The 72,089-nt window shown below is 37.9% G+C and overlaps 4 protein-coding genes across 7 annotated transcripts in view; 2 read left to right on the forward strand and 2 right to left on the reverse strand.

Moving 5' to 3' along the window:
- The window catches only part of LOC112167959 (probable leucine-rich repeat receptor-like serine/threonine-protein kinase At3g14840), a 9,787-nt gene extending 9,658 nt beyond the window's left edge, over positions 1 to 129 (reverse strand). The window contains exon 1 of the mRNA XM_024305069.2: positions 1 to 129. This exon is cut by the window's left edge and continues 110 nt beyond it. Coding sequence (XP_024160837.1) covers positions 1 to 2 — 2 coding nt within the window. The 5' untranslated portion in view covers positions 3 to 129.
- Positions 130 to 24,749: 24,620 nt separating this feature from the next.
- LOC112167956 (probable LRR receptor-like serine/threonine-protein kinase At1g53430) lies at positions 24,750 to 34,528 on the forward strand. 2 transcript variants are annotated; one of them, XM_024305063.2, is made up of 25 exons: positions 24,750 to 24,947; positions 25,054 to 25,173; positions 27,398 to 27,572; positions 27,705 to 27,776; positions 28,017 to 28,085; positions 28,178 to 28,249; positions 28,340 to 28,411; positions 28,752 to 28,823; positions 28,902 to 28,973; positions 29,085 to 29,156; positions 29,278 to 29,349; positions 29,449 to 29,520; positions 30,111 to 30,182; positions 30,304 to 30,369; positions 30,559 to 30,618; positions 30,728 to 30,763; positions 30,847 to 30,890; positions 31,017 to 31,384; positions 31,515 to 31,710; positions 31,787 to 31,930; positions 32,535 to 32,653; positions 32,731 to 32,941; positions 33,019 to 33,256; positions 33,473 to 33,623; positions 33,919 to 34,528. In XM_024305063.2, exons 2-25 carry the CDS (start codon positions 25,059 to 25,061, stop codon positions 34,342 to 34,344), a joined length of 3,066 nt encoding a protein of 1,021 aa, XP_024160831.1. In that variant the 5' UTR covers positions 24,750 to 24,947; positions 25,054 to 25,058; the 3' UTR covers positions 34,345 to 34,528. The 2 variants fall into 2 exon arrangements, with proteins under 2 accessions (XP_024160831.1, XP_024160830.1); XM_024305062.2 differs by having other exon boundaries at positions 24,751 to 25,173.
- LOC112167961 (transcription initiation factor IIA subunit 1) lies at positions 34,218 to 35,586 on the forward strand. Of its 3 annotated transcripts, none has more exons than XM_024305071.2 (2): positions 34,218 to 34,361; positions 34,704 to 35,586. In XM_024305071.2, exon 2 carries the CDS (start codon positions 34,758 to 34,760, stop codon positions 35,391 to 35,393), a length of 636 nt encoding a protein of 211 aa, XP_024160839.1. In that variant the 5' UTR covers positions 34,218 to 34,361; positions 34,704 to 34,757; the 3' UTR covers positions 35,394 to 35,586. The 3 variants fall into 3 exon arrangements, with proteins under 3 accessions (XP_024160839.1, XP_040362507.1, XP_040362506.1); XM_040506573.1 differs by having other exon boundaries at positions 34,221 to 34,361; positions 34,794 to 35,586; XM_040506572.1 differs by having other exon boundaries at positions 34,232 to 34,361; positions 34,757 to 35,586.
- Positions 35,587 to 49,535: 13,949 nt separating this feature from the next.
- On the reverse strand, positions 49,536 to 52,074 carry LOC112203469 (probable LRR receptor-like serine/threonine-protein kinase At1g53420). The gene is made up of 10 exons (XM_024344434.1): positions 51,958 to 52,074; positions 51,150 to 51,265; positions 50,952 to 51,065; positions 50,580 to 50,651; positions 50,423 to 50,491; positions 50,218 to 50,289; positions 50,028 to 50,099; positions 49,842 to 49,931; positions 49,695 to 49,766; positions 49,536 to 49,608 (listed from the first exon to the last, which is right to left on the reverse strand). The coding sequence occupies exons 1-10, from the start codon at positions 52,072 to 52,074 to the stop codon at positions 49,536 to 49,538; spliced, it is 867 nt and encodes a 288-aa protein (XP_024200202.1).
- Between the last annotated feature and the right edge of the window lie 20,015 nt (positions 52,075 to 72,089).

Consider the following 72,089-nt stretch of genomic DNA (forward strand, 5'->3'; position numbering starts at 1 on the left):
ATGATTATGGCCAAAACTTTTCACATTTGAAGGGCTCTCGATGAGTTGTTCGGAGAAAGAAAGGGAGATTTTGAGAGCTAAGCTCTGTGGGTTTGAAACTTTGAATAGAAATGGAGGAGTAGTAGGAATTAACGGGTAGCTTCTGTTTGAAATGGTTTAGAAGAGGAAACTAATAAGAGGGTGTGGGAGGGAGAGAGGGTAATAGACTTGGCCTCGAATGACACAAACGAGAGAAATTAAGAAAATTAAGTCCGCATACTATAATACTACATTACAACCTACCTTCCTTCCCCTTTAAACAAGAACAAATAAACAGAAAATGTTGAATATTATTCTCACAACTTGCCTTTTTTTTTTTTAATAGGATTTGATATTGATAATAATCAAAGCCACAAAACAGGCGGTGTCTAACAAACACTTATTCAAGGAACCTGGTACAAAGACCAAATATCCTATCTAAGCCCTAAACTCATTAAATTATAAAGGGACGCTCGCTGAAAGCAAGCCTAACTAAGCAAGAATAACTCGCTTCTTAAAGAAAAATCATTCATCTAGCTTATCTGCCAACAGGCAATTGTTGTACAAAAAATGACTAGAAACAACTTAGAAAAGCTCATAGAGAAAATTCCTACTTTAAAAGACTAGCATCTACATGTCTAGACATCAAAAAGATCTAAGGATGCACCATCTCCTTCCCTTAGGGTTGGAGTTAGTACCATCCTCAACCTCATCAGCAACCAATAACTTCGGCATCAGGTTGGTCTTCTTGCTCTTGTTTGTACCCTTCTTTTCAGTTTCACCCTCACCTTTGGCATTCTTTCCTTTCCCCACCATGCCATAAGGCAGCTTATTCAAACTTCCCACAGGCCGACCTCTCTTCCTTTTTTGTTGTTCAATATGTTCAGATGGTCCCTCCAATAGTCACATAGTAACTACATCCAAATTCTTTTTGCTAATAGCTAAAACACTAAACAATAGCTACCCTCTTTTCTTTCTCCATCAATCCAACCGAAATCAAAGTTTAAACTCAATTGTAATACAAGCTTCAGTCCTTTCCTCACAAGTAACTTGCTTACCTTCACCTCCTATGCATCAATGCATCATCTCCTAACTCAATCTCAACTTTTTTGGGGAATAGTCACCACATCACCATCTCTAGCACAACGTTGTCTAAGGATAGACTCAGCCTGTTGTCACGGCTCTGCAAGTTCCCTAATTTGCACCTGACATCACTCGCGCCATGCTGCTGCCATCGTCGGAAGAAGGCAGAAATCTGGGACTCTACTAGGAAGGCTTGGCCTTGAAAACTACGGTTTGGTCAATGCCAAAACCTTAACTGCACTGGAACTCGTTCTCGTTTCATCTCGCAACACTGCCAGTACAGACGACTGCGCCACCACACTTGCAACCTCCTCTAGTTCCAGACCCAAGCAAGGGAGTCCGACATAGATGATGAAGCCACAGCGCCCAAAAACCTTATCATACTTGAATTTTACCAGAAACTGATCGAATATCATCTTCAACCCAAAACCTATATTTGCTTAGTACTGATATGTCATACTCGATCTCAACTCTTATACGCAGTACCCTCTGCCTAAAAGCCGATTTATCATACTCTTTGAAATAGCCTAAGGTACTACCAATTAGACACATGATCTTTCACATCGAAAGGCAGGAGGAACCCAACAACATTATCTAGTAAGACGACGTTTTCAATGGTACCGCCGAGATCTTTCTGACGTCATCATAGTTTGCAATTGCAATTGGAGCTCAGTTAAACCTCCATGGTCCTCCATTCCAAAGCCTAGCTCTGTCAACCAAATCCAAAAATGAGAAAAGAACACAATCATGTTCTCTTGTTTCTTCAACCCTACGGGTACCATTCATCCTCTAGACAGATCGGAACATCCCCATGAACGATCGACGTGTGTAGCTGAGTAGCTTTCAATCCATGAAAGCCACATGCTGTCATAATCCCTTTGACGGACGCAAATCCACTGGCCTCTTCCCCTCCGCAAGGACAAGGGAAGCGGCGAGATGGGCGACCATTGCATCAATTGCCATTGATGTTAGAAAGAAAGCTGCAGACAGCAATTAAAAACCCTAACCCTATCTATTTAGAGAGAGAACACGGCTGCCCTATTAAAGGAAAGAATCTCACGTAGATAGGAGTTTGCTGTAATTGGTATTCTGTAGTATCCTAGATTAGTTGTGTGAGTTGTATTACCATACTTAGTCCTAGAATCGTGGATCCAGTTTGTAAACAGAATACATATAAGCTGTATCAAGCCACAATTGAAATCAAGGAAATATTTTCTCCTCAAATCGTTCCTCTTTATGGTATCAGAGCAACGACTCTGAGACATAACTTGAGAGAAAGAAACTTCAAACCTCCATGGCAAGAGATGAAGAAACCAAAAGCAAGGGCTCGCCTTCAGAGAGAACCCCAGAACCATGGGAAAACTCTAACCACCCACTTTTTCTCCATCATTCAGATCAACCCGGCGCAGTCCTGGTGTCACAACAGTCCTGGTGTCACAACCATTGATGGAAGATAACTACACAACTTGGGTCCAATTTATGGGAATGGCCCTCACCATCAAGAACAAGAAAGGGTTCATTGATGGAACCCTCAAGAGACCAACTGAAAATCATGATGAGCAGCAGCAATGGGATCGTTGTAATACACTCGTCAAGACTTGGCTATTGGGAGCCATGTCAAAGGAGATTTCCGGCAGCATCATTCATTGCAAGGATGCAAGAAGTATGTGGCTCAAACTGCAAGAGAGATTTTCCCACACCAACACCGTTCAATTTATTCCACATAGAAAATGTGATTCATGATTGTGAACAGGGTGCAAACTCAGTCACATCCTTCTTCACAAAACTGAAAAGCCTCTAGGATGAAAAAGATGCAACGTGTGCGTTTCCTCCTTGCAGTTGTGAGACAGCCACTGAAGTCAAGGCCTATTTGGAGACACAAAAGACCATGAAGTTTTTGATGGGGCTTAGTGACAACTACGCAACGATCCGGAGTAACGTAATTGGTATGGATCCTCTTCTGAGAGTGAACAAGGCGTATGCCATGGCACTGCGGCATGAGAAACAAGCAGAGGTTTCTAGTGGAAAGACAATAGCTACACATGAAGCATCTGCCTTCTCAGTGAAGAAGATTAATCGTGGTTTCAATCCTACAGAAAGGGAAGTCATGTGTGAAAAGTGCAATATGACCAATCACAGCACAAAGAACTACAGGGCACACCTCAAGTGCACCTATTGCAATGGGAAAGGGCACACTTATGAGGATTGCCGAAGAAGGAAGAATGCAATGGAGGGTGGACAAGCACCACCAAAGGCTAACCATGTGACCTCGGCAAGTGATAACAAGGAAGCCATGACTTGTTTTCCATTTTCATGAGAAGAATGTCACCAGCTCCTCGGCCAGCTCTTAACCAAAACCAAGCCCGCTGCAGCTAACTTGGTTGGTAATATTCCAAACTATGAGGACCTTTCAGGTAAAGCGTTTGCCCTTGCACAAAATAGCAATGAGACAGTATGGATATTGGATAGTGGGGCTAGCGATCACATAGTTTGTAATCCTACTTTGCTTACTTCATTAAAGCCTGCTCATAATCGTTTGGTTAAATTACCTGATGGAACCTCAGCATATGTTATTCATATTGGGACAGTAGTTTTCTCTTCACATTTCATGCTTCACAATGTTCTTTGCATCCCATTGTTCTACCTAAACTTGATCTCTGTGAGCAAACTAGCATTTGATTCATTCTATATTACCATTTTTCTTAGACAAGTTTGTGTCATACAGGACCTACGATCAGGGAAGATGATTGGGATGGGAACTGAGAATGAGGGACTCTACTACCTCAATCACTCGAAGAAAGGAACATGTAATGTGGTGCGCACCAAAACACACAACCTGTGGCACCAAAGATTCGGACATCCTTCTAGCAAAGTATCTTCATTATTTCCCTTTCTCGCAAATAAAGCTTGTGATGTAAGCAATTGTTCTATCTGTCCTTTAGCCAAACACACTAGACAACCTTTTCCATTAAGTACTACTTCTAGTGAATCTTGTTTCGATTTGATATACGTTGACATATGGGGTGGTTACCATGTTTCCTCTATTTCTGGTGCAAAATATTTCTTAACCATAGTTGATGATCATTCAAGAAGCACATGGGTTTATCTAATGCAACACAAGTCTGAAACAAGAACTTTACTTGTTCATTTTATTCACTTAGTTGAGAATCAGTTTGGCAAGAGAGTCAAAGTAGTACGGAGTGATAATGGCCCAGAATTTAAAATCTCACAATTTTATTCATCCAAAGGTATCCTTCACCAGACAAGCTGCGTCAACACACCACAACAAAATGGTGTCGTTGAGCGTAAACACAGACATTTACTTAATGTTGCTCGGGCTCTTCTTTTCCAAGCTAATCTACCTAAACCTTTTTGGGGGGACGCCATACTCACTGCGGCCTATCTCATAAACAGAACACCAACACCACTTCTTCATGGTAAAACACCTTTTGAGATACTCTTCCACAAAGAGCCAAATTATTCTCACTTAAGGGTTTTTGGTTGTCGTTGTTTTGTGTCTACACACCTAGTCCGACCTAGCAAGTTTGATCCTCGCTCTACTGAATGCATTTTTCTTGGTTATTCCCATGGGCAAAAAGGGTACAAAGTCTATGACTTGGCAGCCAAGAAAACTCTAGTGTCACGAGATGTGTTATTTTTTGAAGATGTGTTTCCTTTCCAAGCCAATCCAGATGTTATTTCTCCATCAAACACGGATTTGTTTCCTAGTTTATGGCACGTTTACTTACTTGGAATGGAAATAATCATGAATCGGAGACAATTGGAATAGGAGAAGAAAAGAATCGGTATTGATTCCAGATGAATTGATTCCTAAACTCATCTCCCCCCTTCATAATCAAATTCCTGAGTATTCAGGAATCAATTCCTTATAAGGATGTGGAACCTACATCCATTCATATTCCTTCATGTGTTAGTAAACGCAGGAATACTTTTTCCTGAAATCATTCCAATTCATTTATGTGTTAGTAAACACAGGAATAAATTTACCCCGTAATCATTCCCTCTCATTCCAAGTAAGTAAACATGTTCTTAACTCAATCAACATATTCTGACCTTGATTTGGTCTCCATAAATCACTCACACCCTATTATCTCTCCACATGATTCCACACATTCCGCTGATACCCAATCTCCACAAATCACTCAATTTACCCAATCTCCACAAATCATTCAATCTCCTTCTACTCTATCTCATCCAAACACATCCCCTGATAACGTCTATCACCAAATCCCATCTTCTCCCACTGATAACACACTTGCGTCATCCTCAGACACCACACTTCCCACATCCAACTATCACACTTTAGTATCTTCACAATCTTCCCAACCTACACCACCACAACCACGCAGGTCTTCTCGGCTTACCAAGGTACCAACCACACTGCAGGACTTTCATATTGAAGCAGCTCTCCCCTCACGGCTAGGCCCTTCCTCTTCTTCGAGCGAGGTCGTCCCTTCAAGTACTGCTCACTGTCTTTTCAATGTCTTGTCCTATGATAACCTTTCTCCTCCTCATCGAGTCTTCACTACTAATATCACTATCCAGCGAGAACCTACCTCTTTTTCTCAAGCAGTTCAGGACTCGAAATGGCGAGAAGTAAGGAAGCAAGAGGTTCAAGCACTTCAAGCAAATAAAACATAGAGTTTGGTTCCGCTGCCAGCTCACAAGCGACTTATTGGTTGCAACTGGGACTACAAAATTAAGTACAACCCCGATGGCACAGTTGAGCGGTACAAGGCCAAGTTAGTGGCCAAGGGGTACAGTCAAGTTGAAGGGATCGATTACAGGGAAACATTTGCTCCAGTGGCTAAGTTAACTACAGTCTATATTCTCCTAAGTCTTGCGGCTTTGCAGAACTGGCATCTTCATCAATTGGACGTAAATAATGCCTTTCTCAATGGTGATCTTCATGAGGATGTTTACATGCAATTGCCTCCTGGGTTTGGACGAAAAAGGGAGACTCGAGTTTGTAAATTACACAAATCATTATATGGATTGAAGCAAGCCTCAAGGCAATGGTTCCTAAAGCTTACTGCAGCTCTCAAGTCAGCAGGCTTCAAGCAGTCTTGGTCTAATTACTCTTTATTCGTCCGAAATCAACAAGGTCGATTTACAGCTCTGTTGGTGTATGTAGATGACGTTATTTTAGCAGGGAAGAGCCTGAAGGAGATCACCGAAACCAAGCAGTTCCTTGGGAGTCATTTCAAGCTCAAAGATATGGGACAATTAAGGTACTTTCTTGGCATAGAATTAGCTAGGTTCAAGCATGGAATTGCTTTGTGTCAAAGAAAGTATGCATTAGAGATCCTTGAAGATACAGGGTTCTTGGGCCAAACCTTCACGGTTTCCAGTTGAGCAAAATGTGACACTAACGCAAGGAGATGGAAGTTTGCTGGAAGATGCGTCTCAATACCGAAGATTAGTGGGATGACTTATATATCTGACCATCACAAGGCCGGACCTTGTCTACGCTGTGCACATACTAAGTCAATTCATGGACAAACCAAGGCAGCCACACCTTGAAGCGGCGCATAAAGTGTTGAGGTACATCAAGCAAACACCTGGTCAGGGAATACTATTGCCTTCCACAGGGCCATTGGAATTGAGAGCATATTGCGACGCGGACTGGGTTTGTTGTAAAGACAATAGAAGATCAACAACTGGCTATTGTATCTTTCTTAGACATGCGCCCATCTCATGGAAGATAAAGAAGCAAAGTACGGTGTCACGTTCAAGCGCAGAAGCTGAGTACCATTCCATGGCCACCACATGTTGTGAGATAACATGGTTGCGGTATATACTGAGGGATTTGAATGTTGGACATGGACAACCAGTCAGATTATACTGTGACAATCAAGCGGCTACACACATAGCCTCAAACCCTGTGTTCCATGAACGAACGAGCACATAGAAATAGATTGTCATGTTGTACAAGAAAAGGTGCAGAGAGGGCTAATTGGAACTGAGCACATTCGGACCAAAGAACAACTAGCAGACTTGTTTACAAAGCCGCTAAGTTTGAATCAGTTCTCTACATTATTAAACAAGTTGGGTGTAATTAACATACACTCCAACTTGAGGGGGAGTATTGAAGGAAAGAATCTCACGTAGATAGGAGTTTGCTGTAATTGGTATTCTATAATATCCTAGATTAGTTGTGTGAGTTGTATTACCATACTTAGTCCTAGAATCGTGGATCCAGTTTGTAAACAGAATACATATAAGCTGTATCAAACCACAATTGAAATCAAGGAAATATTTTCTCCTCAAATCGTTCCTCTTTAGACTTGACCTGCAAAACTGTATCTCACTACTTGCTTGTATCCTATTAGAATTCCATTTTGTTTATAAATTGCATACAGAAAATTTGTTGCAAAACAAATAAAATAGATTTATAGTGAAGTTTAACACTCTTTCAAATTTTGATTTTTTTCCCTGGGGTTAAATGCATGGTGGGATAATCTTAGTACGTACGTGAATGTGTATTGTTTGGTAAATGGCTCATTATATATCAAGTAGCAATGAGTTGGAATTAGACTTTTAGAATTTTTTTCGGGGCATGGGGAATTATTCTGTGGTCTTAGAATTATTTTCGGGGGATATTCAAATTAACAAAAGTCAACAAACATTAAATTATAGAAAACTTCATATACAATGAGGAAATAAACATTAACGTTCATTCCATTTCAAAAACAAAACAAAAACAAAAAGCTGTTTTTGAGAATCGATATTTGAGAGAGAAATTGATAATATGAGCCTCTTTATATAGAGAATAGCATAGAGACATAGTTGTACATGAAAACATAATCATACATTGATTCGATATCTACTAAGATTCTCCGAGATTATCTCTAATACAAACCCTATTATAACTAGAGCAAGTAACCTAGAGTTTGGGCCAAACATATATTCTGGATTTACTTGAACACTTCTCCTTGTGTCGCCCAAACTTGGTGCTCCTCTCGTTGCCTCATTAAAAACATTACCGAGTAACAAAAACTCAATGAGACAAAAATAACCTCATTCAAAGGGGAAAAAGATCACAACACACCCTTCACATTTCGAGATCAACATGTCAACATCTCCCCCTGATGTCTGCATCTCCCCCTGATCACTGCAATCATGGGAGTTCGAATAACTTTCGCAAAACCAATGCTTGCAACATGTTTCTTGAACGTGGATTTGGGCAATGACTTAGTAAACAAGTCTACCACATTGTCCTCGGATCGAACATAGTTCACTTTGATCTTGAGGAGCTTCTGTTGTTGCTGATTATTGAAGAACTTAGGCGATATGTGCTTGGTGTTGTTGCCTTTGTTGTAGCCTTGCTTCATTTGTTCAATGCAAGCAGTATTATCCTCATAAATGTTGGTAGGCTCACTTGTGGTAGACTTCAAACCACAATTGCTTCAAACATGTGTAACTATAGATCTAAGCCATATACATTCATGAACCACTTCGTGAAGAGCAATAATCTCTGTATGGTTCGAAGAAGTAACGACTAGGGTCAATTTTGTAGACCTCTAAGATATCGCGGTCTTACCTATGGTGAACAGATAATCAGTTTGGGAACGACCTTTGTGTGGGTCAGAGAGGTACCCAGCATCAGCAAAAAGAAGAGAAATTGAATAAAAACTCAAAAAAGAGAACTTTTAGTAAAAAAAATACATTGAAATAGGTCGTCGGAAAATTTGGCCAGAAAGTGGTTAGAAAAATGGCCGGAAAAAGTCGCCGGAGCTGACGTGGCGGGCTGAGCTAACGTGGCCCTGGTGTAGGCCTGGCTGGTAGTGGGCCAGAGACGCGTCAATAGGCCTGTGACGTCAGTGGGCCAGGCTGCTGTCCCTCTTTTTTTTTCTTCTTCAGTGGGCCACGGGCCGAGCTTTCTTCTTTCTGGGTCAAGCTTCCTTTCCTTCTTCTTTGGGCTAGGCTGCGTGGCTTCCCCTTTTTTTCTCTCTCTGGGCTCATCTGGGACAGAGGAAGAATTAAGGCGGCAGTTCAATGATGCAGCAATTCTGGTGGTCGGTTCCGGGGATAATATTTTCTGTTCCCGGATTCTGCGGTAGAGATGCCGCCTGTGACGAAATATGATGGTCAAAGGTGGACCGAAAAGGTTCGAACCGGGTAGGGGATGTTCTTCTTCTTCTGGTGGCCGGTTCACCGTTTTTCCGGCCGGTTCTGGACTCCTGGGATTTGAGGATTCAATATATGCAGCGGTGGTTGCTAGGGATTAAAGGCTACAAAATTAGGGTTTCAAGGTTAGGACGTCATGCTGATAACGTGTTTAAGGAAAACAAAAATTGGGAGAGAATTGAGTCGTGCTTTCATTGATAATATGAGTCTCTTTTTATAGAGGATTACAAGACATAGAATCAGAGTTGTACAAGGAAAGATAATCGTACAATTAATCGGATATCTATGAATATCTCTAATTCAAAACCCTATTACAACTACATCAACTAACCTAGAGTTTGGGTTACACATATATTCTAGATTTACTTGAACAAATAGAATGTGTGTGTGTGTGTGTGTGTGTGTGTGTGTGTGTAAAGAGGTCTGTTCCAAAGAGGACCTCCTTACTTTTAAAATTTGAGAATTTTTACTATTTTATACTAGTAATAGTATATGACATAATTCAATAATTTCAATTGTTGATATTTTAGATTTTTATGCAGCAATTGTATCTGCAAAAAATCAACTAAATCCATAATCATTTTGTTATTCAAAATTGTATAAACAAATTTAGTCTGTTAGATTAAATTAAAACGAACATTGTGTTAATCAAATGGTTAAATGTTTTCTGATTGATTTGGCTAATCTTTAATAGAATTCGTACGTGTGTATGGAACTAGAGAATGAATTGTTTAGATTATTAAACTACATGCTAAAAAAAAAAATTAATAATAATAATCTATTTACTGAGTCTGGTGCTTGGAATGTTCCTTTGATAAAATCTATGTTCCTGGCTCATGAAGTAGATTTGATTCTAAGTATGCCATTGGGGTTACGAACAATTCAGATCGGTTGGTTTGGCATTATACGAAGAATGGAAGTTTTAGTGTGAAAACGGGATATTGGGTGGCTCGTGATTTGATGGCAATTAAGAGTGGAAATGTAGCTGACTGCAGTTCCTCAGGTGTGTCGGCAATTTGGATAGGAAAGTCTGGGGTTTGAATGTACCACCTAAAGTTAAACTTTTACTTTGGAGGGCCATCAATAATTTTCTCCCATGTGGTCAAAATCTACAGAGAAGAAAGATAACGCCTGATGCTTCTTGTTGGCTCTGTAATGCACCGGTGGAATCTACAATTCATGCGTTTTGGGAATGTCCCAATGCAAGAAAGGCTTGGAAGTCTTCTTTGTTAGGTGACGTGTGTAAAGTATTGAAAGTGCCTTCTTTAATTGATCTAGTCACACATGCAATTAGTATTGCCGTTGGAAGTGATTCGGAAGCTTTTGGCTTTATCATGTGGTGAATTTGGAGAGATAGGAACCTTCACCGTCATGGTGAAAGAACTTTTTTTTTTTTTTTTTGACTTTGTCAAGGGGAACCTAAAGGCTTCCTAGGCCCAAGATAAACCCCTTCGGCTCATGTGAAATGCTCCAACAGTGCATTGCAACACAGTGCCTGGCCACTTTGACAATTTCAGGATTCAAACCTAAGTTGGAGAGCACACCCAACTAGGCAAGAACCACTAGGTCACTTGCAGTGGTTGGTGTAAAAACTTTGAAACCGGAGGAATTAGTTGCTGCAGCTGGAGACTGGCAGATGCAATTTGATGCTGCTAATGTGAAAGTCAAAACTTGTGATCCAAAAAGATATGTGCTAGGAAGAGTGGTTGGACATATACCGGTGGAGCCTCAAGTCTGGAAGCCTCCGATCTTGGGTTGCCTCAAGATGAATTTTGATGGTGCCACTGATGTGCAGAATGGGGTATGTGGGCTCGGAGTTGTTTTCCGAGACCATTTAGGAAAACTACGAGGGGCTATGGCTGTTCCCCAGGTCAGTAATATCTCACCAAGGGCTGTTGAATCTTTGGCACTACTACATGGTCTCAGGTTTCCTCTACATGTTGGTTTTTTAAGTTTAGAAGTGGATGGGAATGCGCTAACAGTCTTAAATGCCTTGAATGATGAAAGTGGTGATCTCAGTTCGGAAGGTCATATTTTTGATGAAGTTAAACAGTTAGTTTTATCATTTACTAATTGTAGTTGGCATTTTGTGAAGCGCGATTGTAACATGGTTGCACATCGCCTTGCAAAAGAAGCCCTTTGTCTTAGTCAACCTTTTTTATGTTTGGAGTCGGGGTCTAGTTGGCTTCAACAGTGTGTCAGTATGGACTTCATTAGTGAAGTCTAAAGTGGGCAGAGTTTCGTTTTGAAGCTCTTGTTACCATTCTCATTGTAATCTTCGTTCTTTAATGAAGTTCTTATTTTGATCCAAAAAAAATAAAATTAAGGAGGTACTCTCTAGATCCTCCACACACACATATATACTTATTTTGCGGTGTAGAGTCAACTAAATCAAGAGAATATTTCTACGTCAATGTGATATTGACAGTAGTACTGTGCTATGTTATTCGTAAGCTTACTTAAGGATTGTGTAAACTTAAGTTTAGTTTAATTATTTTGAACACCCACTTGTGAATTTCTAATGCAATTGATTCCTCTTGGAATCGTCCTCTTATCTACGACGACTTTATATGTTAGTTCAACCAAGCAATTAAGCCAACCCAGTGCAGGATAGAAATTGTCTTGAATTTTCATAGTGGTATCAACTATCAAGTAGACAAGTACAGCTCTAATATATGTGTCCTTTCTCAATCATGTTGCTTCAGTTGACTTAGACTTTATAATTGACACAATTAATTAAGAAGCTTGCAAGCAATTATGATACATAGAAAATTGTTGTGTTTTCATAAAACAAGCTCATTCTCTCGGGACATGAACCTTTTGTCCATAAAAAAAAAAAAATGATTGTTTGACAATTCAAGTATCAGCAACGATCTTATTTAACTATATGGCATATATGCAAGTTAAATTATGAATTAAAAACCCTGATGTGATGATTATGATTTTGATTGAAATGTATAAATAGATGTACTGAAATTGTGGTACGTCAATGTTTTTCTTATTGGGTAAAGCTTGCATATCCGTCATTAACATATAAATGATATAATGAAAAGAGTTTTTATTAATATAGAGTGAAGTTGACCTCTCCTTTCATTTTTTGATTATATTCAGACCTCATAATTTATTCTTTGAACTTCTCCTTTCATTTTTTTCCATCACACTTCCTATTTTACCCTCTACATTAGAAACGTCAAAAGCAAGCTGCCCCAATTGGTTGCCATTGCTGCTAATTTCAGTTGGCCAAATTATCTATCTGAGCTGCAATCTGTTACGATGGTGGGGGACGAGCATTGAGATTCATGATCCGGAAAGAGATAGGGATGAAGGAAAGATGGTGAGGTTAGTGGAGGATGAATTTGCAGAGGAAACCAAAAAACAAATCTAAAATGCTAGCTACTTTTATGAATTACAATAATCAAGATCCAGATAACCAAATAAAAACTACATAAGGCTTGTATAAGGATTAAATTTTTACAAAAATTGAAGGAGGTTCAAATATCAAATTTGAAGATCTGACTGGAATCATCCATTCAAAATAATTTTGACAAAAAAAAAAAGTTTATCAAAGAGAAAATAACCATAATCGGGCATCGTAATGAAGAAATATAGCATTCTAAATTTACTAATGAAGGGCGGCCGGACATTTTTAGCAAATTTCACTTTTCCATGTTTTTACACATTGTCTATGTATGCTAGTTCTTTCAAAAGTTTGTTGTTTTGCACCAACTCGACACCAAGTTATACACATACTCGTCCCTCTAGCTACATATTTATTATTCAATTCCAAATTCATTCATTTCTAAATATCCCATTTCTCGTTTCAAAAAAAAAAAAATACCCCATTTCAAACGGTAATGGAGTTTTTTCAATAATTAATCTCATCAAGAAAATAAAAATGCAGCACAAAAATAAACATCATATATAAACCCCTCGTCCTGTGAGCTGTGATTTTGCGTCGCTGAGGGTTCAACTGTTCAAGTCACAACTGGCCTCGATAACGATCGGTCAACATCTCATAGTACGGACGTACGGTTTCATGTTGGTCAACATTTACTTTTGAATGCACAAGTGGAAGTGGGAACTAATTAATTGCTGGTACTCCATAGTGTCCATGTGCAGACTAGCTTAAGTGCCATACAATCATCTTAGTCTTTGAAGAAAAATTATGAAAATTCCAGAAGGGATTCAGTGGTATTTGACTCATTGATTAAAAAGCTGTTAGAAAACAAAATAATGATCAATATGGAATTGAATATTTGCAATACAACTTGGCATTTCTTCTATAACATATTGGTGCCCTCGTATTGTTTAGGTCAATAGATTTTAGGTTCGGGCCAGTGGCTTTTAACAGTTCAACCTATCCAGACTTTCTCCCTCTCCTCATATTTTAGAAGTTCATTGCGTTTTTTTGTTTCTATTTTAGGAGTGTAGTCGGAACATTTTTTTTGTAGCTTCATCATAAATTGTGACTCCTACTTGGGCTTCTAAGGGCACTTTGGGCTTTGAGTGGGCTTGGTTAATTTGGGCCTATAGTTTGCTTAGGCTTTTATCTATTATTTTTGGTTTGGGTACTCTCGATTACAATGTTACTGAAGTAATTTAAACATGCATATTTATTAACACTTTTGTAGTTCACTGTTCACAACAGTAAATCTCAACCGGCGGAAGTTGATTCTAACTTTCTAAGTAGCTAGAGTTCCGGAATATAGTTTTTGTATACAAGAATTATTTACAGCTTATAGGCGAATTATTTACAAAAACTATATTCCGGAACTCTAGCTACTTAGAAAGTTAGAATCAACTTCCGCCGGTTGAGATTAACCGACTAACATACTGTTGTGAACAGTGAACTACAAAAGTGTTAATAAATATGCATGTGTTATTATTGTATTGCTTGCTGAATTCTATACAGTGGTTGACTTTTTGGCTTAAAAAAAAAAAAAGAGTCTATCCATCGTTTCACCTTGAAAACCATAGTATTCTTTTTGAAATGAACTCTTTAAGGTGCATGTATGCATGTTTGGAAAAAATTAAAACCCTAGTCATTCAATGGACTAACCTTTTTCTGATCAAATATTCTTCCAGTTTATGCTATACACTCTAACTTTGCTTCCAGAAAATTAAAGAACATGTGAAATTTATGTGGTTTACCATCCATATTTAATTGATTCCCATTTTTGCATGCAGAGACGAAAGCAGAAATTTGGTTGGTTGAGAGTTGAGACTAAGAAGTTTGCTTCTCAAAAGCATACTCCAAATAATGATAATCAAATGAACGATTGCCTAAAAGCGCAAAGGCCCCATACAGAGGCCCGTACATAGTACAGTTTCTGGAATTGATATTCATAATCGACTTGGATTCCATCTTTTCTGGGTAGTGGAGTACTTTTAGACTGCAAATTAATCAAAATCTGCATGTGTGGAAACTCCCATGCATGTCACTCATCTATTCATTCGGATACCTTTTCCTTATGTCCTCTTTACTTTTTCTTAATTAATTTAACTCAAAAGAAACTTCAAGGATTCTCTAGGTGGTTTCGTGCATAACTTAATTTGCCATCCATATTTGATTCCCACTTTTCACATGAAGAGACGTACCTAGGTTGAAAAATGCCCAAATGCATGCTACTAGGTCGATCTCTGATTGATTGAGATGGTGTGTTGACCTTTAAAATCGGAAATAATGTAGACTTTTACGTACGGTTACCAACTTTGTTAATAATCACCAAATATTATAATATTATTGATCTATAAATTGCGGTACTCTCGATTACAATGTTACTGAAGTAATTTAAACATGCATATTTATTAACACTTTTGTAGTTCACTGTTCACAACAGTATGTTAGTCGGTTAATCTCAACCGGCGGAAGTTGATTCTAACTTTCTAAGTAGCTAGAGTTCCGGAATATAGTTTTTGTATACAAGAATTATTTACAGCTTATAGGCGATTTTTTTTTTTTTTTTTGGTAATATGGGAAAAAAAAACTGTTGACTAGCAGCTAACCAGGACCACGTAAAGAATCCAAATCAAAGTTTTCCAAAGACCAAACTTTATGTAAATTAGACCAGCTTTTAGTGCCCATTTGTCGATCAGTACAATTATATTCATCCATTATTTGAATGTAGTTCCGGATTGCTTCCAAACCAAACAGTCATGCATGCATGCAGAGATCTAAGGTGGACGTATTTGACTTTGAATTGAATTCATGAAAACAAGGTTCTACTTGTACATATTCTCATCTGTCAACTCCCAACATCCCAACAAGACTAGTAATGAAAGCCTCTTCAATATTTGTAGAAAGCCATATATGCATGTGAGACTGAGCCAATCGACCAAATAAACAAATTAGAACTAATATAGCTACATATCTAGTTTGCTATCTACCTTCTATCAACCATATCATTTTAATTTTGTGTCCCAAGACGAAATTATTTGGCATAATAATATATAAAATGGATGATCAGAATCATATCTTGTAATATATGTTACAAATGGTATAGGAGTAATGGAGTGTGGTACTATAGGTAGCTTTAGGCCAAAAGTGAAAAGACTACCAACTAGTCTCTTAGATTAATATTCCAATTCTATCAAGATCTGACTGCATTTTATAATATGTGGGAAATCAGTGTCTAATAACTTGTGTATATTCGGTCATCATAACGCGTGAGAATAATAAATAAACTGCATATATAAGCTAGTTGGACTCAATCTCCAAACAAGTCAGTAAAAATATGGTGTCTACAAAACCACATCCACATCCACATCCTGAAAGCAATCTCACATTCTGATCAATTTTTCGTTTAGATTAGGGGACCTTAATTAAGGAGAAATAAAGTGGCGCCTAGGAAAAAAAAACTAATGAAACATACTCGATCTTGCATTTTGTATATATACGTATTGAAAATAGGAACTCGATCCTTTTGTGTAATTGTAATTCAGGTGTGAGTATTGTACTTCTTTCTATATTACAAGTTATTCCTATAATGACATCATGTATTTTGAAATATTAAGAAGAAATATTGTGATAGAATTGAAACTCAGAATTTGAGATTTTTTATTTTCAACACGATTAATACAGTTATGACTGATGAGTTTAATACATTGACATGGCACAACAGAATTTGACATGATGACACAACCAATTGATAGCCTTAATGGGTACTCGTGGGTAGGGAGAAGAAAAAGAGGAGTCCAAACTCAATTGTTCCCTCCGTGCATCGGCTCTTAACCCACTTTGGTGATGTATGATATTTTGGGGTTTGCTGTTACTCAATAAGTGAGCTACCCAATTTACAATAAGGGTTATTTTGAGATTGCTATGACTTTAAAAAAAAATTATTATTATTGCGTTGTGAAAATAATCAGCTGTGAATTAAAACAGTTTTGTGTTTGATAAACATTACTTTTAAAAGTGTTGTCAAGACATAAAACATTATTTTCGTGTGTTTTTATTAAAATCTGCTGTCAGTGACTTATAATTTTCAATTAAAACTATTTTTTTTAATTTACCAAACACAATAAAATCTAAAATTTTAGATAAAAGCTGATTTAAAAAAAAAAAAACAAAGTAATTACAAATGGAGCCTAAGTGTTTTTCCTTAGGGATTTCTCTCCTTATTAGGCTGAAAAGAAAAAAAAAGGACTTTTGTTCTTACCAGTCTAGAATATCAGCTTGCACATCAAAGGCTAACAAATGTAGCTCCCCATCACCCCATGTCGAACTTTGTTTTCTTTGTATTCTGAGGATTTCTGGCTCTCCATTTTATTGGGAAATAGAATTACGAGTAGATATAAAGTCAATTAAATACCGAATTGGGTGCAGGTGGAAGAAGCAAAACACCACGCAAGATATTAAATTCCCACAGATGGTTTTGCTGTATTTGGTTGCCAATAATAGACTGCTCACCGTCTTCTGGAACAAACGCTAGACACTTTATCCAATCCCTTGTGATATCCGGGCTTAAAACCTAGTTTGTCACCGGTGGCTCAAATCGACCTCCATCTGCAAAATGAAATGCAGTTCTTGGCACCGAAGACTCGTCAAACCCTGTGGCATTGAAGCAAAACTCGAATGGCACCTCATCTAATTAGATGAAATTGTCATATTTTGACAAAGCTTTTCTCAATTCTCGAATGACAGCTTTATAAGCTGGTAAGGCTAGCCATGTGCATGTCCTGAATCAAGAATTACACCACCACGACGCTTTACATCCCATACTTGAGTTGGTATATAGTAATGTGCCCCCGGTAGAGACGCCCGTTACGTTTACGCCATAAAAATGATATTGATTTTCTCTACGGTCTGTCATAAATAAACAACTGTGTTTATGCTACAGTGCTGTTAACAGTCTGGTTACTGGCACCAAATGCAATATAACCTAACACACTCGAGTGGCTCCTATGATTCATTAGGCAATAAGACTATAAGAGAACTTGCCAGCAAACTTAAAAGAAACTATTGTCTCGGTAAATGAGTAGTAGCTGAAGCCTAGACCCAAAATGCCATCACCTTCCACAGATGTAAAGGTGCTCTGTGCAGCCAATTGTCACATTAGGCAGCTTTATGTGACTACCATTTGTGAAGGGTACTGTACGTTATAGTGTCATACCCAAAGAAGCCTTCTGCTACATCCCTCCCAAGTAGGTGTAATTGTATCTGCAAGGCGACGATGGGTTTGGGCAGTTTTCATAAGAATTCAAGTGTGCACATACCATGGGAGCATGGAACTGGTTTGAAGGTAGAAGATAGATCAGCAGAATACCCTAGCTTGTTAAAAAGATGTAATGATAGCAATATTGTCTCTAAGAGCAAGTGCAGCGGTTGCACTTTGCCCGGGCAAAAGCAAGGAAAACCGACGTGGTGACCAGTCACAAGCAAAGTTGGTCCTCCACCGGTGAAAGTTTGCCCAGCCATTTATTGGCTTTTCTTGACTGAGGGGAAGAAAAAAGGCAACACAGTGACATTTTTCTTGACTGGGGAAGAGGGGCTGCCAGCTTGGCCCAAGGATTCACGTGGGCGACGTCATCACCAGACCCTCCACTGCGACGCGCTGAAGGCAGCGACTGGCTCACGAACGCATGACGCGTGGCGCCGCAAAGGCAGCTCGACTGACTCCACAGAGCGGCCAGACGATTTGCTCCGCTGGGTTGCTTCGATCTCGGCCTGGGGCAGCTTCTGGGCGGTTTGAATCCACAGAGAGGCAGGACGAGGTAAGGCGACCTCGAGGGGGGCCGGGTCCTTGGCCGGAGGACACTGGAGGACGGAGAAAAATCCGGGTCGGGTCGGACGAAAAACAACGGGTCTGGTGCAGCTGTGAGAGAGAGAACCGGAGGGGGAAAAAATGAAAAATTTTCATCCTTTGAAATAAAATAGAATTTTTTTTTTGCTATCTATAGAAAATTTACAGATTTCAAAAATTCATAATAAATTCATACGAACTCCGAATATTGCGTTCCATGTATGCACGAGATCGTTTCGACGATCTCTATAACTTTCATGAAGGAAGTTTTCCCAAATTATGTATGTGTAAAAAGTCGATTTTCGAGACCCCCCTAAAATTATAGAATAATGAACAGTGTTGACCGGGCAAGAAAAACAACGGGTGTAAACCCATGTCCAGTGGCAGTGAATAGTATCTTGACTGGTCGAATTCTTGACTTCTCGACTTTGCATTTTCTTGACTATGGGTGAACTTGCTCTAACATAAGTTCCTCCTTTTCTACATTGGTTTTATCTTAAAATATATTGAAGCTATTTTGCAAGAATTAATTATTCTCAAAGTAACCCAAAAATCTTATGAATATTTATCCATTGAGTTACGTAAAGACCCAAAAACAAGACTTTTCAAAAGTAGCAACCAGGATGGCAGCCTGGGCTTTCATTATCTAGTGGATCATGTAGGGGTCGTCAATGGGCAGGGCGGGGCCAAAATTAATAGGCTCGGGCCGGGCCCGGCCAAAACATATTTTTTTTATTTTTCGGGCCGGGCAGGGCCGGACTTCTCTTAAAAATCAAGGCCCAGGGCAGCCCATGGGCCCAGAGCCTTACGGGCTTTTTAGGGCCGGGCCTGGCTTTTTTGGGTGGGGCAGGGCCGAGCCCATTATATTTATATGTCTTATTATTTTGTTAAAAAAATACAAAAACCTATGAAAAAATGATGATATGTTAATTATTGAACAAAATAAAATACAAAATTAAAAAAACATATGGCCTAATGCAATAATTAGTTCAATATAACTACATAAAAATATATTAATACAAAAATTGAATGGGCTTTCGGGCGGGCTTATAAGGCCTGGCCAGGCGGGCTTTAATGGGCATATAACGGGCCGAACCGCGGGCCGGGCTTGTGCTTTGAACCCTTCGCCCTAACCTGCCTCATGCCCAATGGGCAGGGCCGAGATGGACTTTTCTGCGGGCCGGGCCGGGGTTTTGCCCACTGGGCCGGGCGGGCACCCATGGGCTTTTAGGCCCGCGGGCCAAATGATGACCCCTAAGTGGATGCATGTAATTAAGAACTGTATTAGTGCTACAGTTCTACACGCCATTTTGTAGAAATTGTGCTTGTGGTTATAGTCATGGTTTTAAATATGGATTAAATTATGTTTAGTTCATGTAGTTTGCCTCTAACATCGTTTCAATCTCTGACATTTTAATTTCATCCAAAAAGTCCCTGAGGTCACAATTTCCGTCCAATAGGTCCTCACCGTTAAGATTCAATCAAATTGCGCCGTTAAGTTGCTGACGTGGCAATCCAAGCCATGTCAAGTCAGCTTGATAATGGTGAAATGTCCAATATAACCCTATAATCTTTCTCCCTTCCTTTTTTCTTTTTAATTTATTTTATTCCTTTTTTTTTTTTCTTTTCTTCCTACTTCTTCTTCACACCCAAATAACCACAACCACCACCGCCGAGCTCTCTCTTGAGCTCAACCACCAATCCCATTGCCATCATATATCAGCAAATTCAAAGAACCAGACCTGCACAATCAATCAAACTAACATATCCAACATCTAGGTATTTCCTAAGTTCATCAAAAACCAAATTCTACCAACTACAAATTTAACTCTACAGAAACCAATTTGAACCGAACACCATGGATGAACTAGCAAATACATAAACAAAAGCTACATAACAAACAATTCCAAACACTTCTATTTTGTATCGAAATAACTAAATTTCAAACCTCTAACATAAACCAAGCTAGATAGAAACACTTTCTCATCAAGAGGTGAAACGTAAAGCAGCCACCTTGTTAATCACAATGGTGAGACTCAACAAACAACACCCACTAGTTAAAAGTTAAAACACACAGATAGTAGTCACTAACCCACATCGAAAAATCGCAATCCCCAAATTGAAACAATTTACAGCTCTAGTTTCTACCCAAGTCTTTATCATCTTCCAAATTCAACAATTAACAGACCCAGAAACTATCAGATGATCAAGTCTCCAACTTTAAAATTACCAGATAACAACCTAACATCAAAATAGAAACCCAGTTGACTACTTCAGAAATCAGATAAGCACAACAATCACAATCCCAGAAGTTAAACCCTAAATTGAAATTTTCGATTCAACACCTACTCTGAGACACGTCATAGATCTGACACTTGATGGCCATGAGCAGAGCCTTCTTGGGATCGGAGCCGTCATACTGCTTGAGCTCCTCGGGGGTGATCTCGCCGAGCTGGACCGGCGGTGAAAGAGGCTGCATCTCCTCCAAGCTCCTGGGGTGGTTGTGGGTCTTAGACGGCCTAAAAAGCCCAGAAAGGACATGGTAAGCGGCGAAGAGCAGAGCCAGGAGCTTGAAAAAGGTCGCCGGAGATAGGCCCGTGTAGACCACGATCGCCTCCTTCAGATAAACGAAGCTCCATCAACTTCAGAGCAGTCCCTGTACCCACGAGATGGAGTGAAACGATGAGAACTCCATCTTCTTCTTCTTCCTTACCTTCAATTCAATCCCAAAAACCCCCCAAAATATCAACAAAATCTAACTACCCAAAAAGAAAAATAAAAAACCCAAGCATTGAAAGCACCAAATTTGAAAACCCATATTCCAGAAATGAAAATTAAGCAAAGAAATCCGTTCTTTTAACACCCCAGATTTCAGCGTCTTCTCTGTTAACAAAGCTTCTCTCATTTCAAGAATTACCCACTTCAATTCAGCACAATACAAACCAAACACCCAACAAAAACCATACCTTTTTATTCATATCAACCCTTGCCATCAATGATGCATAGAGCAGCCTCGGTAGCTGATCAAAACTTCGTCGCCTTAATCCTCGGTGGCCAAACCTGCGGAATCTTGTAGCAAAGAAACACATGCATCTAATCAAACTCCACTGTTCCGGTGAGTTGATGACTTGTCTAGAACTCGCTCCTCGAAAATCCAAACTCGGCATCACTATTGCTACTTCCGCTAGTGTCCACCAACAAACCCTCGTTCTAAGTTGGAGAACGAGTCGAGATATGGTGCTGGCAATTTTGTTGAAGGTGGATAGTGGGTGCAACTGGTTCATACTTAATCTTGGAAATGGATTCATTCCAGTTAAGGTGAGCTGGGTTTCGAGTAAGGAACAAGAAGAGAGGATGAAGAAAAAAGATAAGATTAAAAAAAATTAAAAGGGGAGGTAGGGCTATTCTCGACATTTTACCATCCACCATGCTTACATGGTGTTGAGTTGGTGTCTACTTATCTGCCACATCAGCCAGTTAACGGAGCATTTGGACGAACTGGACCTATTGGAAGGAAATTGTGACCTTAGAGACTTTTTAGATGAAATTAAAATGTCAGGGACTGAAACGATGTTGGAGGCAGAGTACAGGGACTAAACATAATTTAATCCTTTAAATATCTATCGAAATTTTGAAAAAAGGAGATATTGGAAATATCGGGAATATATCGGGGATATAGGAGAAAATATATCGTTTTGGAAAGAGTCAATTTATTAGAATTACATATAAATACATATGAATGTCAACTTCATCTACATCTACATCCAAAAAGAAACTCTAGGTGGTTGAAAAGCCGCTCGCTGGTCTACCAAAATGTAATAATCAGACCAAGATATATGACTCATATAGTACGAATTATAGTGATGAACATGATAGTTATAGATCTCTTTAGAGCTGCAAACTATTTCCCTTATAAGGGGATAATAAGGATGAATCCAACTGAATGACTGATCACATATTTCTTTATATTGATTATATCCATAAGCGTCATAGCTAAATTGATTGTTGACTTCATGAAATTCATTTGAGATCCCACTGTGATCTGTCCCTAAACTAACAAAGTCAAAACTTATGGCAATCGAAGAAACATCATATGGAGTACTTTGATCATCAGTTGCACCTCTAGTCCTCAACCCATATCGGGTATTCTCTTGAGCACCATAACCAGCTGATTCGTCTTAAGGGATTTTCTCCTCACCTAGATTTGCCTTGAGGGGATTTTCTCCTCACCTAAATTCGCCTTGAGGGGATTTTCTACTCACCTAAATTCGCCTTGAGGGGATTTTTCCACACCCAGATTTGCCTTGAGGAGATCTCTCTCCACAAATTTGCATTTAGAGAATTACTGAGTTTTTCTATTTTTTTTTCCATCAGATTTTACAGATATTTCTTTATTTTATCGGAGATATATCCCAGATATCTAACATATCAGGGATATTTGACGATGTCGGATAAATTTCGCAGAAACGGTAGACGATAAGATATATCGGTCCATCGAAAAAGGGAAATATAAAAGGATATATCAGAAATATAGCAGATATTTAAAACCCTACTTCTAGGAACCAGCACCCCAAGCCCAAGGATTGAAATATCTGCTATATTTCTTATATATCTTTCGATATCTCTCTTGTTGGACAGGCCGATATATCTGAGGGGGTTAATATTTTATCTTTTACCGTTTTCCCCAAAATTTCTCCGAAATCGTCAAATATCCCCGATATATTAGATATTTGGGATATATGCCCAATAAAGTGAAGAATGTTAGGATATATTCTCGATAAAGTGAAGAAATATCTATAAAATCTTATTAAAAAAAGAAGAAGAAAATACTTAATAATTCTCTAAATACAAATCTATGTGAAGAGAGATCTCCTCAAGGGAAATTTGGGCGAGGAGAAATCCCCTCAAGGTGAATTTGAGTGAGGAGAAATACCCTCAAGGCGCGATTCGGTGTAAGAAGTAATTCTCTAAATGCAAATCTATGTGAAGAGAGATCTCCTTAAAGTGAATATGGATGAGGAGAAATCTCCTCAAAGCGAATTTAGATGAGGATTATTCCCTTCGAGAGAAATCTGAGTGAGGAGAAATTCCCTAAAGATGAATCCAGACAAGGAGAATTCATAATGAAGCAATTTCAAAAAGTAACTCATTCACTTCATCTTTCTCAATTATCCGGGACTGGCCTCAATTATATTAAAGTTTCAGACAAAAAGAACAGATTATTAGGTTACACCTGCACACCTAGATAATGAAGTTGGAAGACCTCCAAATTGTAGAAACTACAACTAATGCTGGAATCAATGTAGAGAGGGTTTTATCTAAAGAAGTTATTAAAAACCCAGGAGATAATTCAGATAGTAATGATGCATGAGGTGGTACAGCAACTCCAAATAGTTCTGTTGATGATGAAGATGGTGGAAGCGGAACATGAGGTGGAGGTGAAAGATATAAATACGGTCAATCTTCTGTGAGTCGAGGATTAAACCAGTGAAGGTAATTTTGACCAAGTCACCCAAGATGAAGACCACAGAGCTAGAACAGCTGGTCATGGTGCTCAAGAGAATACATGATATGGGAGAAGGACTAGAGGTGTAACTAATGATCAAAGTACCCCCTTTGATGTTTCTTCAATTGCCTTAAGTTTTGACTATATCAGTTTCGACACAGAGCGCAGTGGGACCTCAAATGAATCTCATGAAGGCAATAATCAATTTGGCTATTATGCGCTATTATGCTTATGGATATAATCAGTATGGAGAAGTACATGATCAGTCATCCAGTTGGATTCATCCTTATTATCCCCTTATAGAGGAAATAGTCGGCAGCTCTAAAAAGATTTATAACTATCATGTTCATCACTACAATTCAACTATATGGGTCATATCTTGGTCTGATTATTACATTTTCGTAGACCAGCGAGTGGCTTTTCAACCACCTAAAGTCTCTTTTTGGATGTAGGAGAAGTTGACATATAATTCTAAAAAATTGATTCTTTCAAAAACAATTTATTTTCTCTTATATTTCTAATATATCTCCGATATTTTCGATATTTTTTTTTTTCAAAGGCCTGAATGCCTGATAATATGTGGATACAAATATTTTAATCAGGACCCTAGTGTTTCTGTAGTCACCGGTTCAGACTGAGTTGCCGCCAGAAGCAGTGTTGTTTGACCGGGGAGACTGCAGTTGACTTTTTCAATAAACCAACCACACAAGAGTAAATGCCATTCTCACCGGCAACCGTTCGCTCATTCCCTCTCTTTCTTGTCCTATAATATTATTCTTATTGCAAACCATTTCGTGTCCTCCTCTTTCTTCCTTTCTGTGTTACTGAACCAAAGAAAATGTTTCTTCTGTGTGTCATTTTATGGTGAACCATATAATAATCCTTAAACCCCTAAGCCTTCTGCCCTCTAATCACGCTCTCTCTGTCTTTTTCTCTCCATACACCAAGTAACCAACCACTCCCTTCTTTTGCTTCTTCTCTAATCACTGCCAAATCATTGTCCATTTGTTCTATGCATGCAAAAGTTGATTGGGTCTTGAGTTGATTGTACAGCGAAGATGGGGTTCGTGATTTCGAACTCTAGGATTGGTTTGGTCTTTGCTTTTGGGTTTCTGATGCTGATTTGCTTCACTGGGTTTGGGTCTCATGCCCAACTCATTCCTTTACAAGAAGGTAAGTACCATAATGTCATCCTTCTCGCTTCAAAATCATAACCTTTTTCTGGGTTTGTGAAGATTTTTGGGTTATATTCAACATTTTTTGTGTTGTGCGCATATTGCGTTGCTTTACCAGTTTGATGTTGTAACTGCTCTGTTCAGTAACTGAAATTGGGTACCCTGTTTTCTCTACCTTATCTATCTCTGTGTGTCTGCTCTGTTTTGTTTTCTGTGTATCCACACTGTTTGTTTCTAAAAATTTGGACCTTTTTCTCTTCTGGGTTCCATCAAAACCTCATTCAACATCTCCAAACTGGCTCCTTTTGCTAATTCCCTCTGCTCTTTCACTCATTCAAAAACACTACTACCGGACTACCTGAGCACATTAGAAGCTGTCTAGCAGAACTATTAAAAAATTTAGAACAGATAAATTGACATTGATGAGAATTTCCGACATAGATTAATAGTTTTTCAAGATCTCCAAACATGGTAAATTTTCAGTTGTGATTTTTACCCCACATAGAATTCTTGATCTTATCGATGAAGATGAATGTCATATGGGTCCAGAACCTCAGTTCCAGTTAATTGAGCAGTGTCAAATGTCCCATTTTTTTTTTTTTAATAAATAATTTTTGTGAAAGACAAAAGCGCTTTGTTTGGGTAGTGTTGTCGTTTTCTTCTGTCCTCTGTACCGTTTCGAATTATTAAATACGATGGGCATGACCGGCGGAAGATACTATTGGTACTTTTCCGGTTGGGGCTCTGTGAATCTGAGATACCTTTTCTCTGAGAATTGCCCCCTTCCAAATTTAGTAATGGAGAAACAAAAACAGTAACCAGCTAACCAGCTCATGAGGGCATAGTTGTCTATTTATGCCAGTACAAGTTGCAGAATGGCACAATGAGCAGTAAAGAGTCTATCTTGTTTTTTTTTTCGATAGGGAAAGGGTCTATCTTGTTGCTTTGTTTGGTACATGTCATGAATGCCAAAACAACCAAATTTAATATCTTTGGACATTTTTTTTTTAGGGTTATTATCACAAATGGTACCTGAACTTATTCTCTATTTTATCGATGGTACCTGAACTTCAATTTTGATCACAACCAGTACCTGAACTTTTCGAATTCCTTTTAAATGGTACCTAAGGCCACCTTCGGTCACTATTCCGGCTAAAAAAGCCAAATCTAAGAAAACAAAAAACAAAAAAACATGTTCAAGGCAAGTCTATTACAAAAAAATCACCACTATATATGATTGCAACCCTCGAAATCATCAAAAATCATCACTATGATGGTCTCCCATGCCGTTTTTAGTCGGAATAGTGACCAGAGGTGGCTCTAGGTACCATTTAAAATGAAATCAAAAAGTTCGGGTACTGGTTGTGATCAATATTAAAGTTCAGGTACCATCGATAAGATTGATGTATAGTTCAGGTATCATTTGTGATAATAACCCTTTTTTTTAAATAATTAGTATTATTAATTTTCTTTAGGTTTAATAATAAGTATTACATGGGAGAGATTTGGTAGCAAATATAGGATAATGTTGCTTCTCTATCCAGATTGATTTTGATAAAGAATCTAACTTTAGAATTAGTGAATGATTATTGATTGATTAGCATTAATTTTCTTAGACAGCGTGTGCTAATTAGAAAACAAAGGGTTGGGTTGATGATGAATTATGAATAGGTGTGGAGGATTTTGAATTAGTTTTGGGTTGACTGGTAAATATATTAAATGCGTTTACAACTTTACATGGCTTGTTTTTCTTTGGTATAAATCTTTAAATGCCTAGTTTTGACTCTATCTCCTGGCTTCTAAGATCTGACCTACAGAAAGAATATATATATATATATATATATATATATATATATATTATCTGATTTTGATTGTTTGATTGAATCTGACAGTTCAGTAGGTGCAGCCGTGCAGGTTTCAATTTTGAGTCCTTGACCATTGCCCAAGTCTTTAAAATCTGCTTAATGTCTTTAATATTTTTTTTTTTTTTGAAATGAGGGCTTGATGTAGCTACACTCCAACCTTGATTAATGTTTTTAATATTTAACACTGTACAGATCTGTTTCTTTAAGGTAGAATTTGGGTTTAAAAATTGAAAAAAAAAAAAAAGGGCTCAACTTGGCAAATTTAGACCAAAAGGAAAAAACTTGGTGTGATGAACAGTTTAGTATATCTCTACTGAACCAGTTACTTCATATTACTAATTGATTGGCACATTACAGTGAAAACTCTTGAAACGATATCCCAGAAACTCCAGAATTCTTTTTGGAACAACATCAGCCAAATTTCTTGCCAAGATGGTGGATCAAGCTTTAATAAGAATATCACGGCCAATTTTCTAAGCAATGTCACTTGTGACTGTTCCTTCGCAAACAACACTTGCCATGTCACAAACATGTACGATATCATTACTTTGAAGTTTGATTCCTTTGAATTACACTGCTGAAACGTATCAGACTAATCAAATTTGGTTTATTCTTTTTTCATTCTTTTCCATTTACTGATTTAATTTGAATGTTCGTGTGACAGAGTGATGAAGGGTCTAAATTTAACTGGTATTCTACCTGAGGAATTTGGAAATCTTACTCATCTACAAGAACTGTAAGTGATTCTTTGATAGTTATCTTGATGGACCATGTAAACTTTAGTTTTTCTTCAAATATCCCCTCATTTATTCGATGCAAATTACTCACTTGGATAAAGATAAACACATAAGGATTCTTTCCCTTATTTTAAACTACTTTCCAAGCACACTCTCCTTCAACAATGGCACCTCTTTTTTACTAATGACTATCCAACAATGACAAAGACCAAGCCTTTTTTTTTTTTTTTTTTAAACAGTGATCTCACTCGTAACTACATCAATGGATCAATTCCTGCAAACATTTCTCGTGCCCCTCTTCAGGTTCTGTAAGTGATTACTCTTTTTTTTTAATTTATAACTGACCTTTATGAGGCAATAATATGTAGGCTGTTAGCATGTAACTATTGGTATGCTGCAGGTCTCTTTTAGGAAATCGACTAAGTGGTTCTATTCCAAAGGAAATTGGTGACATTGCTACTCTTACTCAGCTGTAAGTATTGCAAGGATTTTATTGACTTATTTCCCTAATTAACAAAAGAAGCTCAGGAATATGTAACCTTAACAAAACTGCATTTTTCAGTGTGTTGGAAGATAATCAACTTGAAGGGCCTCTTCCTCAAAACCTTGGGAGTTTGAGTTCCTTGGAGCGACTGTAAGATTGCTCTTCTCATTCTATTTGACATGCAAACTTTTCACACGTCTCTGCAACAAAAGCAGGAACATTTTGTTTATCATTCAAATATTTACAAAGCTACTTTTTCCATTGAACATGATATGGTACATATAACAAAGTTTTCTAAGAGGAACTGTATATGTATATGAAGAATTCAGTACTACATTGCATATATATGGAGAATGATACCATGTTCCTTTTATCTGATCATAAACTTATTCATGATTAACATCAGCACCCTGTTTTGGATTTGGTACCTTATACGTTTTTTCTACCATGCTTAATGGTAATGCCTAACTGACTCTTTCTTTTATTACAGCCTTCTTTCTGCGAACAACTTTACAGGAATAATTCCAGAATCATTTGGAAATCTAAAGAATTTAACCGATTTGTACGTGATACTTTTAGTCAATAATTGCATATATTGGATTTTGAAATATAGAATTCTCATCTTCTTTTTCTGCTGCAGTAGGATAGATGGGAGCCGAATCTCAGGGAAAATACCTACTTTTATTGGAAACTGGACCAAACTTGACAGACTGTCAGTTTCTCATCATTATGTTCATCTTCCTTCTTTATACTCCTTATGAATCAAGTTTTTAAGTGTTGATTATTATATATCATTGTCCTCTGAACAAGTAAATTTGAGCAGGGATATGCAAGGCACGTCCATGGAAGGCCCCATTCCTTCCACCATATCTTTGCTGACAAACTTAACTGAATTGTGAGAAGAACACCCTCCTCTATCTTGTAATTACATATTTAGGGTAGTTATCTGGTTAGTGATTAATAATGGAAAATCTAAAATAACAAAACATGAATATTTCTGTGTTTCTTTGTCTCAGGAGGATATCCGATTTGAATGGATCAAGTATGCCTTTTCCTAATTTGGAGGATTTGAAAATTTTGGAAAGAGTGTGAGTACGATATCACAGAAGTCTACTGAAACTATATGCTATGTCATTCTCACAATTTTGCTAACCTGCTGGATATTTGGTTTCTTCTACTTGGCTTAGGATTCTGAGAAATTGCTCGATTACCGATTCTATCCCTGGCTACATTGGAGAGCTGACAAAATTAAAGGAATTGTAAGTGCTTAGAATCAGCATATATTGGTGAAATGCTTAAACTTATTAGTCCATGAAGTCAACAAGAATCCGAGTTTTCGTGCTTGCTTATAAACTTATAAATGAAGGTTATTTCTTATAAGCTCCCTCAAAATTAGTACTTGACAAATAGATATTCCTGGAGAGTTGAGTGGTGATTTGGCAAGAGCTATCTCAATTCAGGAAAATAATTAAAATAAAAATAAAAAGGTTCTCAGGAGAAGAAAGAAACCACTGATCCTGCTTTCAACAATTTGGATAATTTTATGAATCAATTTTTTTTTCCTGTAAATCTTGTTCATGGATAACCATTCCAGAATCCAGACCTGAACTACTGTAAATCTTGTTCATGGATAACCATTACAAATCAATTTGATGCCTAATTTTCAATTTGGTTTGGTTCAGTTTTGGTCTTACCAAACCAAAACTGTTTTTTTTTCTTTTTTCTTTTCTTTGAAATGCTATCAATCATCAATTGAAATTTGTTGCTTTATACACAGGAGTAGCTCAATAGTGAACTCATATTTGTAATTTATCAAGACAGAGCTCATATGTGATTTTTCTTCTTATAGGGACCTGAGCTTTAACAAGTTGACAGGTGAAGTTCCAACGACCCTTGAGAATCTTGTTGCTCTTGATTACATGTAAGTCTATTCAATAAATAAAGGGAGCATGAGTTTATTTGTGTAAAAGCATTGTTGTTTATATATATTTCTCAATTAGCTGCATTGCATGTTTGATTGACTTTAAGTTTTATGGGTGCAGGTTTTTGACCAACAATTTACTGACTGGAGAAGTACCAAGCTGGATATTGAGCAACAAAAATAACTTGTTAGTCTTCTTCTCTAGTACTAATCTATGTATTTTTTTTCTTACCGGTGTTTGCTGGACTCAAATAATGTACCTTTCATATAATTCTTCTATACACCTTTAATGTCGAGATGAAATGTTTTTTTTATATTTTTTATATTTTATCTTGAATTTAAAGTTGCTAACATTGTCATGAACAATCTGTTCCAGTGATTTGTCTTACAACAATTTTAGCGGATCACTTACAATTAGTTGTCAACAGTTACCAGTGTAAGCTCATTAATATCTATAGCTTCTTCTAATTTTTTAGCTCTTTCAGTACGTATTATATGCTACTCATAGTTTAGATTATCTACTAACTTCCTTCACTATCAAACAGGAATTTAATTTCTAGCTTTTCATCTTCACAAAGCTCGTAAGTTCTTTGCTCACTATGTTTCTTTCTCATCGAAATTCACATGAAAATGTAAGATTGACCTTATTTCTTTCAACAAATAGGTGGTGCTTGCAGAAGGACCTCCCTTGTTCCACAAAAGCCAAACGTGAGACTGTGTAGATTCATAAAAGAGTTTACTTTCATGATTTTGGAAGTTGGAACAGCTTAAGAATCCAATTTTAGTTGGTCCTGATGGGTGTCATGTCTAATACAACTTCCATTACATTTTCAGACTATTCTTTGTTTATTAATTGTGGGGGGAGTCGGATGGAATTCAATGGTAATCAGTACGAAGAGGACTTGAGCACTGTGGGATCGTCAGACTTCATTTCCTCATCTGAGAAGTGGGGTTATAGCAGTACAGGTGTTTACATGGGGAATGATGATGCAGACTATACAGCAACAAACACATTGCCTCTTAATGTTAATGGTCCAGAATTTTATCAAACTGCCCGCCTTTCCCCACTCTCACTCAAGTATTATGGCCTCTGCATGCTTAAGGGTAGTTACAAAGTGCAGCTCCACTTTGCTGAAATAATGTATTCAGATAATGACACATTCACTGGCCTCGGGAAGCGCATATTTGATGTGTCAATTCAAGTGAGTAGAACTGGAGTTTTTTTCCTTTCCGTTTATCACTTGTAGAACTTGGTTGTTTTCTTTACAAGATTTAGTATGGCTTTGATAGAGTTACTGTACAGGTTAATTTAGTAATTCAAATTATGTGCAGGGAAATTTGGTTTTAAAGGATTTCAATATTATGAAGGAAGCAGGAGGTGCTGGTAAAGACATCGTCAAAGAATTTAATGTCCTTGTTAATGGTAGCACTCTAGAAATCCACTTATACTGGAAAGGAAAAGGAACTACTGCAATACCTGATAGGGGTGTCTATGGACCTCTTATATCTGCAATTACTGTGACACCAAGTAAGTTTCATTCACACTATAGACTGTTACTTTTCTTTCCATTCATGCATTATAAGAACTACTCTTTCCTTTGTAGATTTTAAGGTTGATATTGGTGGTGGGGGCCTATCTGCTGGAGCTATTGCTGGCATTGTAGTAGCATCATGTGTGTTGATTGTATTGATTTTGGCAGTCCTTCGATATATGGGTTACTTGGGGGGCAAAGACCTTGAAGATAAAGGTAATGATATTCTCTTCATACAAAAATGTTCCTTGTTGCACCAATTTCTACGTAGGAACTGCTTCCCAGCATGTTAACTTTCTCCCTTGAATGATTGACACTAAAAAGAACTGAAATTTCAAGGGAAGAAACTTCATGCTTTGATTGTGAACTATAGAAAAACGACTCAAGTGTGAGTAACAGAGTTCTGTCGATTTCATTTACAAGACATCTCTTTGGACAAAATATAGGTCTCTGTTTATAGGCCACGCTTAAAATGTACATTATCCAAACTTCCAAAACACATAGCCAACCTAGTAAATTACAAATCGGTAGAGTTGAGAATAAGAAGTTTCGAGCCTAGGACCCAAATTAAAGCTTTGATACCATGGTTAATCAGAAGACCCAAACTGGTTGGAGATGAGTCTATGATGTGTCTTACACTAACAGTGTGTCTACTGAATTTGGGGTACATTTTGACCGCCAAAAAAAGACATGAATTCAGAGTGAAAATGTCTGGTCGGCAATGTCCTGAACACCACGACAGGCAACAAATTTTCATTTTCTTGTTTTCAGTCTGTTTCTTTAGTGTTTGATAAATAGCTAAAATCTTTCCTTTTGGCAGAACTGCGTGGGCTAGAACTACAAACAGGTTATTTCACCTTACGACAAATTAAAGCTGCCACTGGTAACTTTGATCCTTCAAATAAGATAGGTGAAGGAGGTTTTGGGCCTGTTTACAAGGTAAGGATTTGTATGAATGTCTTTCAATTTTAGCGGTAAGTGTAGACATATTCTGAAATAAGCTTGCTTGATCTTAGGGGGTACTACCAGATGGTGCTGTAATTGCTGTTAAGCAGCTCTCATCTAAATCAAAGCAAGGGAACCGTGAATTTGTTAATGAGATAGGCATGATATCTGCTTTGCAACACCCAAATCTCGTGAAGCTTTTCGGTTGCTGTATCGAAGGAAACCAGTTATTGCTTATATATGAATACATGGAAAACAATAGTCTTGCCCGTGCACTTTTTGGTAAAGCCTGCAACGTTATCTGCATAATGTTAAGTTTAGAAGTCTTGTATTTGATGTTCTTGTCCCTGTAATTGTAGGTCGTGAGGAACAACGGCTACACTTGGACTGGAAAACAAGAAAGAAGATATGCATGGGGATAGCGAGAGGGTTGGCCTATCTTCATGAAGAATCAAGGTTGAAAATTGTTCACAGGGATATAAAGGCAACTAATGTCCTGCTTGATAAGGATCTGAATGCCAAAATATCTGATTTTGGTTTAGCTAAGCTGGATGAAGAAGAGAACACACATATCAGCACTCGAATAGCTGGAACAATGTGAGCTCTCTCTCATATCCTTTTGCTTCCCTAAGATGTCTTAGTATGGCTTTGTGTCATTTATGTTTCCTGAGTTAGAATATATGGCTTCCCTAATGCATTGCCAAATACTTTAATACTTTCATTTACGGTTTTCTTATAGTTCTCTTAGCCTTAATTTGTTAACGGTTAACTGCAATATTCTCACTTATTTGGAGTTATTTACCATTTCTACAGAGGCTATATGGCACCTGAATACGCAATGAGGGGATACTTGACTGACAAAGCAGATGTGTATAGTTTTGGTATTGTTGCCTTAGAAATAGTCAGTGGAAAGAGCAACACAAATTACAGACCAAAGGAGGAGTACGTGTATCTCCTTGACGGGGTAAGCTTCATATAATATATTCTGTAATCTTCAGAGGTTTTGTTTGTCCACTCTTCATGTAAGTAGTTTATTCCTGTTGTACTTGAAATAGGCAGAAATTGTGTGGAAATAAGTATTTTTCAAAATGGTTTTCAGGGTTCAAACACTCTCGAACAACCTGTCTCCTACAAATAAAATATTTGTAGTTCTTCAATTTTCATGTTTTACATCCACACACTGTTGTGTTAAATTAAGTATGCTCTTTTAATTTTAACTTGGATATATTCAAAAGTTGATAGATGTTTTTGTTTTATAGGCCTATGTCCTACAAGAGCAAGGAAATATGTTAGAACTTGTGGATCCAGATCTTGGTTCAAACTACTCCAAAGAAGAGGCGATGACAATGCTTAACTTGGCGCTTTTATGCACCAATCCATCTCCCACTCTCAGACCACCCATGTCATCTGTCGTAAGCATGCTTGAAGGTAAAAGTCCGATTCAGGCACCATTAATCAAGCGCGACACGATGGAGCAGGATGCGAGGTTCAAAGCCTTTGAGAGACTATCACAAGACAGCCAAACACCTGTTTCAACTTTCTCGCAAGATAGTCATGTAAGAGGAACATCAATGGAAGGTCCATGGATTGATTCTTCCGTTTCTCTCGCTAGTAAAAATGAGTCCCATGAACATTCTTCAACAAGCATGCAACTCAAGGATCTGTATGATGTAAACTTACAGTGAAGACATGTTTAGTAAAGGTGAAGGATTTGAAACTCTTTCTCAATTGGATTTGGTCCAAATTATTTTGTAAAGGGGTAGTTACACTAGGAGAAACGGTATTATTAAAGATTTGTTGCATGACTGCATCTGGAATTGGTAGGTTCTACCAATTAGTAATGGATTGATAAACTTCATGTTTGGAAAATTGTTATGTCCTTAAATGTTGAATAAAATGTTAGTATAGGACTAGGTTTTTCAAGCCCGATAAGATTAGATTGGATTTAGATTCCTTGTCCGATAAGGATATACTTTCCTTTGTGGATTAGGATTTACTTTCTTTATTACTAACACACATTATACCTCTATATAAAACCCCCCAGGGTCGTAATTGGGTGCATAAAATTGTCTGCTAACTATTCGATTCACTCATAAGAATGACGAGCGGTGTCGTCTACCTGAATGTTGTTCAGGATGTGATCAACAAGGTCAGACCAGAGTTCATTGATGGCCCCGGAGAAAAATTACTCGTGCAGCTTCAAGCAACTTGGGAGGCCAAGATGATGCAGGCCGGTGTTGTTGGTACGCCTGCTGTGGATCTCAATGTACCAGCGTTCCCTCAATTCCCGTTACACGTTCCGGTTCAACTACAACCGCCTCTACCGGCAACTGGAGAAAACTTGTATGACACTATTCCTACGGGAGCACCATTCATGCAACCTCCTTATCCTCGGATGACCTCTCAAACATATCAGACCGCTGGTGACGGGTTTATAACCCAGCAAGTTGGAGCCGGAGAGGTCTTTAAGATCGAGGATAGTGGAGGGAGCAGTAGTACTTCTGCGAAGGTAGAGGGGAATGATGAGCCCCCACTGAATGAAGATGACGACGACGATTTGGATGATGTGGAGGAGGGAGAGGAGGAGCTGAACACACAGAATTTGGTGTTGGCTCAGTTTGAGAAGGTGAAACGCACAAAGAGCAAGTGGAAGTGCACCCTCAAGGATGGCATTATGCACATGAACAATAAGGATATCCTCTTCAATAAGGCCGCAGGAGATTTTGACTTCTGATTTCTTATGATTTTATTGTTGCCTTAGCAGAGCTTATCCGCTGTTTACCATATGTTCTCTCATTTGGGGTTTTCATACTTTTCCTTCTGAATATATACTAAGAACAAGCTTGAGGCTAGGGCATGAAAAAACTAGATGCTTCTAGCTAGCTGTTTTGAAGATTCGATTGCTGGTTTTATATTATTGACCTAAAGAGAAGTAACATTTCATTTCAACGACAACTAGCAGTACAACATTGTCTCCGCATCTGGTGCAATCTTACGATTATGCAGTAGCACGTTAGCGTGATTTCGATATAGCTTTTGCAGAGCTGGCAATAAGATGGTTTTGGTGAAGTAGTAACCACACATATATAGTTTTTAGTTGACTTGATGCATCAGTTAAGCGACCAGCTGCAATCTAATTAATATCCGTTGGACGTGCAAGAAGCCAAGAAGTAATTTAATTCCTTGTGTCTAAAACAAGCCATACGTATAAGAAAGCTGTCAAGTCAGGTGGATCAAAGTGCAAGGAAGCATATATCAAATACGTGGCGAGCTAGGACTTGCCGAGTGGCAAGTGATGGGTTCCACCATGAGTTTGATCACTTTGATGCGTGTAAACTTGGGGTTGGGGGGCAACCTGGGCAGTGGGCACCTTCGATTCAATTTTTCAGACCACATATTCCCGACACACACATGATTCATATTTTTGTTTTTTTTGTTTTATTTGTCATAATTTTTATTTTGGTTTTTGTGCCTCATTCATTCTTAAAGGTTTTTATTAAGTTACCGGAACATACTTGGGTTTTAATTAAGTCCCTGCCATCATTTCAAAATTGTGAATGCTCAAAAACACCCAAAGCGTGCAGAGACTATGTTTCATCGGAACATACTTAGGTTCAAATCGGTTTGTGTTGGAAAATTTAGTTGACGGATGCTACTTCTGTTACTGGATTTTACCTCCAACAAGATCTCAAAAATACAATATATTTATAATAAATAATAATCATAATGTTATTTTCATAATAGATTAAAATAATATGAATTATAGGACTTATCTCTTAAATTTGTAGACTTCCAAAGGACAAATCATTCGAAAAGAGTTTAAGGTTAAAGCATGTAAACATTATCCTTAAGAGCAGATTTTGCCCATCGGAGACAATGTCTCGATGTAGCAAGTCGGTGGCGCCCTACCCTACAAGGTACAACAACTGTTAATCCTTGTAAGCGTATACTCGCAAACTTGGAACCTAAAAATTCTTGATTTTTTTTCCTTTGGCGTTATGGAAGAGCAAGAACAAAGCACACTCTAAAATATGTATGAACTCATTAGAGAAATGGCTAGAAGAGAACTATAGAAGATAATGAATTTCATTGTGTGTGTAAGAGCAAGAAGTGACAGATATATATAGTAGATGAAAAGGCTTAGAGATATGATGCAAATTTAATAAGATAATTATTGGAATATTGTAACTCCCGTAACCTTAATATGCTCTAATATTATAACCATAATGAATTAGTAACGTTTTAGAATAAATGTATAGTAAATAATTTTTCAATGAATTGGGAGTTACACAAAGTATTTTGAAATACACAATCAAAATTTCCAACAGTCCCCCAGATATTTCAAAATACAGAAACCGCTAACTGAAAAAGGAAATTAAAGAGTGCAAAAGGAAAATGAAAATCTATTGCTTCTGAACTGGTGTCTTTTGGACTATGAACCAGCCATATGATAAATAATTGTGATCCACAGAAATTTGGTGAAAATTAAATTTTCTATGAACTAAAATTTCTTAATATGAATCAGAGAACTACCATCCACATTGAACTCTCAAAATCAAGCATTTTCCGTATGTGGGCATGAATAGGTCATGCGTCCCTACCTGGATATTCATGAGTGCTCTAGAATACTTGCCCAAGTTTCATAGGAAGCGGCCTCACTTCCACACTCATATAGGTAAGTTCATCAAGTGTGTACTGGAATCAAACACACCACCTATGTGTAAGGGTTATGGTACTTATTAAAAACAAAGTTCATCCTTATACGTTCCAGTTAAAGCACTATCTATGCATCATAGGGATGGACTCCAAATTTTATTTTGATAGTGCATCATTGATCAACAAGTGACATGTTGTTACCCATATGAACCTACTTTTTGGGATCACCATTCACATAGGTTGGGTTTCCATCACTCTTGACCTTTGTTATAGGCATAATCTCATCCCCCTCGATGTATTAACCACTAGATTCGGCCTTTAGCCTAGTGGTTTTGTCAGAGTACGTATTGGCCAAAATCAACTCTGACCTACACAGCTTATTGAATAATCTCAACAATAAGTAATCTTCATTAGATTTTTAGTTATCCAATCTCATTTAAATATAAGAGCCTATTTTTTTCTTGTTTTCCCTTGACCCCCACATTTTTGAGTTTGTCTGAATTAGCCTCAGACTCATTAAGCAAGATAATATCAAGCCACATATATTTAGGCAACGAGTCTTCGCAGGTCAAGGATTTTGGAATTTAATAGACAACATTATTTATCCGATTTCGTGACTTCGGATACTTTAGTCACCCCACATTTGTAGCCATCAAATGTCTCTCAATTCTTGATCAAAATTAAATTTGATCATGGAGGTATATTGAATGTCCATTTTCTCAAAATATAAACCGAAGGCAGCAATCAATGAGATGGTTTTTCATGGCATCAGCGTAAGAGACAATATCAAAGTGTCAAGAAATGAGGAGTGCATATATTTATTTGTTTTGAGGCAACATTAACCAAAAGGCAACGGAGTATTCGACAGGCAACCCAAAACCTTTAAAGTAATATACTAGGCAACCATGTTTAGATCAGACTTGTTGTCTCTGCATTATATCCGGAAGCACTGATAATATATATTCAGACAACTGTTTTCTTGGTAACCAAATTCTCAAGGCAACTATTTTCATTACCATTTAAATATCGAGGCAACCCTTATAACTTGTAACCAAATTTTGAGGCAACATTTTTTTTTTCCGGAGGCATCAACCATAGAGACATTGATATTTTGAAGCAACAAATCACCAAAGGCAACCGTTAATGTAAAATTGACAAAATAATTTCTCAGTGATTGACGATAACATTTTTTTTTTTGGCAACTGAGACATCATCTAAATGAATGGGAATATTGAGAGGCAACAACTTTATTATTTCCGAAGAAACAATAATCCGAAGGCAACATTTCAAGAAATCTTTCTTCTTCTTTTTTTCTTTTTCAAAGCATAACAAATAAAATCAATTTTAATGCAAATAAAACTCAAATTAATGGTAGCACATAATGTATATCTTAACTCTCAAGTCAAGAAATAAGTAGGTGGATGCAATTTTGTGGCAATTCAAAGTAAAAGAAACTGAAAAATCCAATCAAAAGCTCAAGACACTGTTATACGAGAGAGCTGAAGTGGAGTTTAATGAAATATCAGACTCCTAACACGAACCTTTACTAGATGTGAGAAACTCCCCATTCTCTACAAATAATTACTAGAAGAAGCTCATAAGAGTGCAAAACTTACCAAATGGGTCTACAAAAATGCCGGATATAAGAGGACCATAGAGTCCTCCGGTAGGGATAACCTGTGTTCCTTTCCCGTTCCAAAAGAAACAAATCTCCAAGGTATGATTTGTTACAGAAGCGGTATAGACGTATAGTTTCTTATGACTAATTTACCATTCCCACCTGCTACATCCGCAATATTAAAATCCTTCTGCACTCGTTTCCCCTGCAATATACTACTTTAATTACTTACCGTTTCATTCTCACAATGAAAATTATATTTCAGTCTTGATTTCAATATATTACGTCATTACTCGAAATTCATAAACGTAAAACTCATTTTTCAATTGGCCAAAACCTAATCATCATTTGTTGAATACTAGAACCGTGGAAATGTATGTAATTAGCTACCTGAATGTAGACATCAAATATACGCCTTCCCAAGCTATGATATGTTTTGCCATTTGTAAACATTATCTCTGCAAAATGGAGCTTCACTGTGTAGTTTCCATTCATCAGGCAAAACCCAACATAAGTTAGAGAGATGGGTGAAACGCGTGCAGTCGTGTACAGTTGAGGATCGCTCATAGAGAGTGTAGATTTATTAGACACAATAAAGGTGTCTTGAGGACGGTCATCATCAGGGTAGTAACCAGTGCTGCTAAACCCCCAATTGCTTCCGCCTTGGTAAAATGATGAAGGACCACCTGGATTGTCATCTGCTTCATATGTTGGACTCGGTGATATTTTCAGTAACAGTTAATTTTTTTTCCACCACAATTTATATGGAGAGAGTACGACTCTGGAATGAAAGCAAAAAAAGATTTGTAACCATTAAAGAGAACAACTAAAAGGAGTACACCCCAAAACAAAAGAGTAAAATTCATTATAGCTCCCTAACATTTTTTTTTTTTTTTTAACAAAAGCATTTAGCCTAAATTTTTGTTACCGTAAGTCCCTTTTAATTGAACTTCGTGGCAGTTACACAATTAAGCTTCTTTCGAACTAAATTAGTGACAATTACATGCTGAATAACAGATAGAACACCAGCGTACCCCTCACCCTAGATCCTAAATCTCCAATCTAATACGTTTACTCTACCACAATATAATATTGAATAACCCGTAATAAGACCCAAACAGCTCAAAAAAACTCAAAAACCTTAACATAACAAAATAAAAATGCATGAATTGCATCATTGAGTCACGTGCTTCAGACACAAAAAAGAAAAGAAAAGAAAAGGGAGTTGGCCTCCGTGAAGGAAAGAAAAGGCAAGCACAATTTTTCCTTTCATAGAATGGTTCAGATGAGCTAATGAGTGACTACAAGTCAAGGTTGATGAAATTACTAATTTATCATTCTTTTTCCTTTATAGGAATGTACCTCTAAAGTTTTAGGATCTTACAAAAATGACTCATTAAAATTTAGAAACATATAACTAACCGAAATAGTTACTATCCTTTTATTTTCAATAGTTGCGAACATGATAATGGTTTTTGTTTTTTCTTTCCTGAAAAAAAAATTTCATAATAATTTCAATTTATTTTGTGTCATTCAAACCTTTGAGAGATACCATCTTTCAAATATTTCGTAAGGCTAAAAAATTATGTGCTTTTAAATTGTACTTTCATCTAGCATGTTGATGGTATAATTGCAAATCAAGCTCCAAAGTTCTACTTCACACCATAATGGATGTACTATGCTTCATGTAGTAGATAACGTAGTTTTCCTTATTCATTAACTAAATTTTAAAATTTGTAACCATGTTATTTCCTTTCAGCGATTCGGGTACTGGTCCATTCAGCAAGTTTCCGATAAAGAATCTAAACATATTAAATCAAAAACAAATAAGTGAAAAATGCAGTGTTCATTAAATAAAATTGGCTTATGTCTGATCAGTTCTAAGTGCCTTGGCACATACTTTTATCAGAAATATCACATACAAGAGATTATTTATATTTCTAGCCAAATGTCCAAGGGATATATATTCACAGAATAAATCACTACAAATTGTACATAAACTAACAAAGGTCTGCAATAATTTTAAACTATTCCAGTGCTTTTGATTAAAATGAACAAATTCCAAAATGATCATAGAAAGATTAATAGGTTGGTAATTTAGCCTGGGCTTCTACAATAAAGTGGCCTGGCCAGGCCTGGTTTGTAAAGTTTCTTTGAGATCGATTCCACAGTTACCTTAAGAAATTATTGTTTTTTGTTATGGCCATGTTCTAACAGTTTAGGAATACACAAGCTGTGAGTCATTAATCATTATAGTCCGCAAGAAAATTGATAATTTGAGCTTGTTGAACCACTGAAGAATATTTGTCTGAATGTTGGTGTAAGAGAGTCAAAATCTGTTATTTGAATTGCTTACATGTAATCCGAATTATCTTTATAAACAAACGGGCTAGGAGTTTTCCCAGGAAGCTTGTTAAAGCTGAGGTCTCTGCAAACAAAACAATATCAAAAGCATGTCACAGTAGGATCAAAATCCCAGAAATGATTAAGAATCATATATAATGTACTAATTGGCCATTGTAAAGAATAATTTGAAGCATCTGACCTGAAATTGTTGCAGTAAAAGTACAGAGTACAGACTATATAAAGCAGTTCTATATTTGTTAATGAGATATGAATTTAGCACTTCATTAATTGATAATTGATATGCGTTATGGAATGAGATACACAACAAACATGTGCATAATAGTAGGATCATATGTTGTTTAGAACTGATCATCAGTCAGAAATTAAGTAAAAAAGTACAAAATTGGCATACCAACACTCGGTGGATAAGGATGGAACACAAGTATACTAAAGTTGCCGACCGATTGAAGGAAAATGGTAGCAGTGAAGGTAATTAAAACATAAAGTACAAGATACCTGATCAAAATGTTCTTAACTTGTACATTTAGGGTGTTCAGAGGAACTGAAGGTGGCATTTTGAAGTAGGTTTTGCTTTAGCTCTTCCTCTCCCTTTTTCCCTCTTACATTTCTAAATCTTGCAACAGTTTCAATTGTTTTCTTATGATCTCATCTAATTGAATCCTCCGATCGATGATAAAATATGGACAGAGTAAGGCAAGTGTCCAATAAAATCCTGAGTCTGCTAAAATATAAGCTCAGTGTAAGCCTGAAGGCGCATGATTACATTGATTAAAGATTAAAAAACGGACATGTGACTTGATCACTACATAAAACACTCTCAATTTAATTCACTGGAAGAGACTCATAGTTCTCTATGTTTCTACCACCTAGACTACATACTTTGTATAATTGGACTTCAGTAGTAGTTATCAAAACAATACTTACGGGACATAGTTCTCTAACATTTTCTATAAGTCATGCAATTATGCCAAAATGATTTTTTAATATAATAACATCAAGAAAGAAAATGATTTATCTGAACAGAGGAGACACAAGACGAAAAACATTTATACTAACAATTTGTCCTGTAAGATCAAATATGGACATAACACATATCATCATAAAGTAATTGATGATTAGCTTAATATCAATCCTAGTTTAACATGGATACAAACAGTAAATCAATACTAGTGACTTAATGAATAGTGTATCAATTCATTAAGGATAGTAATCTATTGCTTAGTCTACAAGGAAGGCTACAAGTTGTGATACATTAAGAATCTAACTAGGAAACCTAAACCGATATGGATAGCTTTAATGGGAAGCTTCTTGAGGTTTAAGTCACCTATATATACAGATGAATTGGTCCCTGATTACTACCGACGTTTTGCATATTGTTCTGTCCATTGAGAAGCAAGTTGGTAAGTAACAGAAGGCTATATTCAGTGTTCGTGTTTGCAGTTGCATAAGATGGAATCCATGCCAGTAATTGCTGAAGGTAAGCCTTAATCCCTTTTATGATTGTGTGCATATGTTGTGAGCATGTATATGGTTATTTTACAATTGGTATCAGAGCATAGGCTCACAAGTATCAAAATCGTTTTAGGGTTTTGCAAAACAAACACAAAAAAAAAAAAAAAAAAAAAAAAAGGGTTTTTGCTTTACGGACCAAGTCACTGATCAGGTAACTGACCATGTAACTGGTCATGTAACTGATCAAGGTAAGTTACTTAAGTCAATTGCTGCATCTGGTTAAATATCAAGTTCACGCTTCCGCTGTGATTTTTAGCAGCAAATTGGGGAAAAAGCAAAAACAGGTTTTTCTGTGAAATTGATTTCGATTCATAGCATGATAATTGAATTTTGATTGTGCTCAAGAACACTAGTTGCATTCCCGGCGTGCGTTAGGTTAGAGTAGATGGTGACCGGATGAAATTTACAATTTCTTGATTGTTCTGTGGTTTCTTGGAATCGAAACAATTTTGATTGTGCTTGAATATGCATGATGAATTAATTGATGATATGGTATTGTATCTGTGATTGTGTAAAAATTGCATGAAGAACAAAAATCTCCCAGATTTTGTTTACACATTATTAAAATTGACAGATACGAGAGCTTAATTTTCTTACAAGGATGAATCTGGGTAGAATATAAAGTTAAAAGCTCATGGGTTTTGTGGTTTTCTGTTGGCATAAGTGATTATGATGCACAAAGCATTCTTCATTGATGTTGGCAGAAAACGATGATCAGGTAACTGACCAACTAGTCAGGTCACTGACCATGTAACTGGTCGGGTCACTGACCAAGTAACTGGTCAGGTCACTGACCATGTAACTGGTCAGGTCACTGACCATGTAACTGGCCAGGTCACTGACCATGTAACTGGCCAGGTCACTGACCATGTAACTGGCCAGGTCACTGACCAAGTAACTGGTCAGGTAACTAATCAAGTAACTGATCGAATAACAAAACTGAAATTGTGTTTTGTGTTTTAAAACTATGCCTCAGTTTTATCTTCCAAAGAAGTGGTCAAGTATGGTTTTAGAATACAAAACAGCAATATGCGTGCTTGATGAAAATAAATACGGATACTTAGAAATTTTTCTTCTGTCTAAAGATGTGGATAAATTTCTTTGGATAACTTGTTTTCATTGAACATGGTATATTGATAAAGAACTCCAGGATGTTATGCTTCTGCTCAAAAGTGTTGCTTAACATTATTTTTGGTTATGGACTGATATGAATGCAAGTATGGATTGTTTAGGTTTTCTGTATGTTCTTGTTTTGGTTGCTTAAAGCTAAATAAAACACAGAAAACTTAAAGTTATTTTCTTTACAAATTGAGAACTCACACGAATTTTTGTTTTGCTCCTTAGGTAACTCTTACATGAACTTGAACAGTGTCTTGATGCTAACTGGAACCAACTATAGAGCTTGGCTAGATTCTGTAGAAAACTATATGGGAATGCATGAGAATATAGACTATTGCTTTACTGAGGATAAGCCTATAGAGTTGAATGAAAAGAGCACCAAGAAAGAAACTGACCTTTACAAGAAGTGGCATAGATCCAATAGAATGGCTAAGAATCTCATTCGTACCTCTATGTCCAAGACTGTCAGGGGAAGTATAGAAGAACCTGAGCTAGCATCAGATTTTCTGGAACTCATAGGTGCTAAGTTTAAAGAAAGTGAAAAGGCAGAAGCAGCTAGACTAACCAAGGAGTTTCATGATTTGAAGTACATGGGTTCAGGGGGAGTTAGAGAACATATTATGAAGATGATCAATATAAATGGCAGACTCAGGGAGCTCTTGATGGGCGTTAGGGATGAGCAGGTAGTGCATTATGCACTTCATTCCTTGCCTAACAGTTTTAGTCATCTTAGGACCAGTTACAACTCTCAAAAGGGAAACTGGACTTTAGATGAACTTATATCCATCTGTGTTGATGAGGAAGCTAGGATCAAGGAAGAAAAAGAACCTGCTACAGCCATAAATCTCATAGAGAAGCCTAAGAAGAAAAAGCCCCAGAATAAGCTCAAGCCTACCAAAGCCATAACTAAGAGTTCAACAGCTGCAGTGGCCAAGGAAAACAGGCCATTTAGGTTCAAGTGCTACTTTTGCAAAAGAGTAGGACACATGAAAAAGGACTGCACTGGCTATAAAAATTGGTTAGCCAAAAAGGGTAAGATTTTTTCTAATACAGTTTTTTCTTTAGAAATTAATCTTATAAATATTGAACCACAGTCTTGGTGGATAGATTCAGGCTCACCTATTCATATTACTAATTCTTTGCAGGGATTCATAAGGAGCAGAATCCCAAAAAGTGATGAAGTGAACCTGTGTGTAGGCAATGGCATGAGAGTGGCAGTCAAGGCTATTGGAACCTTAAAGCTCGATCTAGGATTAGGAAAATTGTTAGTTTTGGATAATGTTTTTTATGTACCTTCCATGAGAAGGAATTTGGTTTCAGTTTCTCTTTTAGTAAAATCTGGTTGTAGACTTGTTATTGATAGTAATGGAATTCTTATTTCTAAAAATTCTGTTCAAATTGGTTCTGGTGTTATCTCGAATGATTATTTACAGTTAAGTTGTTCAATGGCTCAACAAGAAATTTTACTTGTTGAAGATAACACAAACAGTACTAGCACTTTAACAGGTGTTAAAAGAACCAAACTAAATGAAAAGTCTGCATTTTTATGGCATAGAAGACTCGGCCATGTTTCAAAAGAGAGACTGAAAATTTTGGTGAAAAACAACATCCTAAATGAACTTGATTTTTCTGATCTAACAGACTGTGTTGAATGCTTTAAGGGAAAAATAACTAATACTAGAAAGAAGACTGCATATAGAAGCCAAAATTTATTAGAACTCATACACACTGATATATGTGGACCATTTAGGCATCAAACTATCTGTGGGAATGTGTATTTTATCATATTCATTGATGACTTTTCTAGATACAGTTATATTTATCTACTTTCAGAAAAGGCACAAGCATTGAAAGCCTTTCAAATCTTTAAGTCTGAGGTAGAAAATCAACTAGAAAAGAAAATCAAAACAGTAAGGTCAGATAGAGGGGGAGAGTTCTATGGAAAGTACACTGAATCCGGCCAACAAAAGGGTCCATTTGCCTTGTTTTTGCAAGACAATGGAATTAAAGCTCAATACACAACACCCTATAATCCACAACAGAATGGTGTTGCAGAGAGAAAGAATAGGACTCTTTTGAACATGGTTAGATGCATGATGTGTACAACTGGTTTGCCTAAATTTCTGTGGGGTGAGGCTTTAAAAACTGCAAATTATATTTGCAACAGAACACCTAGCAAAGCCATAGAAAATACTGCTTTTGAGCTTTGGTGTGGCAGGAAACCTAGTCTTCATCACTGTCATGTTTGGGGATGTCATGCAGAAGCTAGGATTTATAATCCAAGCTTGAATAAACTTGACCCCAAAACTGTTAGTTGCTATTTTGTAGGTTATCCAGATAAATCTAAAGGCTATAAGTTATATTCTGCTCATCATTCACCTAGAATTTTTGAAACACATCAAGTAAAGTTTCTAAGTGAAAAAGTTCACAATACAAACCTTGAGGATTTAACCTCAGTTTTCGAGGAAATTGTGTCAGATGAGAATTTAAGTGTAGCATTGCCTTTAGAACAAGATGTAACTGATCATGTCACTGGTCACGTAACTGACTATGTCACTGACCAAGTAACTGTCCCTGGTCGAGTAACTGGTCAAGTGACTGACCATGTCACTGACCAAGTAACTGTCCCTGGTCGAGTAACTGACCAAGTCACTGACCATGTAACTGTACCTGATCAAGTCACTGCCCATGTCACTGCCCATGTCACTGACCATGTAACTACCCAAGTAACTGTACCTGGTCAAGTCACTGCCCATGTCACTGACCAAGTAACTGACCACGTAACTGGTCAAGTAACTGAACCTCAAAATCCTCCAGTAGCTCAACCTAGAAGATCACAGAGAGCAAGAAAACCAACTTATGGGGGGGAAGAGAGTGACTACATTGTTTATCTACAAGAAGCAGAAATTGAAATGGACTGTGCAGAGGACAATGATCCAACTACATTTAATCAGGCCATTGAAAGTAGTGAATCTCATCAATGGCAGCTAGCAATGGAAGCAGAAATTAATTCCATGAGTCAAAATGCAGTTTGGGAATTAGTTGAACCTGACCCCAACCAGAAGCCTATAGGTTGTAAATGGGTTTTCAAAACCAAAAGAGATGCAAATGGCAATGTAGAGAGACATAAAGCAAGATTAGTTGCCAAGGGTTTTACACAGAAGGAGGGCATTGACTTTACTGAGACTTTTTCTCCAGTTTCTACAAAAGACTCGTTTAGGATAATCATGGCTTTAGTGGCTCATTTTGATATGGAGCTGCACCAGATGGATGTTAAAACAGCTTTCTTGAATGGCGAACTAGATGAAGTGATTTATATGAGGCAGCCAGAAGGGTTTGTACAAGCTGGAAGTGAAAACTTAGTGTGTAAGTTAAGAAAATCAATTTATGGCCTAAAACAAGCTTCTAGACAGTGGTACAAGAAATTTGATTCTGTGATTTCTACTTTTGGATTTACAGAAAATCTTGTTGATGAGTGTGTTTATTTGAAGACTGTTGGGAACAATTTTATTTTTCTGGTACTCTATGTGGATGATATACTTTTGGCTAGCAGTAACATTAAATTGCTTAAAGATACTAAGAGTTTTCTGTCAATGAATTTTGACATGAAAGACTTAGGAGAAGCATCCTATGTACTAGGTATTGAGATTAAAAGAGATAGGGCACAGAGACTACTTGGTTTGTCTCAACACAATTATATTACCAAAGTTTTAAAGAGGTTTGGTATGGAGAAGTGTGCAGCTGGAGAAGTTCCCATGTCCAAAGGAGATAAGTTAACCAAGAAGCAAAGTCCCAATAGTAATGTTGAAAAGGAAAATATGGAGTCAAAGCCTTATGCCAGACTTGTAGGAAGTCTCATGTATGCGCAAGTCTGCACTAGGCCAGACTTGTCTTTTGCAGTAGGGATTTTGTCAAGATTCCAATCTAATCCAGGCCATGAACATTGGGTAGCTGGGAAGAAAGTGTTGAGATACCTGCAGAGAACTAAAAGCCATATGCTAGTTTATAGGCAAGTGGAGGATCTGAAACTCATAGGATTCTCAGACTCGGATTTTGCAGGGAATTATCCAGACTCCAAGAAGTCGACTTGTGGATATGTGTTCATGCTTGCAGGAGGTGCTATTGCTTGGAAAACCATGAAACAAACACTTGTTTCAACTTCTACTATGCAAGCTGAATTTATTGCAGTATATGAAACTGTGTGTGAAGGACTTTGGATTAGGAATTTTCTCATGCAGACCAAAGTATTGAGTCACATTGTGGCTGGAACACTTGCGATTTATTGTGACAATGAGGCTGCAGTTTTCTTTAGCAAGAACAGTAAAAGGTCAAATAATTCCAAGCATATTGATCTAAAGTATTACAGTGTTAGAGAAAGAGTAAAGCATGGTGAAATAGCTGTTTTGAGTATTGACACAAATTCACAGCTAGCAGATCCTTTCACCAAGGCATTGTCAGTAGCAGCATTCCAGAAACATACAGCAAGCATTGGAATTTTAGCTAATATAGATGCTTAGGTTCAGTAGAGAGTTAGTCCAGTTGGAGCATTTAAAATTCTAAGGTTTTTTGAGTTCTTGTGTTTTAGTTGTGATCTTTTATTTTGTTTATCACAACTTGTTTGTAATGACAGATTTTATTATTAATAAATTTTGAGGTATTTTCAGATTTTGGTTATTACTGCAGTTTTTGTTGAATGTTCTGAAAATTATCGATTTTGTGTTTAAAGTTATACTTGCTATCAGATGGCTTAAATCATGTGAAGCATGATGTTAAGGTTCAAGCAATATCTTTAAGCCATCAGTGTTCAGTAAATTTGCTTGAGTTTTTGGTTTTAGAAACATAAAGTAGGACCTAATATATGTTTACTTGTTGATACACATTAACATATATTGTATCACTTCTGGTTTGACATATGTGGATTGCAGGAGCTTGTGTTTGTGGTTTTGAAACTCTGCATTTTTGTTAAAATGTATACTGTTTCTTGCTCTGCATAAGTAACTGTGATCTGACCATGTTGGAATGGATTTTCGATTTAAGTTTGTTATCTGGCGCGCACTTCAGTAAGTTAAGTAGGTTTTGATGTTCTCTGGTGCAAATCATCGAGCATGATATGTGTGAGTCCAAAGGGGAGATTGTAAGATCAAATATGGACATAACACATATCATCATAAAGTAATTGATGATTAGCTTAATATCAATCCTAGTTTAACATGGATACAAACAGTAAATCAATACTAGTGACTTAATGAATAGTGTATCAATTCATTAAGGATAGTAATCTATTGCTTAGTCTACAAGGAAGGCTACAAGTTGTGATACATTAAGAATCTAACTAGGAAACCTAAACCGATATGGATAGCTTTAATGGGAAGCTTCTTGAGGTTTAAGTCACCTATATATACAGATGAATTGGTCCCTGATTACTACCGACGTTTTGCATATTGTTCTGTCCATTGAGAAGCAAGTTGGTAAGTAACAGAAGGCTATATTCAGTGTTCGTGTTTGCAGTTGCATAAGATGGAATCCATGCCAGTAATTGCTGAAGGTAAGCCTTAATCCCTTTTATGATTGTGTGCATATGTTGTGAGCATGTATATGGTTATTTTACATGTCCAACTCTGTCAGATTCGCAAGATACGTAGGTAGCTCTCCAATAAGATTGCAATTCCTCAACATCCTGAAACACATACACTAAAACTTTGAATTTGCAAAGACTTTTGGTACAGCAAGATATACATATCTGCAATTAGAGCATTAACTCACAGTGTTTTCAGTTTTGTCATATTATCAAGTGGAGGAAAAGTTGCTTCAGGTCCATCCAAGTCAGTAATTCTCCTGCAAGTTAAAATCGACCATGAATAGCAGTTGCATAATTCCAAATCTGTTCTGAATTTATAAATAGCTATTAACTCAAATGCTATACTAACAGAGTCAGTTAATTCCTTCAAAACAGAGATGTTGGATGGAATTGGCCCAGTCAAACCACTAGCCTGAATTACTCTGTTTCAACAAGTTATAATTTAAATCAGTGTTATAAAATGTCCAGAATCAGCTACCAGTAAAGATAACAAACTTACAAACGTACAAAACACTAACAGTTTCGTAAGATTTTTCCATTTCTGAATGAAATCAGGTATCTTCCCAGAAAAGTTACTGTCATAAACCCGACTGCATGATGGTAGGAAAAAGAAAATTGTTACAAATTAATCTCAGACTGCAATTTATACGGACTAAGTTGGATGCTAAGGAAACATGATAAGAAAGAAAAAATGATAAAAAAGCTTACAAGTCCGTTAGTGTGGTAAGCCTTGCAAATGTTTCAGGCAACTTCCCAGTAAAATTATTTGAGGAAAGAAGCCTAAAAGAGAAGATAATGGGAGATAATAATTCTAAACAAAGATCAAACAGATAGCTGATTTACTGGCGATAATAACCTCTGTTTACAACTCAGAGAATCAAATAAACCATTTATCTATTATCTGGTGTCATACATTCTGTCTGTGCTAGTTAAATTCCCAAGCTCCAGAGGAAGTCCTGAAAAATTATTGGAAGTGATCTCCCTACACTCAAAACAAAAAAGATATCAATTCTGTTAAGCAACTTCATATATTACGCAAGGGAAAAAGGAAAGAAAGAGGAATCACTCACAAACTTTGCAGGGTGCTAATATTTCCGATCTCAATGGGGATAGAACCTGTTAAACGGTTTCCAGCAAGGGAACTGCAACAATACTCATAGTTGTAATCATTTTTATAAGGAGAATGATTCCATAACACTAATTGGCTGTAAATATGAAATGAAACAAATCCATAGGTAAGATTCAATATTTATGATTCAAATGACTCGTCAACACCAAGGGGCCGTCAATTAATCAATTAAAGCTGTTTTAGATTCTTCATTTGTGGAAGAAATTTGATATGATAATATGAACATGAGATGAATATTGATTGCACACTCACGCGAGCGCACGCGCGCGCACACACATATGTATACAGAGAGAGAGAGAAATTAATTTAGTACATGTTAACTAGCGGCAGGGAGCCCCATTTTCGAGGGATGGCACCACTCAGATAGTTGCGGGAGAGGTCACTAAAGAAGAAAAGAACAAAGAAAAATGAGTCGTGGTTATAGATACTAAAAATTTGGAACAAAACATACAATATGACCAAAAGTCCTGTTTTGCTTGCTATGCCCGACTCAAACATGGAGTGTGCTTACATTATTTGTAGATAGGGAAGCCTCGCCAACTCTGGTGGGAGTGTTCCCGCCAAATCCTGAGCTTTCAGAGATCTGCGCTTCATCAGAAAATAACAAACACCTGTTATATATCCTGCCTAAATTGCAAAAAGAGCCACACAGTACTGAGACTATGAAAGCAGGTCAAATATCATCGAGTTAAAGAAATTGCTTTCTTTTTCTTCTTTTATTGAAGGCCAAGGAACAGAACGCAACTCGAACAGGCAGTGGCCAGTTCTTATAGGCATACTGACAAGCAGGTGGAGTGCATGTTTCACAAGTACATTGTTCTAATGGAATGATCATTGCCTATCAACCCAATACATTGTTTGACTCATGTTACTACTTTGAGGACTAATATTACTATTTTGAGGACTCATTTTACCACTTTTAAGGCAATTGTATGTATGTCATACGTTAACACATTGTAGAATTTTCCTTTTCTTCTATCACATAACTTTTTTTTTTCTTTTTCTTTTTGAATGAAGGCATCGCGGCTATATTAATCTCAAGCCAGAATAACTATTACATACCCGCCGCTGCCAATAACTTGATAGACAAGAACTTGTAGAGGTATTGTGGTAATACATAGGTATTCATTGCTCACTAAATAAAATTCAGCCTATGAGTTATGAAAGCAAATAGGCAAAGCAAAACAATACTCATTAGCGCTCATTAAGAATTAACAAGCATAAGTCCCTAGAAAAGTAGGAAATTATTTGAAGTAAAAAAATAAAAAATAAAATAAAGCCCACAGCCCAATAGCCCAAAGTTTGCCCAAGCTCGAAACCAACAGCAAACTGCCTAACCGACAACAAGCTTTGTCGCACTGTGCAAAGCTGCCGACAACAAGAACGACAACCCCACTACCACCACGAGGAACACCACCTCCACCACTCAATGCCATTACTTGAGCCCTAGGCAAAACTGGTGCAGGAGAGGACCCTACCCAAAAACGGACACATATCCCTAGTGCACCAATCCACCACCTGAAACTCACGCTGCGGTCGGCACCGCCACTGTCGTTACTCTAATCGTTGCTTCCATCACCGCCACACCGCCACCAATCTCACATGCCTCAGTGCAGCATTGAGCCAAAATCTGGAGCTGATGCTACCAACCTCCAAGCCAAAAAAACAAACTGAATAGCCATAAACCCGTTCGACAGTAGCACCAACATCAAGTGACCAAGGGTGGCATAAATGCTGGGCCACCACGAACGAGCGCCACTCGCCGGAAGACTCGTTAGGGTTCTTGGGAGAAAAACAGTGCAGCAGGGAAGAAGCATAATTTTTTTTTATCACATATAACTACTTAAAAAAATTATTTTTATGAGTCGAACCTGAGATCTTCCATTTACAAAAGGAAGACTAAAGTTATTATTATTTTTTTTTTCATATAACAAGTAAAAATATATAATAACTAGTTCATGAATCAAGCTTAGGACCTCCTACTCTTACAATCACCATATACAAGGCCAATACTATATTTGCACACTCCTTTTAAATGGCTCTTGTTTTTTGAGAACCCAAGCAGCGCCTTCATTGGCATTGAGCACTATGGGCACAGCCTAGGCTATTCTCAATCCTCCTTCGCCCAAAACGATTGAGCAAGTCACACTTTTTTTATGGCGTATCATCGAAGGCCTTGTAGAGTCTTCTTCATCTTTGGATTTCTTTGTTTGTCAGTTGAAGCATGCAGATCTGGTCATAGGGATCCAAGGTACTAATTTTGGCATCACAAAGGCAACTAGGTTTTGTTCGATGTGGTAGCATGGGCTTTGGCTAGGTATGAGGTATTGGTGCTGTTTGGTAGCTTCCTTCACGCTTTGGTCTTGGGCTGTAGATTGGCCTAGCCTTCTGTGGAGGTGTTGCTTAGAGGCTTTGGGTGCAATGGCGATGTCTCTTAATGGCCTAGTGAATGATGTCATTAGTTTTTGGGCTCTAATTCCGGTTTGGCCTTTGATCAGGCGTCACAATCGTGGGTTCTAGTTTCGAGTCAAATTTGTGCTCGAGATGGTGGGGTGTCTACAGGTTCGTTGCTTGTAGTGTTGGGTGATGGCGGCGGTGGCGGATTGGATGCCAGAAGATGTCTCTCTTGGGTTAGGTTTCATCCATTTTAGGTTATGGTGATTTAGTGTGTGCTATGCACTTTGGGCCGGGACATTTTCGGTTCCGTATATGGGATCCATGGGGTATTGTGAGAACCTAAAATTTTAATAAATATTTTTATTTACAAATTTGTATACATATATATGTGTTGTTCCTTTTATATACTTGTTTATGAAGAAAGATGAATACCAGTTCACTATTTAGTCTTCATATACAAGTATGTAAATTCTAATTACAAATATTAATTCGATGACAATATAGTTGGATTGTTGTGCTTGTGAACTTATATTGCATTGATAAATTTAGATGTTGTGCTTAGGTACTATAGTTAAGATTATGGTATCCTTGTACACATACGCTAGACATAGTCATTAGGAATTTATACATTTCCCCTCACACTAGTTTAACGACCTTTATATATATATATGAAGAACTACAGTGCAGCTACAACTTAATTGAGCAATAAATTAATCTTTGGGAGCCATGTATCTACCTTGATATTATATGACCTATTGTTAAGTTTATAGTCTAAAGTAATTAGATCTTGATAGTATGAGTAGAATTGGAGGTGGCTAGCATTCCCTAATCTAAAAGAGTGAAATGATCCTAGTGTTGGTAGCACAATGAAAGATTGAAGATTGGGATGATGAATCTCTTATTAGTCATTAATTATCCAAGTGTGAGTAAGTATTCTATTTGAGTGATTATGCAAAGTTGGGAATTATAAGTGTTGATGAATGTGTAAACTAAGCTAACTAGTAGCTGGAGGTGGCATCACTCAATTTATAGCTCAAGCTCTATGTATCCATCATAGAACTTCTAGTCTACTGCTATCACTTGGATATCCCCAGATTATAGAAATAAAGCTTATCTTCTTCACATATGTTTTTATATTTAACCTTGGTCATTAAGTTATGAAGGGATGAGAGCTTTCATACCTATCTCTGCAATACTTACTGATGAAGGTTTCTATTAAGAGATAGGACTGCACAAGTATATCTATTGAATGCTTGGTGATCAAATCATTAAGTGATAGGTATGGACAAACACATCTTTATGCAGATTTAATTATGATTGTTTTGCTTGATGGCCAAGAACCTGACTAGTATAAATAGCAGCTATCTACTTGATTCATACCCACAATACAATGAGCAATAGAACAGAAAGAACGTGAGAGTGAGGGAGATAGAGAGAAGGGCTGCAGTAAAATAGAAAGAAAGAAATAAACAGAAAGGAAACAAAAGGGAGAGATCAAGATAGAATAAAGGAGATTAGAAGAAAATAAAGGAAAGGAAAAAGAAAGAAAGAAGAGTATGTATCTGAGGAATAGGAGCATGAAAGAAAAGAAGAAAACAAAAGAGAGAGATTAAGATAGAAGGATCGGAAAAAAAAAATAGAAGAGAGAAATATGAGACGTGAGAGAGATACCTGAAGTGAAGGAAGGAGGAATTAACAAGAGTAGTTTGATTGATATTCTGAATGGGATTCAAATTAAGGTGAATTCAGTCCTATAAGCTATTTCAATTGTTCTTGTTCTTATGTTTATCTTAGTTCTTGTCTAAATTGGTTTAAGCTTCTGCACAATTAGTAACCTAAATGATTTTCAAACATAATGTAAGCATAGAAACAAATCAAGATGATTAGAGAACTGGTTCCATAAGAATGGGTGTCCTGAGTAATTCTTAGGTTGCTGTTTGGGTTAGAATTCTTATTTTATCTTAACAACAAGAGGTTAGAGTGATCAAAGAACCTATATGCATCAGTTTAACAACCTTAGACTGAGCAGTAACCTCAAACATTAGTTGGCATTGGAGAAAGCCAGAACAAGTTTCTGCATTATAATCATTAGTTAACTTTGAGCAACCATATCCTTTGACCTAGATCTTCAATTTAGAAACTATTTGCATGTATTGAAAACTTATACTTCAGGCTTAATATCTGTATAGTTTCATACAATTTCATGTAAGATTCCGTGGTTAATTTTGAGGCTAAAAACAGAGGTCTGCAATCTGTTGTTTTTAACCCAGTTTCCTTTTTACTAAAAACTGTACATTTTGGCTGGGTATTTGAAGTTGGTGTCTTCATGAAAGTTTCAGTAGACCTCTCAAAGATCATTTCAGAATTGAAATCTCATGAAAAATATTTTTCTAGAGTAAGTTATGATTTTTCGGAGTTGAGGGTCTTCCACAGGAAATTCTGCAATTTTCATTATGTTTCTGTTTGTTCCATTTCGTTTCAATAGGTTCCTTTATTCAAACTTGTTTAGGTCGACCACAAACTGAACATAGAGATTCTTCTATTTTTAACCAAAACATGTGACGCCATTTACTGAATTCATATGAGATACTTATGTCATTGTGAAATCAGTTTTCCTTCACAATAAATCTGCAAGACGTTTTGGTTAGTTATTTAGCACGATAAGTGAAATCCAAAATGGCCTGAGATTTTAGGTACCATTTTCATAAGACATAAGCTCGATATTGAAGTATGTTCTTAAGGCAGAATCATAGTTTTGTGTTTAAAATAAATTATGTGCTTATGCATAGGAAATGTGAATTGTACTTGGATATTTACTTTTTATGCAGGAATATGTCTCTATACAATAATAGCTTGGAATCTAGGTAGGGGGATCTGGGGAACCTCTACTCAACTATATTGTATGCATATATGTTGCCTGACATGTTTATTATGGAATGAATGACTATTTGATGCAATTACATTGCGAAGTATATATTATCAATTGATGCATCATCCATTGAGTACATATGAAGTATAAGGGTGGCGATGGTGATATGTGTAATGTTATCAGTATAAGAAAGTTTGAAATTTATCTTTTGCGTAGTTGAGTCCATAACCTTAGCAGGTACCAGATCCCAGGTATGCCCATTGTTAATGCGCAATTAGTATAGGATTGAAAGGGTAATTCGGGACTGGCGAAAGGGGCATAGACAAGATGACTAGCAAAAGAGGGTTAGGGGGATTGATTTTGGGTGGGGGTTAGTTCATACAGTTGGGTACTCTGAATCACCTTCGTGGTAAAATACATGGTATGGGATATGCAGGCTCAGTTTATTCTGCTATGTGAATTAATGGGAATAGAACATGCATTCATACATACCATATGATAATTGTTTGGTTATCTTTTGTGTGAAGAGAAATAGCTCCCTACTGAGCCACAGGTTGAGCTCACCCCTTAACAGTCTTGTAGGTTATTAAACACAAGAACTATGAAGATTAGTGATAAAAAACAATTAGAATTAGTTGGAGTTTGGTATATGTAAGATCATTATTCCGGAAGTGAGTACTCTTAGTGATCTTGAGTTGGATTTATCCTTATATCGAAATGAGAAGTAAATTCCATTAACAAAGTATCAATTTTATTTTCTATTCGTTTATTTTTATTTTTACTCATACCTCAGATTTCGGAAAATATTAAAAAAAAATTGACCACAAAAAGAGACTAAAGTTACTAGACTAAATAACAGTGAGCACAAATGAGGTAGGAAGGACATTTATGTGGAGCGTAATTTTTTAATTAATTAGTCCGTCTTTTTTTAACTGTTCCCATATGGTAATTTTAATGGGTCAGATGAAAGAAATGACCGCAATAAGATCTTTTCTTTAACTACTGACTCATAAAAAGTTTTCCTAACCTGTAATAAATTCGTGTTATTAACTAAATGGTAGAGGAGGGGGTTGGAAATTGGATTAGGACTATTAAAGAGTTAAAGACAAATGTACGTCCTATTAAAGGCAGTTTGGCTATGTACGTACTAGGTCCAGCCCGTTTCTGGGCCACATCTGTCTATTTGTCCAAAAACCAACCAAAACCCAAAAATTGCAAGGTTGGGCCAACTATTTTGATTGACCTGTGAAAATTGAACCATAGCAAGAAGTTCCAAACCCGCAAATGAAGAGAAGACGATGAGACGCAGAAAGGAGGAGTACCATCCCTTACAAGCAAAGGCTGAAGATACTGAGATAAATTTTAATTACCGCCTAAACCACCCTCAAGATTCTCGACATTACACGGAGGTGACGTTGCAGTCGAAAATGTAAATGCCACCCTAGCTAGATTGAAAACTTTAAAGATGGCCACGAAATGAGAGACTCAAGAAAAGAGTGCTATGTCGCTGTCTCCTCTCTCTCTAGGTTTATTTGACCATGGGAAAGTGAGGTCCAAAGCTCTCAACCATTTTCATGAGAAAATGGAATGGAGACAAAGTGGCCATCATGTAGAAGCCTAAAATGGCTGCATTAATTTACCGGCCAACGTGCTTTTACGACCTTAAACTAATTAATATGGACTCCCATGCATGTACCAAGCTGGAAAATACTTAAATCCAAACGACCATGCACGCAAGTTTGAATCTGTGTATTGAAACTCTCTTTTATTTGTATAGTAAGCATTCTAAAGTTATGTTTTAACCGTTTAATAGTTAAATCAACATTTAAAAATTATCTCTGAATGTTGATATATGTTTATTTAATTTTTGAATGGTTAAATATTAAATTTAGACTGTCCAATGTATACAAATAAAAGAAATTTTAGATACATAGGGTCCATGTCGATTTAGAAGTAAGTATTTTCTTTATTCAAAATTTTGAAATTTTGGATACATAGGGTGCATGCAAGGCCACAAGAGAGAGAAAAATACATCGGCAACTTGCATGTCACAACACAGTGACACTAATTAGTTCCTATATATGTTGTCATCACAACCCTACATAATTAAGCCAATGATCGAAACTATATGATATATACTGGATGCGTACCGTACCCGTACATATATACAGCCCTCACTCATGTAAATATCATGGTAACATGATCCTCGCGAATAATCGAACACGATGAAGACGACTCGGAAATTAAAAGTCTTCAAGCATGAGTCTTTGGCTCTTAGCCTTCCAGCGTACACAAAAACAACCATCATGATCATATATAACCCCACGTCCCGAGAGAGGTGTCGCCTAGGGTTCAAGTCATTACAACTGGCTTCGATGAACTTCTCTGTGAATGAAGGATCAGTCAACATCTTATAGTACGGACGTACATTTCTTTGGGGTTTCTTGTTAGTCAACATTAACTGCATGTGGGAAAAAAATATTCCATCATTCCATGCCATGCCATAGAATCATATTAGTCTTTAAGGATTCAATGTATTTGACTCATTGATTAAAGTTGTTTTTGTTTTTGGTTTTTTGTTGATTCTTGATTGAAGTTGTTGGAAAACAAAATATTACTAATGATCAATATGGAATTGAATATTTGCAATATAATTTTGGGTGGAGAGTTATAATGAGAATCCTTGTATTGAGGACTAGTTAAGAACTTTTTTGTGAGATCCACTGTTTAATTACATTTCGGCAAATTAACTATGAGATGTTTAGATATTCATAGGTAGAACATTTCTGCAAATTTTCAACCAAATTGAAAATCGCTAAGACATTTATAATATTGATTTATCATTTATGAACTTAAAAGGTTCAAATTTGATAGATTCAATTTGTCCATTTATTTGGTCTATTTCGATACCATAACAATTTTGTTTTTTCCTTTGCTTGTTTATGGCAAGAGGGTTTGCATCTTCCTTGTTTATTTCAGGTTGGGTTTTGGTTTGGTCCCCCCAACTATTTTGTATTTGCTTCTTTTCATCTAATAAAAATAGGGGGATGGGGGGTGGGTTCCCAGAGTGTGGCAGACCCTTCTCCTTAGGGATTGAGGGTGGGACTTGTTCCCTACATTGTCTGCCTCCGAGGAACTAATATCTCCTGATCCCTTATTATTTTTATAAAAAAAATGTAGAAGTGATATATTCATGAATATCTAAACATCTAACAGTTGATTTGCCGAAATGTAATCGAAAAATGGGTCTCACAACCATTAATCGAAAAGTCCTCAACTAATCATTATTAGAGTCTCTCTCTAACTTTAGATTTATCTTATAACATTTTAGTGACTTTGTTATTTACTAGGCCATTATATATACTTTTTTCCTCAAAATATTTAGGTCAATAGCTTTTATGTTCGGGTCAAGGACAATAGCCTCTTCTTTTGAGACCGTAACTTTTAGGTTTAGGTCAATAGTTTTTTAAGTTCGACTGGCCTTATAAAGATACAAATATTGAGTCGACAAGTTGTGACCTTATTTTTTATTGGCCTTTAGTGATTTTCTTTTAATGTAAAGTTCGTAGTGCCGTAGCAGTGCTGTTAAGAATATCCACATTAAGCTCCCTATTTAAGCTCATTGGAAAAAAGTTATGATGAAGCTAAAATAAATTTTCCGACTACGCTCCATTTTTAGGGATGGCAATGGGAAGGGTAGGGTAAGGGGATTAAGTTACCATTCCCATACCCGACTTCATTCCCCATCCCCTTACCCGCCCCAATCCCAGTAATAAAATACTGGGCATTCCCGTCCCCATCCCAATTGGGGATTAGGTCCCTGTACCCGCCCCAATCCTCATTAACAATATTACTAATTTATTATATAAAAATTCATACAAATAATTATGGATTGTAAAATATGAAGTTAAAGTCAAACATCAAAATAAAATAAATTTCTTATTTCAATCAAGGAAAATTGACATGTTGATAAAAATCTTTTATTAAAAGAATCTTCCTTTTTTTGAACATGTTTATTAACAGAATTTAAATATTGATAAAAAGATGAAGTTTACATAAATATTTATCTATAAATAATATCAATATTGTTTAAGGATATCTCTATTTGTGTTTGGCCCAAACTCTAGGTTACTTGACCTAGTGGTAATAGGGTTTAATTAGAAGAATCTAGAGACTATCTTTCCTTGTATGATTGAGATTCTATGCATTGTAATCCTCTATATAAAGAGGCCCCTATTATCAATGAGAATACACAGCGATTTCCTCTCAATTCTCGTTTCTCTGAAACACGTTATCAGCACGAAGCCCTAACCCTGAAACCATAATATCATAATCTTCAAACCCTAGCAACCTCCACAGCACACCTTGAAGTCTTCGATCTCAGGAACCCAGTTATCAGTCTCGCTTGCGCTTCATCCGCTTCCTCCACTCCATCGCAGCAGCACTGCTGTCAAAAAAAAAAAAAAAGGCAGAAAGGAAGAAAAAGAAAGAAGAACAACCCATATGCTGGGCACAAGAAGAAGATGAAGAAGAAAGAAAAAAAAAGAAGAAAAAGAAAAAGAAGATCCCACGACTTGGGCAAAAGGAAAAAAAAAAAAAAAAAGAAGGAGCGGGCCCAGAAGAAGAAAAGAAAGAAAAGGAATAAGAAGAAAAGAAAGAGAAGAAAGAAGAAGAAACGGAAGAAGAAAAAGAAAATTGTGGGCCCCGCGGCCCACTTGCCACTAGAAGACTAGAAAGAAAAGGAAGAAAGAAAGGAACAAGCCCAGAAGCTAAAAGTGGACCCGGCCACTAACTAAAGCAAGTGCCACATCAGTCTGCCACGTCAGCACAACCACATCAGCTTGATCAGCCCTGGTCAATAGTCAACTGTCAACGAAGGTCAACCATTTTCCAGCGACTTTTCCGACCATATTTTCCGGTCAAATTTTCCGGTGACTTATTTCGAGGTATTTTTTACTAAACGTTCCCGTTTTTTAGAGTTTTTAAATTTAATTTCTCTTCTTTTTCGGGGACTTGCAACCTCCCTTCTTCTACCCCCTTTCTCATTATAGGAGAGACCAAATTAAGCCGAACTGTGGGGGTTCGTGCTCACTCCAAGCTTAGAGCTTGTTAAGATCTCCAAACTTAGAGTTTGTAGATAATTTATGATTGACCACTTACATCATTGTTTCGATCTAATCCAATATCTCTTGGAATCAAATTTCTTAGAAGCGATTACGCTCGGAAATTCCTAATTTCTTGGAAGTGATTACACTCAGAAATTTCATATGTTTTCATGGTAGTCTATTTCGCTCCGAAACTAACCATAATTTCTTGTTCTCTTTCAGGATGAGTAACCTGAACAAAGTGGACTTTGCTCCATTGGGAACAACTGGCTCTGGATATCACAGGTGGGTTCGTGATATCCGCCAGCATCTCAAGGCTGATAGAATCCTGGATATGATTCTTGAGCCTAGCCAGGACGTGCTAACTGTTGAGCAAGCTCAAGCTTTGGAAGCAAATAGAGCAGCCTTAGAGGCAAATAAGGCGAAAGCCATCATCCTAATGACTCGTCATATGGATGATTCGCTCTAGTACGAGTATATGAACGAAGAAGACCCCAGAAGGCTGTGGGTCTCACTCGAAGAAAGATTTGGCAACGTCCGTGACTCTTTGCTTCCTGACCTAGAAGTGAGATGGCATAGCCTCCGCTTCTGTGATTTCAAGTCAGTTCTGGAGTATAACTCGGAAGCACTTCGCATGAAATCCTTAATAGAATTATGTGGTAAAGAGATCACAGATGCGATGTTGATTGAGAAGACTCTCTCTATCTTCCCCGTCTCTGCATTGATGGTTACTAAGAACTATCGAATCAATGTTAATGCAAGACGGATCACAAGGTTTCATGAGCTCATTGGAGCTATGAATGTCGCTGAAAAGCATGACAATATCCTTGTGAAGAACTATAATTCGAGATCCGTGGAAACAGAGCATATTCCGGAATTCAATTATAGTCGCACCTCTAAGAGAGGGCGCCAAGAGCGAAACCCTAATCTTAGGGACACTTCTGGACATTCTAGTCCATATAATCGCTCTACTTGGGAAGGTAACTACCAAAATAGGCGAACACAGAACCGAAGAGGTAAACGTGGAAAGAGAGAGGGAGGCAATGTGACAGGACCCGACCCAGGAATCGCCCCACTTACCTGGATACGAGCCTGCGGGGCCCACTTTAAGCGAAATCCTACCGAAAATTCGGCAGAACCTCCCCTAAAAATGGATCAAGGACTTCACTTAATTTAAATCTTCACAAGAACCTTTCGATAACTAAACAAATTTTTAATTCACTTCCTTCATCAAAAATTACCACCAAATTATAATATAAAACCTTTCCAAAAATTTCCAAATTCATTCTTAACCTTCCTTATTTCCACTCACATTTCCATCTCTAAATTTCAACTCCTCTCTAAATTCTCTTTTCCAAAACACAATCTCCACTCCAAACTCCTCCACAAAATAGAACAATTCCACATTCTTTCTTAATTTTTCTCTCCTTTGCAAAATCACAATTTCAACTCTAACAATCTCAAATTCTCTCTACTTCCTAACAAATAATTCATAATAGCCCTTTACCAAGAGTTTTCACCCAACACTACAAACATGACAAATCCATCAACCATGTTCAACATCACAACCAAAGAAAACTCAATATCAAACAAACTTCAAGTTTAACACAAACTCAAAGATTAAATTCAATTCCAATCAACCTATTTATTCCAAAATCAACTTCATAACCCACACAACTATCTCTAAACCTGCAGCAGCCACCAAAAACAAGCAAAAATATCCAGAAAAATCAAACAAGAACCCAAGAATTCGAGAGTTACTGTTCACGATACTGTTCACAGTCTCAAACACCTTCAAATCTTCCTCCACAGCCCAAAACAAGCTGCAACAAGGTTAGGAACTCATTCAGCAACTCACCAACAACCAAAACCGAAAGAAATTTGACCGGAAATCGCCGGAAAACTGAGATCAAAGCAAAAATCCACTTTTTCCCATTTCTGCAATTTTCCTCATATCTCCAAAACCAAAGGTACCCAAGGTGAAATACTTACATTAGATGCAAGAGGAGGAAGAGAAGATCCTCTAATGGCCGGTGGTGCGGCCGGTGGCGGTGGTTTCACCGGAAAAAGTGGCTCCGGTTTGCAGAAAGAGAAAGAAAAGAAAGAAGAGAAAAGAAAGAAGGAAGAAAGGAAGGGGGGGGCTGGAATCGGGAAACCGATTTCTCTCTCTTCCTTTTCTGTTTTTATTTCCTCTTTTCCACAATAATAAACTCATCTAAAAAAAATAACCATGCTATGAATAGTACTTTCTATTTTTGATCATAACTTTTCCGTAAAAACTCCGATTTAAACAAACTTCGTGTCCACGAACTCGATTTTGCGTCTTCTACGACAATCTCAAATAAATTTCCTAATTTACTGGACTAAAGAAAAAGTCACTCCTCGGTCAACCACGGTAAAAAGTAATTAATAGGTACGGGGCATTACAGTCTCCCTTCCTTATAAAATTTCGTCCTCGAAATTGTACCTGTCAAGGAAAAAGATGTGGATACTGTTGCCTCATTTGATCCTCTGGTTCCCAAGTAGCTTCTTCAATCAGGTGATTCCTCCATAATACCTTAACCAAAGGTATAACCTTACTTCGGAGTACTTGCTCTCGACGATCAAGGATCTGCACTGGTTCTTCTTCATAGGTTAAATCTTCTGTAAGTGTAATGGGTTGAGCTGGTAACACATGTGAAGGATCAGTGATGTACTTGCGAAGCATGGAGACGTGGAATACATCATGTACTTGAGATAGTTGTGGAGGTAAAGCCAAGCGGTAAGCGACAAGACCAATTCGTTCCACAATCTCATAGGGACCCATACACCTTGGACTTAGTTTCCCTCGTTTACCAAACCTTACCACACCCTTCCAAGGAGATAACTTCAGAAATACCCAATCACCAACTTGAAATTCAAGATGCTTCCTATGTTTATCTGCGTAGCTCTTCTGTCTGCTTTGGGCCGTCTTAAGTCTCTCTCTGATCACCTTAACTTTATCTGTTGTGATTTCAATAATCTCAGGACCAATAAGTTGTCTTTCTCCCACTTCATCCCAACACAAGGGGGTCCTACACTGTTTCCCATACAAAGCTTCGTAGGGGGCCATACCAATACTCGAATGGTAACTGTTGTTATATGCAAACTCCATCAAAGCCAAGTGCTTATCCCAACTTCCTTTAAATTGTAGAGAACAAGCCCTCAACATGTCTTCCAAAGTCTGTATAGTCCGCTCAGATTGTCCATCAGTTTGAGGATGGAAAGCAGTGCTAAATTGTAATTTTGTTCCCAAACATTTGTGAACCTTCCTCCAAAACTTCGATGTGAATCGGGCATCGCGATCAGAAACAATGGACTCGGGAACACCATGAAGCTTTACAATTTCGTCCACATACAACTTTGCCAGTTTATCCAAACTAAAGGTTTCTTTAACCGCCAGAAAATGAGCTGATTTGGTGAGTCGATCTACAATCACCCAAATACCATCATTACCATCCTGCGTACGAGGTAACTTGTAAATAAAATCCATGGTGAGATGATCCCATTTCCATTCCGGAATTGGCAAAGGTTGCAACAACCCCGACGGTTTTTGCCTTTCCGCTTTCACTTGCTGGCACACTAGACATTTACTCACAAAAGCTGCAATTTCTCTTTTCATGTTTGGCCACCAATAGTACTCTTTAAGAGTCCGATACATTTTTGTACCACCAGGATGCAGGGCATACGCAGAGTTATGAGCTTCATCAAGTATTTCTCGTTTAAGTGGTTCGACGTTAGGAACACAAAGTCTCTTCCCAAACATCAATGTTCCATCTCTTCGAATAGAAAACTCAAGTTGCCAACCACCACGAACACCTTCTTTAATCCCTTCAATTCTTGGATCAAGAGGCTGGTTTTCCCGTATTTTATCAATGAATACTGGTCTCACATGAAAACTAGCCACCAAAGTACCAACCTCATCAACCGATAACTCAACCCCCGTAGACCTCAACTCTGACAATAGGGGTACTCGAGTGGCCCTTAAATATGACAAAGTCACAGATGGGTTCCTACTAAGTGCATCCGCCACCACATTTGCTTTACCGGGGTGATACTCAATGGTACAATCATAATCTTCAATCAACTCCATCCATCTTCGTTGTCTTAAATTTAAATTCGGTTGTGTAAACACATACTTGAGGCTTTTATGGTCAGTGAAGATCTGACATCTGGCTCCATACAGATAATGCCTCCACAACTTAAGAGCAAGTACAATAGCTGCCAATTCTAAGTCATGTGTGGGATAATTCAACTCATGTGGCTTCAACTGTCTAGGAGCATAAGCAATCACATTACCATGTTGCATTAGAACACAGCCTAAGCCTTGTCTAGAGGCATCACTGTAAATTACATACTCCCCACTATCATCAGGCAAGGATAGAATTGGAGCACTAGTCAGCCGACTCTTAAGTTCTTGAAAGCTTTGCTCACAATTCTCAGACCAAACAAATCTGACACCTTTCCTCGTTAACTTAGTAAGAGGAGCGGCAATTCTAGAAAAGTTTTGCACAAAACGTCGATAGTAACCAGCAAGACCCAAGAAACTACGAATTCCCGTTACATTGGTAGGTCTTTCCCAATTCAACACGGCTTCTATCTTTTGGGGATCCACACTAACACCACCAGCTGTAATGACGTGACCCAAGAATGTTACTTGGTCAAGCCAAAACTCACACTTACTGAATTTAGCATACAATTGGTGTAGCCGCAGAGTCTCCAACACAATATTCAAGTGCTCCGCATGCAACTCTTCACTCTTAGAATAAACCAATATGTCATCAATAAACACAATCACAAAGCGGTCAAGATATGGGCGAAACACCCTGTTCATGAGATCCATGAAAGCAGCGGGTGCATTAGTCAACCCAAAAGGCATAACAAGGAACTCATAATGACCATAACGTGATCGAAAAGCAGTTTTGGCTACATCCTCCTCTTTAATCCGTAACTGATGATAACCAGACCTCAAATCAATCTTTGAGAAAACTTTAGCACCCCTCAACTGGTCAAACAAATCATCAATGCGGGGCAAGGGATATTTATTCCTTATAGTCACCCTGTTTAGTTTCCGGTAATCAATACAAAGCCTCAAAGTACCATCTTTCTTCTTCACAAACAACACAGGTGCACCCCAGGGAGATACACTAGGTCGTATAAATCCCTTATCCGTTAACTCCTGCAACTGTACATACAACTCCTTCAGTTCCGCCGGTGCCATTCTATAAGGTGCTTGAGAGATGGGTGTTGTACCTGGAAGTAAATCAATGGTAAAGTCTATCTCTCGCACCGGGGCAATCCAGGCAATTCTTCTGGAAATACATCTGGATAGTCACCAACAACAGGAATTTGGCTAAGATCCATAACTTCGGTATTTGAATTCACCACATGTGCCAAATAAGCTTGGCAACCCTTACTCAACATCTTCTTAGCAGTTAAAGCTGAGATCATGCAAGATGGGAGAACCTCCCGTTCACCATAAAAGGTGACAACTGGCTTACCCGGACTCCGAAATAATACAGTACTACAAAAGCAATCCACTAAGGCATGATGCATCCGTAGGAAATCCATCCCGAGGATTACATCAAACTCCACTAACTCAAATGGAATCAAGTCCGCCTCTAAGCAAACTCCTTCTACAAACACTCCACAAAAACGATGTACCCATTCAATTCTATGTCTTTCCCCCGATGGTAGAACAACATGCCACTCTCCGAGTAGGAGAGATGGGGGCACATTAGCAAAGAAAGAAAACCTCTTAGACATAAAGGAGTGAGAGGCTCCAGGATCAATCAAAATGAAAGCTGGTTGACCAAAAACAATTAACATACCCATAATGACGTTCGGTGCAGTGCGACCCTCCTGCTGGGTCATAGCATGAAGACGGGCCTGGGTCACTGGACGCCCTCTCTGTCCACGACCCGGCTGTGTGCTGCTCCTGCCTGACAAACTACCATGAGAACCCGAACTAGTAGCACCCACAGAGGTCTGACCCATACTCTGACCAGTAGTAGTGAAGGCTCCCTGAGTCAACTGAGGGCATTCTCTCCTGTAGTGACCCCACTGGCCACACTGGTAACAAGTCCCCACACCTGCCTGACACGGGCCTGCATGGTGTCTACCACAAGTAGCACACTGGGGATAGTCTCTCGGAATCGCCTGTCTACCAAAGCCTCCACTGGAACTAGCAGTGCCACCCCTGGACTGTCTCCTACCGGTCTGCCCAGGCCTCCTGAAGCGTCCCCTGAAACGCTGACGAGAGCTAGAATCTGAACTGCTCGGTCTACTGCCTGATGACGATGCAGAACCCGAACTAGAGGCAATTCTCTTAGATGGCCCCTGACTGGGACCGCCAATCTCCAAAGGTCGGGAACCGTCCAGATATCTAGCCTCACACCTCATAGCAGCCTCCACAGCTAACTTAAAAGTCGGATAATCATGAGGCGCCAACCAATCCCGATATACAGGTAGAAGGCCATTGATAAACTGATCAACCTTCAACTTTTCTGTCGCCACCAACTCAGGGGCAAACCGAGACAAAGCAATGAAACGCTCCTCATACTGTAACACAGTCATCTCCTCAGTCTGCTTCAACTGCATGAACTCAAATCGGAGACGGTGCTGGGATGCCTGATTATAGTACCGATTTGAGAACTCCGTTTTGAACTCTTCCCAAGTCATGGTAGTTGGGTCATAACCCATATTCCTGGTACCCTGCCACCAAAGCCATGCATCCCCGTCTAGGAGGTCAATAGCCAAAGGAACCCTCCTAGCAGCTGGACAACCCAAGGACTCAAATACTCTCTCCATGCGGGTAATCCAGTCTCCTGCTACGGACTCCGTAGGAGCACTAGAGAAAGTATACGCCCCATGGCGTCTGGCACGCTCCACAGTATAGTCAGTCCTAGGATTGGGGAGTGCCGCTGCAAAACGCTCAAACAACCGCTCAACGGTCCGTAACAACCCACGAGGAACCTGCTCATCATCACCCTCACCAGCGGGTGAATGGTTCCTGCCAGCACGAGATCTGCGTCCGGGTCTCATTCCACCTGAAATTCCCATAACTGAGTTACACCAAGATATTTATACCAACAACAACTATCTTACATACTTGATTGGTACGTCAGCACCGAAGAGTATATGATGGGGAACCGCTGTAGTCGGGCCATCACTCGGGAGGTACTGAATACTATCAAGCATGTAAGACAACTATAAGAAGATATCGGCCACAGAATCTAATAACCTAGTGCTCTGATACCAACTGACAGGACCCGACCCAGGAATCGCCCCACTTACCTGGATACGAGCCTGCGGGGCCCACTTTAAGCGAAATCCTACCGAAAATTCGGCAGAACCTCCCCTAAAAATGGGCTACCCAAAATTTCACAAACCTGGACATGATTTCAACTATAACTTCTACTCAACCTACTATATCGAATTTACAATCCAAGCACATATATTACATCCAGAAAGTTCAAATCCCAATATAATCCTCTGTAAGTAACAACAAACCAAACAACAACATCCATCAAACTTAAAAGAAAGGTTTATCAGAGCAACACTAAACTAAGCCGATATCATACAAGGTAGGTTAAGTAATAACCTACGGACAAAAACGGAAGCGCTGATTCCCAAGTTCTTGAGCCTGGACGCAATCTCGGCTAATCTGAAATCTGGGCATTTGAAAACGAAGGGCCCAGGGGAAAACATATAAAATCCATTAGAGTGAGTGGACAAAACCGAAACTAGAATCAAAACAATTTATGGTATGCTTCCCCATTTCTCTTTTAACAAAACCATCATGCAGCAAGTCTTTTTTCCAAGAAACTCATTTGATTACTAGGAAGGACTGCTTCCTAGGCATCTCATGCCATCGGGGAGGGACTGCCACCCGATGACGCATCGGAAGGGACTGCCAACCGGAGTAGGAGGCGGTGATTAGTTGGGACTGCCAACTAGCCACAGGTAGTAGAAGGGACTGCCGACTAACTACCTCAAGTCATCTGGAAGGGACTGCCGACCAGATGACGCATCGGGTGGGACTGCCACCCGAGCTGTAGTCTGGAAGGGACTGCCAACCAGACTATTACCTAGAAGGGTCTGCCAACTAGGTAAGATACGCATGCGCCAAACTGGCCTCCTTGTCAACTGTTTCCTTTTTAATCCTTTTCTTTCCATAAAATCACATTTCAAAACCTAATACCATGCTGCATGCATTATTTAAATAAAAATAAAGGTCCACTCACAAGTGAATCCCGCAGCTAACCCTGCTGCCTGTCTGTGCCCTCCTCGCTCGAGGGCTCAGTACGTCCTGTCACAATAAAATAGGATATAATTAACCATATAATGAGATACTCTCAAAAACAACTCATTCCCCTCGGAATAAGCATCCGTTATTCACAAATGGTTATAAAACGCCCATCCATTAATTTGAGATTAAATTCTATCATTCCTTTACAATCTCAATGCCCTCTAACTCAAACTACTCAACCGATTTTTAATTCGATTCTCAATCGATCAAGGACTTCACTTAATTTAAATCTTCACAAGAACCTTTCGATAACTAAACAAATTTTTAATTCACTTCCTTCATCAAAAATTACCACCAAATTATAATATAAAACCTTTCCAAAAATTTCCAAATTCATTCTTAACCTTCCTTATTTCCACTCACATTTCCATCTCTAAATTTCAACTCCTCTCTAAATTCTCTTTTCCAAAACACAATCTCCACTCCAAACTCCTCCACAAAATAGAACAATTCCACATTCTTTCTTAATTTTTCTCTCCTTTGCAAAATCACAATTTCAACTCTAACAATCTCAAATTCTCTCTACTTCCTAACAAATAATTCATAATAGCCCTTTACCAAGAGTTTTCACCCAACACTACAAACATGACAAATCCATCAACCATGTTCAACATCACAACCAAAGAAAACTCAATATCAAACAAACTTCAAGTTTAACACAAACTCAAAGATTAAATTCAATTCCAATCAACCTATTTATTCCAAAATCAACTTCATAACCCACACAACTATCTCTAAACCTGCAGCAGCCACCAAAAACAAGCAAAAATATCCAGAAAAATCAAACAAGAACCCAAGAATTCGAGAGTTACTGTTCACGATACTGTTCACAGTCTCAAACACCTTCAAATCTTCCTCCACAGCCCAAAACAAGCTGCAACAAGGTTAGGAACTCATTCAGCAACTCACCAACAACCAAAACCGAAAGAAATTTGACCGGAAATCGCCGGAAAACTGAGATCAAAGCAAAAATCCACTTTTTCCCATTTCTGCAATTTTCCTCATATCTCCAAAACCAAAGGTACCCAAGGTGAAATACTTACATTAGATGCAAGAGGAGGAAGAGAAGATCCTCTAATGGCCGGTGGTGCGGCCGGTGGCGGTGGTTTCACCGGAAAAAGTGGCTCCGGTTTGCAGAAAGAGAAAGAAAAGAAAGAAGAGAAAAGAAAGAAGGAAGAAAGGAAGGGGAGGGGGCTGGAATCGGGAAACCGATTTCTCTCTCTTCCTTTTCTGTTTTTATTTCCTCTTTTCCACAATAATAAACTCATCTAAAAAAAATAACCATGCTATGAATAGTACTTTCTATTTTTGATCATAACTTTTCCGTAAAAACTCCGATTTAAACAAACTTCGTGTCCACGAACTCGATTTTGCGTCTTCTACGACAATCTCAAATAAATTTCCTAATTTACTGGACTAAAGAAAAAGTCACTCCTCGGTCAACCACGGTAAAAAGTAATTAATAGGTACGGGGCATTACACAATGCCTCTGGCCATGTTGGTGGCGCCCCCAACATTATGAGCCATGTAAATGACGCTTTCAAAGCGCCTCAATCAATGGAGTCTGAGAGAAGAGATGTATGTTCTCGATGTGGAGTATCCAATCATTGGGCACACATTTGTAGAGCTCGTGAAGACATCATCACTGTCTACAAAGCATATTGTGAAGTAAGGGAAGCTCACTATGTGGAACAAGAAGATCATGAAGATGATCTAGAGTGAAGGGTCAAAGACTACAAATCTAGCTGGGATCAATAGATCGCCAATTCTGTTTAAGTCTTTATTTTTCCAAGAGATGTTATAGGCAATTGCCATGTATATTGCATTAGCTAGCATTTGGATTAGATTCTCCTAATGGTTAAGAGACAATGATGTACTCTGTTGGCTTATGAATAAAATTTCGAGTTCTTTATGACTCCATTTTGATTCTGAGCATATGACTTTTGTGACTACGATGGCTGGGCCATCGGTATTAATTCAAGGACATGGAATAGCCCAAGTTCCATTTGCCAAATGGCACCTTGATTACAGCTGTCACAGAAACTCTCTCTCTCTCTTAGGGCAAATCGTACCCTATGAATAGCCAATGAATTCCATACGAAAATGCATGTAGAGAACGGAAATGAGTTCTTTTGCAATACCTTTAATGATTGCGAACAAAGACGCATCTTAGAGAAGTTTATGTGTCTCTCTAGTGGACTCTATGTCACTATTCGAGCTATTAATCCAATAAAAGTTATGCGAGAAGATCTCTTGGGTTTAGACACATATTGGCTTTGTCACAATAGGATAGATCATCCTAGTCATGATATGATGATCCGTCTTCCAAAGATTTCACAAGGACATCATTTCTCTTGAGCAAAATGAAGCGTGAATCAAAACTTGATTCCTGGACTAAGTGTGACCGACGCTGCTGCCTAGGGCACTGCCTCCATCCACCACCAGCCTAGGGTTGGCGCAGTCCCTATCCATGACGCCATGGATGGCGTCCATCATTGTGATGGCTCCCTAGGTGATGCTGCTATCACCAACTTGCTTCGAATAGCGTTTAAGACGCTCAGGCCCAACCAAAATTCTCATTGGTTGCTTCTAAAGCCTCTCGCTCGTTTTACAAAACCCGTTCCTTAGGGAAATTAGGACTGAGACCGTCCTATGCAAAGGATATGACAATACTCATTATGTTCTTACATAGAATCCATGGGGATTCTGTGGATTGATTCAACTAACTTGTGGACGCTTAAATATTTCATG

The sequence above is a fragment of the Rosa chinensis genome, chromosome 5, assembly GCF_002994745.2.
Source record: "Rosa chinensis cultivar Old Blush chromosome 5, RchiOBHm-V2, whole genome shotgun sequence".
In the NCBI taxonomy this organism is placed as follows: domain Eukaryota; kingdom Viridiplantae; phylum Streptophyta; class Magnoliopsida; order Rosales; family Rosaceae; genus Rosa; species Rosa chinensis.

Bases quoted from the DNA above. Each gene is read 5' to 3' on its own strand.
- LOC112167956 (XM_024305063.2), top strand. From the start codon at position 25,059: ATGGGGTTCGTGATTTCGAACTCTAGGATTGGTTTGGTCTTTGCTTTT. The intron at 29,157-29,277 runs GTGAGAAGAACA...TCTTTGTCTCAG, and splicing joins CTGACAAACTTAACTGAATT to GAGGATATCCGATTTGAATG. The intron at 31,711-31,786 runs GTAAGTTTCATT...TTTCCTTTGTAG, and splicing joins TGCAATTACTGTGACACCAA to ATTTTAAGGTTGATATTGGT.
- LOC112167961 (XM_024305071.2), top strand. From the start codon at position 34,758: ATGACGAGCGGTGTCGTCTACCTGAATGTTGTTCAGGATGTGATCAAC.
- LOC112203469 (XM_024344434.1), bottom strand. From the start codon at position 52,074: ATGGCATTGAGTGGTGGAGGTGGTGTTCCTCGTGGTGGTAGTGGGGTT. The intron at 50,492-50,579 runs GTGAGTGATTCC...TTTTGAGTGTAG, and splicing joins ATTAGCACCCTGCAAAGTTT to GGAGATCACTTCCAATAATT. The intron at 49,767-49,841 runs GTTAATAGCTAT...TTTAACTTGCAG, and splicing joins TCTGTTAGTATAGCATTTGA to GAGAATTACTGACTTGGATG.